Below are 72,089 nucleotides of genomic sequence, written 5' to 3' on the forward strand. Positions count from 1 at the left end.
CAGGCAGCAACTCCACCTCGCTGCCGAGAAATCAGTCTACCTCACAGTTAAACCTCTCAGCAAGTTTTGGTGCCGATTGCACAATTGTATTTCGCAGGCGTTCCTGGACCATGCCACAGCTGGAGGCTGGAATAGTGGAACCTTCAGGAGATGACGAATCTCTCTCCTTAAGGATAAGTAGAGTCAGGACCTGCACGTAGTTGTTTGGAGGTGGAGGTGTCTGCCCTCCATACGGAACTATTTTGCTGACTGTTTACTGGGTGTGTGCACACACACCTACTATTAACTGTCTCTTCTTCCTGCCAGCAGTACCAGATCTGACAGCTGGAGACGGTGGCCACCTGGGGACTCAGGATTTGCCGGCTCCGGTGTGTTCCAGATCCGTTGGCAGTGGAAATCGTGTGGGACCTGGCTCTTCTCTGGACAGATGTCTTCTATCCTCGAGCCTGCCCACACGTCACCGTTGTACATTGTGTAACTCCAAAAACTGTAATTGTTTGTATCTCGTTGTGCACTTCACAACAGTAAATTGTTACTTTTGGCTATTCCATTGTCCATTCATTTACGCCCCCTGTTGTGGGTCTGTGTCACGACACTTTCCCAAGAAAAACTTTTTATTCTCGAGAATGCAAAAGAATGCAAATTTTTCTGGGTCAGGCTCAAAACTTCTTAATCACCTTGTGTATATATTAGAAGATTTGTTTCTAAAGAAGAAATCAAATTTAAGGTTCAACTTTTTTCAATAGTTTCAAAATTTTCATGATGTGACTGGCATGAAAAGTTCGGACTGACTTTGATGAATTTGATATCTCCTTTGGTTGGAAACATTACATTTTACTTTAATTTCCTGCCACTGGTATATTTTCTCTTCAAAGTCAGGCATGATGTTCAAGAGAAGACAGGAAGTGAACTCAGCACCAAATTCTTGCCAGCACAAAAAATTTTTCTGTTCTGAAACATTAAAACAAAATAATAATAACATTACTGGTTTCCTATTTTTTTTCTTATGATATATAAATTGTTTCTAGTTTTCTTCAAAAGTTTTTTTGAATCTGTTCAAGGCCTTTTATTTATAAATCAGCCACATATCAGTTGTGTTCTCTGGGAAAAGTGTGGCACAAATACAAAAATTCTAAGAGAACAGAGTTGAGGTGTTTTGTGTTCACATGGGGTATCCAGATGTGGAAGTAAACAACAATGATGACACAAGCAGCAAAACATGCCAGCATCACTCCATGACCTGAAGTAACAGATGAAGGGACATCCCATAAACCCGCAATGGGTGCAAATAACTAACACATTCCCAATGCATTTATGTAGTGTAATCAGGAATGCAGTTTGAATACGAATGTGTACATCTAATAACAGGTTTTTGTGTTTGTGAGTTCAGTACATACTCTGGCATTCTGCTCTGTATGAGTGTTTATGTGTCTGTATGCGCTCAGGAGTCTGAAGTGATGTGTAAGCATGTGCATAGTGCACATTCCCATTAATGTGCACACGTGTGTGAATGTTTAACAGTATGGATGTGTGATACGGTCAAACAAGTATCTTCTGAGCAAAGGGAACAAAGTATTTGTGAAGCCAAACATGCATGGTAGGACTAAAAGGCTTTGGATTCCATGGCAAATGTTACATAAATACTGTTTATATGAGTGAGTCAGAAATTTTGACAGTGACTCTCAAAATGAGTCATCCGCAAACAGCAGACAGGCAAATGGTAACTTGGAATTCAGTCTTGCAAAACTGAAAAAAGTTGCATGCCAGTTTCTCAGGCAGACTGATTTTCTTATTTCTCAAAAGTTCACCTTCTTCATGATTATTAGTCCTATTATAGCCCCTTGACTTTCTGCATTACTGAGAATAACATACAATGCATTTTGTGTTCCTTCTTACGCGTTCAAGAACCCAATTGCTTTATTTGCGAGAATACCCATTTCAGTACTAACTGCACATAGCTGGGTCAGCCTTGGATTTGTGTAATGGACTGATATTTTTACCAAAACTGGATTATATTCCATCGCCAGCTAATGTAATACTTCCCAGTTGTCCAGTAATGGGACTCCTACATCTTCCCAGTGAGCCACCTCAGTAAAAATAATCTGTCAATTTCAATTTCAGGACTTGTTTTCAATTATTGCCTGTGATTTGCTTTGGGTACTCCGTATACTACATGGTAGGTTGGAGAACCACTTTGGGATTAATGGGAATATCCATGTATGGCTGACATCTTACCTAACCAGTCACTCTTACTGTGTCCTGTACAATAATGTCACCCCTTGCTTTTCTCCCTTTATTTAACACCCCTTGGGCATATATTGCAACATTAGCGTATTACTTTTCATTGCTATGCTGATGACACTCAGTTGTACATGCTGATAACTGCTGGTAATCTCATATACATCAAGAATTTAGAGCAGTGGTGTCTAACCTGTTCCACAAAGGGCTGAGAGGGTGCAAATTTTCTTTGCAGCCACTGACTCCAGCAGGTGATTTCACTGATGAACTCATCTCACCTGTTCAAAGGGATGTTAATCAGTGAAATCACCTGCTGAAGTCAGTGGCTGCAAAGAAAACCTGCACCCTCTCAGCCATTTCTGGAATAGTTTGGACACCACTGCTTTAGAGGATTGCCTTGCTTCAGTGTAAAACTGGATGTCTAGCAAGTTCTTACTTTTAAATTAGAAGAAGACAAAAGATGGTTCTTGGTCCAGCAAGACATCGACATCAGTTCGACCAGCCACCTTAGACTTGTGCGCCATACATCGTGACTGCTTTCTTCCACCTTTGTGACATAGCAAAGATTCATCCAATCCTGTCTATGGCTGATACTGGGACTCCGATCCATGCATTTGTCTCTTCTAGACTGGACTACTGTGATGTTTTATTTTCTGATTTTCTGCAGTCCAGCATTAGGGGTCTCCAACTGGTTCAAAATGGTGCTGCCAGAATTTTGGCTAGAAGCAGAAAGTTATGCCCTCCCTTCATTGGCTTCCTGTCTCTGTGATGTCAGATTTTAAGGTTCTGCCATTAACCTATAAAAGTATTCATGGACTAGCGCCTCTTTACTTAGATGACGTAATTAAACCCTATGTACTGGACCGGGCTCTGTGTTCTCAGGCCGCAGGACTACTTTGTGTCCCTAGGGTGAATAAAACATTTGCGGACCACAGAGCCTTCTCTTAGAAGAGCTGTCTGCCTTGTGGAATGATGTCCCTACAAGGAGAGAGAGAAAAAAAAAAGACATTCAAGCCCAGGCTTAAGACACATCTATTCTCCCTCTCGTATGGCTAGCATACCAGCGTAGTATAGAAGTATGCTTCCGCTCCTTTTAATTCATATTATTTGCAACAGAACAGGTCCTGCCTCACTACATCTAAATTATGGGTCTATTAGTGAACCACAGAGCTAGCTGCTGGTGACCACTTTAGAAACTGCTTTGCTTCCTTTCCTTAACCACATTCTCTCACTGATCCATTCTCTTCATCCAGAACAACCTGAAAGTTTTCTCTGCAGCTTTTGTTTTCTCATAGACAAGCTTCCTCCTCCTCTCTCCTGTGATGCTGAGTACAGTGCCAGCCCTATAGAGAAATTGCCCTGCAAGGCCACCCTCACACATATTCCTCTCCCACCCAATGGCCTCCTCTTTCCAGTGTTCACAGAGTAATGGATAGCTCCAGCACAACAACATTATTTGTTTCTCTGACACCAGAATAATGTCAGATCTAAGGGTGGTCTTACTAAAATACTGAGAGAACTTAGGTTACTTACATAAGTCCAAGTCATTGCTGAGAAGCCAAGATGATCATCTAGGTGTTATTGCAGTCTACTCCCTAGTGCTGATGAAGGAGTATGTTTACTTTGAGGGCATAGATATCTCTTAGCTGATGATGGTAATCCTGGTACATTCTGCTATGGTTTTGTGCCCCTGGTTATACAGCCAGTGGTACTGACCATCAGAGCCTTCAGACAGCAGTTTAAGATGTGCTCAAGTGTCCCTTTTCTCTGCCATGGGGAATATGCTGTTACAATATGGCCCAATCCCAAAATCCTCCTTTTGTCCTACCACTTCACTCTTTCTATTCATTTTACACATTCTGGACCATTTACCAAGTCCCAGCAGTGCAGAATGTATGGGCTAGTAAGACTATCACAGACTGCCTACATCAAGAAGGCGATGTCATGTGGCTCTACTTGTCAAAAGGTAGCCCAATACATCTCTCCACAGCTTCTTCCCATATTGTCCATGTACCTTGTTGTGTCATTCCCTCTGTTCTACAAACTCAAGTTATTTTTTTTTTTACTATGTTCAAATTATTTTTAACACTTTAATATCCTTACATTTTTTTATCGAATGTAGCACAGATCAATATGCTCTACTAAATGGTTGAGTTGACCATTAAAAGGGAAATGTTGCCTTACAGGTGTATCTGATGTGATGAAAGTCTCTTGTAGAGACATTCAATTATCTCAGCGAAACCTTTTGGATCCATGACATCGATGGATAATGTTGTTTGCCAATGCCAACACCTTTGCGGGGGAATGAAGATCAGACATCCGCTAATATCGAGACTTAGGTCCATGAAGTAAACAAGTTCTCAGCAGTAAACACGTAACTAACCCAAAACAGACATCAGATCATGAACATTCAAGTTCTAGTACTACTATGTCCGTGAAATTATCCCAGTGACTGCATCAATAATGTAGCAACACTCACCTCCTCTGCACTGCAGTGGCAGGCTGTAAATGTTAATATCAAAAATTAAACATGCCCTTTCAGTGTGCAAAGCGTTTCCTCAACAACTGTAGTTGTTGCTACCATGTAACGTCAGTGTAGGCAAAAGAATAAGTTCTAATATTTAAATGCACTCAGACAATGTAGAATCAACTAATGTAGGTATAATTGATCTCTGAAGAATGAAAAGGGAAGCTGTACTTTTCTAAATACACTGATTTGTGAAAGTAGAGGACCTTTTTGAAGTTTAAAACAAGAATGTTGCAACAGAAAGAAAAGCTTCCTACAACAGGATGGTTGGTTTGTGGTTTCCTCAAACATGCAAACAAAAGCAAAGCATTCGAATGGAAAGAAAAAAAAACATCTAAAATGCTGACTGAACTTATTTGTAACACACTGGCCTTTGATCAAATGGATATTAATATCATCTGGCCCAGCCACAAACATTAACACAATTAAACAAGCCTGGAGGAAATGATCCATAAGTAATCTTTTTTATAGTTGTCAAGCTCTAAGAATCTGAAAGTGATTTTGAAGCCATATTTAAAAATCAACAGGGGATTAAGATTTTTGCTGCAGGACCTGAGCTTTAGTGACTGTTGTCATACTACATCTACTTCCTCACTGTTAGACACTGAGTCACTGATGGAGTTGTGATTAAACCAACTGTGTGTGAAACACAATTGTATAATTTTAACAGAACTGTAATATATATATATATATATATATTTTTTTTTTTTCTTTTTTCTTTTTTTTTTTCACATGATCAACATGGGCATGTGATAAAAATGGGTAAAAGAAAATACCATTACAATAGATCAGAATAATTCACAAAAACATGTGACAGAAATATAAAAAAATATATTGGTAATTTCTGAGCAATTACATTTCTTGTCTTTTAACAGTAGGTCTCTCCAGCAGACTGTGAGAACTGGAGTGTCAGCTGCTGCAGGATTACATTACAGGGGGCGGAGGAGACCAAACCGAGAGCCGAGCCACAGAGTGCGCACACACAGACGCGTCTCATCGAAGGAATATATCTGATGGAGCTTCAACTTCACAAAGGATTTTTACATTTTTAATTGCAGTAGTTCTGCTTCTGTAGTTCTTTGACTGGAAAGGATGGAAATTCTAAACAGTGCATAATATATTCTGGGGTGAAACAGTTATCTGTATGTTTTCGCATCTTAGATGGTCACACATTTTGTGACATATATCTTTTTAATTTTTTTGGCTGGGCATAGGATTTTGCCTTATTTTCTTTTTGCTGGACTCCTGAAAGTGAGCATTAACTGAGTTTTTGTAATCTTTTTCCCCCACAATGTTCATACTGATAGCAAATAAGTACAATTTTTTAGGGATAAGCCAAGGTGACGGTGATGCAAAGTGTGTTTCAGGCTGTCACATTCAACTTTTCTATAATGCTACCAAGCTATGCCTTTTTTTTCCTCCCTGTGTGCCTCTCTGCAGGAGGGTTTCATTAATGGTCCTGAAGGATTGTAGCCCACGATGTCTCTGTGTGTCTTTGGAGCTCTGACGGCTTTGTTTGTGTTGGCCTCAGTGGTGCCCACAGCCGACGGCTGCCCCAACTCCTGTGCCTGCTCTGTTCCTGCTGAACTACACTGCACCTTCAGATACCTGAACACCGTACCTGACCACATCCAGCCAGCTGTGGAAAGAATTAACCTCGGGTCAGATTGCTCAGACTGCTTTCCATCTTGTTTTTATTTTATTTTGTAGACTGCAGTATGATTTTCAATCTTTAGGACAGTAAAATGATATGTTCCAGTTTACTAGCCAAGCAAGTGCAAAGTGTGAGTAAGCATGTCTCCCACCGACTTTTCATAGATTCCCAAAAGTGATTTATTAGTACAGGTTTTGTTCCATTAGCTCTGGCCAGATATTCTTCTTCAGTGTGTCAGGTGCAAGTAATGCACTCAAAAATATACCAAAAGTTGTAAAAAGTGAGATGACTTCCATTTATGTGTCCACACAAACAATTCTATTGGGCCATTAAGTACTGGAACAGGCTTGTGGCACTGAGCTGAAATGGAACCTAGTGATGTTATGATGGAGCAGTAGTCTGGAGAAGTTCTGTTCTGTGAAAACTAGACAAAATGTGTAAAAATTTAATAATTACACTCAGTTCTATAAATAAATGAACAGTAATTTTATAACTTTGACTCAATACATCAAATGGTTGCACAGGGACACTAAAATGAAAAGTATCACATTGTGACGAAGCATCAGCGATGACATTTTGGCCATATGGCTCATTGCTCCATGATCCAGCAAACAGGTGCCTCAGTGAGGAACCTAGTGGCTCGAGAAGTCCAAGGGGATGCCTAGCTGCAGCTGACAGATGATTACTTTCAAGAGGTGGAGATGGATTGGTTGTCTGCCTGAGTGGTTGCCATCCAAGACCCAAGATGGTTTGGTAATTTAATTCAATTCAATTTATTCACATTGTACCAAATCACAGCAACCCCTATCGCTCCCCAAATCCCACCCCTTACCAGTGGTAAGGAAAAATGCCATCTGCCATTTTTGTTTCATTGTAGGAAGAAACCTCAAGCAGACCAGACTCACAGGGGTGGCAAACTGCTTTGGCTGTACTACCAATAACCAGAAACAAACAAACAAACAAACAAACAAACAAACAAACAAAATCAAACAAAGCTGTAGCATTTAGCATGTTTCTATAGTGTGGTGGGTGTGGCAAAACAGGTTTCCTGACCTGGCTTGACCCAGACACTTCTACAGTGGTGCAGAAATGAAACAAGATGTTTTCACAGTGTTGACTATCAACTTAAATACAGGCAACAGGTTGTACTCTGCCTTGCTCCCTATGACAGTTGGGCTAGGCTTCAGTCCTACTATGACCCTTAATTGGAGTAAGCGGATAGAGAAAATGGATGGATGAATATGTCTTGGACTTCATTTAGATCATTCATTAACAAATACAAACAGTATGGTACTGTGTGATAAATCTTGCTCGAGTAAGCAGTTCTCAAAAACTGACTGTGCAAGAAGGAGAGGAGTGAAGGAAGCCTCCAACTATGAATTATATTTCTGTGGTTGTGACTGGGCATTGTACAACTTTTTTCTTTATACAGCATCATAGTGAAATGGTGTAGAAAATAATTTTCTTTAAACGAATGTTTGAAATTTGAACATTTCAAAACTTTCTTTCTTTCTTCCTTCAGGTACAACAGCATAACTGTCTTGAAAGAAAATGAGTTTTCAGGACTTCAGAACTTGGAAGTACTGATGCTGCATAGTAATACTATCCACAGCATTGAGGACAGAGCCTTTCTAGACCTCAAATCTGTCCAGGTAAGGTCATGAGTTTATGTTAAGGTCTTATGTTGATACAATCTCTCAAAGACTGACTTGATTTGTGTTGTTGGAATCCATTTTCAGATGCCTGAAAAGCCTCATCAAATATTAATGTGATAGACTGTCCAGTAACACTCCACATATACGAGGTCTGTCAATAAAGTATAGGTCCTTTTTATTTTTTTAAAAAACAATATGGATTTCATTCATATGTTTTTACGTCAGACATGCTTGAACCCTCGTGCGCATGCGTGAGTTTTTCCACGCCTGTCGGTGACATCATTCGCCTGTGAGCACTCCTTGTGGGAGGAGTCGTCCAGCCCCTCGTTGGAATTCCTTTGTCTGAGAAGTTGCTAAGAGACTGGCGCTTTGTTTGATCAAAACTTTTTCTAAACCTGTGAGACACATCGAAGTGGACACGGTTCGAAAAATTAAGCTGGTTTTCGGTGAAAATTTTAACGGCTGATGAGAGATTTTGAGGTGATACTGTCGCTTTAAGGACTTCCCACGGTGCGAGACGTTGTGCAGCGGTCCCAGGCGCCGTCGTCAGCCTGTTTCAAGCTGAAAACCTCCACATTTCAGGCTCTATTGATCCAGGACGTCGTGAGAGAACAGAGAAGTTTCAGAAGAAGTCGGTTTCAGTATTTTATCCGGATATTCCACTGTTAAAGGAGATTTTTTTAATCAAAGACGTGCGGACAGATTGCAGCGTCGGCTCGCAGCCGCTGCAATGCTCCGCCACAGGAAAAACACCTCTGTTGGAAGCCTTAAGGACAAGTTGGAACATGTCCAGCTGTTAAACAATTTCTCATATACTCACTCCACTGAAAGCCATCAAAAGCAGCCTGGATTTTACAAATGGTTATCAACATGGAGGCGTTTTTCCTGTGCCGCCGCACCACGCCGGCTGTGTCCCGACGCAAAGCGCCAGTCTCTCAGCAACTTCTCAGACAAAGGAATTCCGACGAGGGGCTGGACGACTCGTCCCACAAGGAGTGCTCACAGGCGAATGACATCACCGACAGGCGTGGAAAAACTCACGCATGCGCACGAGGGTTCAAGCATGTCTGACGTAAAAACATATGAATGAAATCCATATAGTTTTTGAAAAAAATAAAAAGGACCTATACTTTATTGACAGCCCTCGTAGGCATGATAACATCACACAAATAATGACTGTTTATGTCTGCAATGATTAGAATATCTGCATTAGTTGAACGATGGAACAGACCATTCAGTGAAGGTCCAGACTCATTGACTGGTAGGTTCCAAGCTGAATGGTATTGCATTTTTCAACAAATGAAAATATTCTTCCCATTGCATGCATGAAAAACATTCATTATTTGTTTTATATGACACCTAAATAGATCTGTCATTTTATTTATATAATTGGTATTTTATTTTAAATTATAGAAGTGTTTCTCCTTGGAGCAGGAGGTGGAGGACAGCAGGACAGATGTTCACGAGCTATGCAAGAAATGCTAAGGAGCATAGCAGGCTGTGCAGACTGCTAATCTACTTTCTTAAATCCTGTGAAAAATCATAACAAGAACTTGTCCAATTCTTCATCTGCCAGCGCTTTAACAGCCACTAAAGATATCTCCATGAACACAGTGCCTGCTGGATTTAGCTTCCTTGTATCATGGAAGCATTTTTACAAAAAAATAATGGAGACATTCAATACAGCGAAACGTCAGGGAGACAAAATGCACAATAAATAGTACAAAAATATTAATGTTACTCATACTATGGGACAAATAATGAACATCACATGATATGTAATCCACTGGCAGGGGTGGTGGCCAAGTGGTTAGTGTACTTGGTTTCAGTGCAGAAGGTTCTCCATTCAAACACCACCCCTCTCACATATCTCCATGTAATGTGGCGTTGTATCAGGAGGGGCATCTGGCATAATACCGGTGCCAATTCAACATGCAGATCCATGCTAGATTTGCTGTTGCGACCCCAAGTGTAAACAAGGGAACAGCTGAATGGACTTACTAAGATGATAATTCACCAATAAAGTGACAAGGATTTATTTAGGTGTCATATAGTAAGTCAGTTGGACTTCTTCCTTGTTTCACTGGGGGTTGAAACAACATGATCCACTTTGGATATGAATGGTGATTTGGCACAGGGTTTACACCAGATGCCCTTCCTGACCCAGCCCCACATTACAATGAGAATGGGTAGGGGTGGCGTTGAACCGGGAGCCTTCCGCACAAGACACAAGAGCACCAACTGCTCGGCCCTGCTAAATTTGTTATTAAGGAAAAGTGGCACGTGCAGAGTGCAACACCTCTGTCTTAAATGTTTGTCAGTAAGTGATGCAAATTAATTGTTTATGATTCAGTGGTACCATAATATATGGTTCTATGTGGCCTTAACTGATCAGGTGTGTCCAAAATTGAGACATTTTATCATTCAAGAAACACACAACTCTTTCTACTTTGTTTAGCATGTTTGAGTTAAACATTTATAACCTTGATTTTGACCTTACAGGGTTAAAGGTCATATGACCAATACAAATGTAATATAAAACTAGATTACCCCGTGTCTGCATGCACTAATCAGCCATGACCATGTGATGACCTGGCTAATATTGTATATGGTGCATCCGAAAAGTATTCACAGCGCTTCAGTTTTTCCGCATTATGTTATGTTACAGCCTGATTCCAAAATGGAGAATTTTTTTCCTTCCTCAAAATTCTACTCACAACACTCTATAATAACAACATTTGAATAAAGTTTTTTTCATTTGGAAAATTTTGCAAATTCATTAAAAAACAAACAAACAAAAAAAAATAAGAAATCACATTCTCATTTTCACATTGTCATTATGGGGTATTGTGTGTAGAATTTTCAAGGAAAAAATGAATTTCATAAATTCTGGAATGATGCTGTAACATAACAAAATGTGGAAAAGGTGAAGCGTTGTGAATACTTTCCGGATACACCGTAGGCCCCCTTTTCCACCAAAACATCCCTGACCCATCAAGGCATTGACTCCACTTGACCTCTGAAGGTGTGCTGTGGTATCTGGCACCAAGACATAAGCAGCTAATCATGCTGCTTGATCAGACATCACAGGCCAGATTTTGCTCCCCACACACATCGGTGAGACTATGCCACTCATGACCCTGTTGCTTGTTTACCGGTTTTCCATCCTTAAGCCACTTTTGGTAACTACTGACCACGACAGAGTGCAAACATCCCACTTGCTGGCTTACTGAAACAAATCTCTATGCATCTTCATTTTCCTGCATCCAACACATCAACGTCAAGGAAAAAACATTTTGCTGCCTAATATATCCCACCCACAGAAAGGTGCTATTGGAACCAGAGAAGCAATGTTATTCCCTTCACCCATCAGTGGTCACAATGTTATAGCCGACTGGTGCATAATATACAATACATATTCATTACTCCAGTGTCAGTTACAGCAAGCTCATACCATGAAAAATATATAGAATGTTTACCACTGCACCAGTGATTTGTTGCTGCCCTTTCCCTTTTCATTGAATTACATAGGTGACAACAAAACAACAATAAAACAGTGACAATAACCATTGCAGTGAGATGTGCCAACAGAGCCAGTGTTTGCCACAACAATGAGATTCCAAAAAGGAGTGAATAGAGAGGGAAAAAGGAAAACCAACATGGAAACAAGGTGGCCAGGATGATGGCAGTGATCATAGAAGTATACAGGGTTGTTGCTGTAAAATCCTATTTATTCTTAAACACCCATATCTGAACTTTTCAAATTTTGCCCATGTGTTGGTATATGCGTGTTTCTAAATACAGTACAGCATCTAAAGGTCACATTCTTTCAGGTTCTGAAGATGTCCTACAATAAAGTCAAGAAAATCAACAAAGAGACATTCAAAGGATTGGACAGTCTGCTGAGACTGTACATTGACCATAACCATATTGATTTCATCAATCCAGAAGCATTTTATGGCCTCACCAACCTACAGTTAGTCCATCTGGAGGGTAACCACCTGCAGCAGCTCCACCCAGACACATTCATCACTCTGAGACACAGCCAGGTGTTCAAGGTTTCCTCAGTGAGAAACATCCACCTGTCAGACAACCTCCTGACCCGCCTGCCTGCAGATATTTTCTCAGGCTGCACCCACTTAGAAAATGTCTTCCTCCACGGCAACCCCTGGATATGCAATTGCCACATGAAATGGTTTCCAGCGTGGGCACAGAGGAACACAGGTGAGAACAGCACTTTGAGACTGTTATGTGTTATGTGACACAGGCCTCTCTTACAAATGAGGCGTTGAGTCTCAAGGGACTGCCTGCGTAAATAAAGGATAGATAGATAAATAAATAAGAGCTTCGAAGTCAAAGGCCCAGTCCCAATGTCCTCTCTAACCTCTGACCCTTGGATCCTCAGACTTAAATTGTGTTACCTAATAAGCAGTGGTGGGCACAGCTAACCAAAAAGTTAGCTTCAGTAACTGGTAATCAGCTAACTGAAAAGTTATCTTTCTTAACGCTAAACCGATCAACTGTCTAAAAATTTATAGAAGCTACAGGATAACCGATAACTTTCAATTTTGCCTCCCATACGCTCTCAGCTACTAAGAAGCTGATTTTGAGTTTAAACACCACCAAAGCTTCTAATGGTAGTACTGTGCACATCTTTTAAGTAAGGTTTCAGTCCATTCCATTTTAACATAAACTAACATGTGAGGCATATTTACCAGTTCAATGTTTCCATGAATTTAAAACAAATTGGGTTTTTTTTTATAATAAATATTCATTCATTCATTAATTTTCTATACCCACTTGTACTACTTAAGTGTCACAGGGGAGATGAAGCCTATCCCAGCAGTCACTGAGCAAGAGGTGGGGTACATCCTGGACAAGACCACCAGTCTATTGGATGGCCTAAATAGTGTTTCAGTTGTGCTGAACGTGCCATATAAACCTCACATTAACTGAAATGGTATGTTTATATTAAAAATATAATCAAAAGGGATGGAATCTTAAAATACGCAACTCTTAGCAGTTGGACTTTATTTTACTTTCTTCATGTCCAATGCATTTGAGAGTCAGACTGCCTGGTGTGACCATATTCCAGGCTTTTGCCTTACAAAGTGGAATAAAAATAATTAATTTACCCCCTTTATTGTAGAAACAGCATCAATAAGCAAAACCTAAAATTACTGATTGATGAACAAACTGAGCCAAGCCTGTGCACCCAATATGCCAGGCATTTTTTCATTATTATTTTATTTTCCAAATGTAGTGGATATTCACCTTTTTTACACTTACTTCCCCAGGTACCCCTATATTTAATGTCACAGTGCTATGAACTGTGGGTAAATCCCTTTGACAAAATGTAGACATAAAATGTCTGCCTGAGACTCCTTGTGTACTTGATGGTTTGAACCTCCTAAACCTTTACAAACTTACCAGGAGCATACCACAAAGACTGTTAAATCCTCAGGGTGTACACTGGGTTTGAGCTGATATGTTTTCTAGGAAAGTAAACGTTTTTTTTCCATTTCAGTCTTTAGTATCAACTATATCCTGGCAAAGATTTTTCAATGTGTGCAGTTATTTTTGATCCATTTTAGTCTTACTGACCCATAATTCAGAAGACAAATGGTCTTCTCTTACATGCAAATCATCTAAACACTGCTTTTCTTGACATTAATGTTTCTAGGTGTGCTGAAATGCAAGCGAGACAAGACAGATCCAAGAGGACACGTGTGTCCTGTTTGTCAGAGTCCTGCCCCTTACCACAACAAGCCTGTCTCCCTCCTCCCACGCAGTGCCTTTATATGCACCAAGCCCTGGATCCATCCTGAACTGAAGCAGAAAAACATAAGCCTGGATGAGGGGGACTTCACTCCAGTTTCCTCTCAGGACTTTGTTGCCCCATTAGGTTCGATACAGATGAACCTCACTGATCACTTTCATAAACATGCCAACCTAGCCTGTACTGTCCAGAGGCCTTCTACTTTTGAAAACATGACATTGATATTGGAAGAAGGGAGCAATAATATCACTCTGCTTACAGCGGCCATAACTACATATCTGGTTTGTAACGTTGACTATGAACATGTCCATCATCTGTGGCAGATTGTGGCCACTTACAGTGACTCTCCGATGAAGCTCAAGAGAGGCTTAATGCTGACCAGGGTTCCTGAGATGACTTTTAGATATAGTCAGATGAAGCTTGAGGATTCAGAAGATGGGATTTACACAGACATTGAGGCTGAGATTAAAGCCTCCCCTGCATGGCTCATGCAAGAACAGGTTAACTTCCAGCTTGATCGCACAACGACTACTATCTCCACCCTGCACATCAAGTACCAGTCTGTGGTCAACCTACGTGTGGAAAATACACCTGTGAAGAGGGACAGATATTCTTGGGCCATGATTATACGAGACAGTCAAACTGAAACTGAGTATGCTGTTCTTACAGGTGGGTGTTAAGAGATTACAAGTGTGAGTGTGGATATAATCATAAAAAAACACTAAGTGATAGCTGATCTCACCTTCACTAACCTCTCAAATGGTGCAGTTTCTCATCAGTACAAATATACCCATGAGCATGGGTGGTGGCCAAGTGGTTTGTGTGCTTGGTGTCAGTGTTGTAGGCTCCTGGTTCAGACCCCACCCCTGCCACATTTCTCCATAAAAAAATGGAGTTGGCTAAGGAAGGACATCCAGCATAACACTTGTGTCAAATCAACTTGAAGATCCACCTTGAATCTACAGTGGTGACCCCAGGAGAAAACAAGGGAGCAGGCAAAGGGACCTACTACAAATATATCCATGATTTACTTCTTAGCTTATGTATAACAGCATAGTTAACAGTACACATTCCAACGTCAACTGTATTTTTTTTTTTACAAAACTTCAGAATTTTCATGTGTACATGGACTCGGTGTTGGGTTGATTTTTATGGAGAATGTGGTAACTTTGTCAGCAAGGAAAATATCACTGATCTTGCACTTGCATGTGGGAAGCTAAATGAGGGGTCTGATTGTCTGGGTTAGTGATTGTCCTGGATCAAGACTAAGATCCAGGTTTTCAATGACATCCTGGTTTTGGCCATCAAACATGTATTTATGTGCACTGGAAGTCTCAAACTTGTAGAAGGATTCACTTATCTCAGCATGTTCATGTTTCTGGCTTGTTGGCTTTTGAGGCCAAGATATGCCTTTGGTAGATCTTATGGAGCCATGAGATGGCTGGACAGAGGCAATGTTGATACTTTTGCAGGAGAACTAAGGTCCAAGTCTTTAGGGTCCTGGTGTTTCCTGTCTTACTGTGTGGTTGTGAGACTTGGATGCTAACTAGTGACTAAAGGTGATGAACAAGTCTTTGATACTATGTCTTTTCAGATTTTATTTGGGTTCCACTGAAATGACTTTGTTTCAAACAAATAGATACTTAGGGAGACTCAGATTAGGATTATCACTGTTGCAGTGAAACAATGTCAGCTATGATGTTTAGGCCATATGGTGCACTTCTCTGTGCATGATCCAGTGTGTGTTGGTGACACAGTATTAATGACCCCAGCAGTTGGAAAAGACCAAGGAGATGCTTACATTGTTTGGCTAATTTGATACAACCACTGGATTTTATAAGAAATTTGTTGCATCATCTCTGTCTTCGTATGTGTGACAGTTCCTTGTTGTGCTTTGTTTTTTATTTATATCATTACTGTTAGTATGGCCATCACAACACAGATGGTCACCCCTCTGAATCTGGTCTGCTTCAAGGTTCTTCTAATACTCAAACAACACCTGAGAGGATTTGTCCTGACCACTGTTGTCAATGTGCTGTTGGGTAAAGTTAGATCAGTGGTTGTCAAACTGGTCCTCAATTCAATTCAATTATATAGCACCAAATCACAACAAAAGTGCCCCAAGATGGTTGAAATGGGTAAGGTCTAACCTTGCCAGCTCAGGGAAGCTGGCAAGGTTACGCATTGGTAAAGAAAAACTCCCTCTGGGGAAGAAACCTTAAGCAGACCAAACTCAGAGGGCTGACCCACTGCTTAGGCCATTCTAACAGTTACAAAGTTACAAGCAGTTACATGATAGTGCAAAGTCCATCTGATGGCCAAGCCAACAAAATGAGCCCTACATTAAAAATAACCAGTTTTAATCACACCCATAAATAGCTAAAAATACCAAAACTAATGATAAAAAGACACAAAATTAAAACTATCCAACATCCAATAAGCACATCTAAAATACTAAAATGGTAAGAATAGTTGAAATCAACACTCTAAAATACATAAAACTGACTCAGGAAAGTGGGGTAGACTGCCCCCAAACCTGGGGTGGGACAGGGGTTATTCTGGCCTGTGGTTGAGACCACACTCGCTAACTGAACACATAGGTGGTTTCTGAATCCTACTGGGATATCTTTGTGCCTCCTGTTGCAGGGACAGTGCAGATGTTGTCATCTGCTTCAGTGTGTTGTCGAGTTAACCTGTTGATGCCAGCAGACACTCTCTGACGGGATTAGATGTTGCGTGCACTTCCTCTCTCTCCGTTGAAACAGGCACACTGCCCATGTCCAGTGTTGGTCTTGATTCATTAGCAGGCAGGATGATATGCGATCATCTGGTCTCCATGCCGATTCCATATCTGAGTCGGTCCAGCATTATCCTCATATGACACAGGACCAGTTTTTGATGTCACCATACCTGCTGTCCACTTTTCCTCCCCTCTCCGGTAATCCCGGACAAGGACTGGGTCACCAACAATGAAGGTCCTCTCCTTCGCATGCTTAGCTCGCTGCATGCACTGGGCAGCTTGTGCCTTCTCCACCATGGCTGCGACACTGGGTTTCAGGAGGTCCAGCCGAGTTTGCAGCTTCCGGTGCAGGAACAGCATTGCAGGAGTCTCCTGAGTTGTTGCATGCGGTATGTTCCTGGACTGCAACAAGAAAGTGTCAAGTCTCTTTTGAACTGTTTTCATCCTTTTTGATGATATCAGGGAATTCTTAAAAGTCTGTACAAAACATTCAGCTACTGTAGGCCATTTGTCCCTGGATGAAAGGGAGTTGAACAGGCATGTTTAATGCTGTTAGCTGCCAAAAACTGTGCAAACTCTGTGAGACTGGGTTGACATGTCGCTTGAAATTACTGATACCGCCACACCAGTATCTATTTCCATATTAATCACTCGTCTTTCAATCACAGGTTTCACCATAATCATCGATCCAGCTGCCTTCTTCCCTTCAACAGCAGACATTGCATGGAGTCTCAATCCTGAGTCAGAGTCCGATTTAAAGAAAAACTGTTTTCACAATCAAAAGCATCAACCTCCATCATATGAATTTTTCCTGCTTTCCTCCTAGGTAGCTTCCTTGATTTTCCCCTGGTTTGATATGTCTCTTGTATGCTTCCAATCTTTTTTTTTTTTCTTTTTCCAAAAACGAGCTATGTGGCCTGTTCTCTAACAATTATGGCACAGTTGATTTCTGTAAAAGCAGTCTCTTTCATGGTGATTTGAACTGCCACATCTGAAGCATTTGCCTCCCCCTGCTAGTGAAGAGATGGCAACAGCATGCAAGTTCCCAGTTTTAACTGCTGGGATTCCTTTGCAATAGCCTCCATTGCCAAAGCTGTGTCCACAGCCCACTGGAACATTAATGCTTTGTCAGTTAATAACTTTCTCTGGATATCCTCATTAAACAAACCACACACAAGTCTATCGCACAAGGCGCCTTGCAGGTACGTGCCAAAATCACAATGTTCAGACAGTTTTTTCAACATAGCCACATACTGCGCGACACTCTCCCTCTTCCTGGTTCCGTTCATGAAACTGAAATATTTCAACAATTATAATGGGTTTTGGGAGGAAATAGTCACTTAACGTTTTTGTTAAAATTTCAGATGGTGCATTTCCTGGTTTGTCTGATGTTAATAAACTGCGCAACAAAGCATATGTCTTCAGTCCAATAACCTCACCCCTGGAATGTCATTTACGGTAATAAAATGCTCAAACCTCTCGACATACATCGACCATTGTTCCGTGGCTTCATCAAAGGCTTCAATCTGTCCGATGAACCCTACCATTTCCTGCTTCTCCATCAGCTTCGCAGTCCTCGTCTTACAACACAGCGGTGGGTCAGTAGTCATTCAAACATCCTCATCGCCAGCTTGTTGTGACTCATGACACTTGCAACAGAAGAATTACTCACACACATGGCATCAATATGTAAACAGTTGAAGGAGCCAGACGGACAAGCAGAGACTTTAGTGGCTCATAGTGGTTATTCTCACTAAGATGGTCCACAAACTACTGTGAAACTACTTTTTCAAAGTTTTTAGAGGAGAATGATAGGTTTGATATCAGTCTATAGTTTTTCAGTACACTGGAGTCAAGGTTAGGTATCTTAAGAATTGGTTTAATCACTGCAGATTCAAAACAATTAGGAACAGATCCCGAGCTTAATGACAGGCTAATCATTTCCAAAATAGTAGGTCAAAGTATAGGCCATGGGTCCTTAAAGGGTTTAGTTGGTATTGGGTTGCATTTTTTGTGGAAGTTACAAGTTTTGTAAACATGCCCAGCAAAATAGTATCTAATTCAGTAACTCTCGGTGTCCTGCCAATGATGACACCCACATCAATAATGGAGCAGTGGTGGGACTAAGGCATTCTGGGATAGCACTCTAGCCATCTAGCTTATGCTTGAGGCCACGTGGGTGATGTTGAATCATGGGGAGTGCATTGTCACTGTTTTATACAACCTACTTTCACAGATTGTCATGATTCAGCAGCACAAAATATACATTAATCTATTGGTTCATGATATTGTCATGAAAAGTGCAAAATTTTTGTCATGGCAGCACAAATTCATTCTAATTCATTCCGTGATGGCTGCATGTAATTAAAAGTGCAGCGGGGGGGACAGGTGGTTATGGTTAGGGTTAGGGGAAAGAGTAGGGTTAGGTTATGGTTAAGGTAAGGGTTGGAGGTAGGAGTAGGGTTAGTAATAATAGTGAGTTTAAAAAAAAGTCACGAAAATTTGAATAATTTCATGAAGGGAGGCCGAAAAACAAAACAAAAAACTTGAAACTGGGCTGTTTTTATAATAGGTGGAACAATCATGCCCAATAAACTTGTGAGTGCTGAATTTAAGCTATCAGTTTATTCCAAAATGGAACAAATTGTTTCTCCCCATTTCAGCACCTCTCAAGCTCCATTATGTTGTGTGGGCCGCCAGAAGAGGAGGTACTGCTGGCCCACCACCAGAGGGCGCCCTGTCTGGAGTGCGGGCTCCAGGCACCAGAGGGCGCAGCCGCCTCACAGGAGCAGCCAGGGTGACAGCTGTCACGCATCACCTGCAACAGCTGTTACCAATCATCTGATCGGCAGGAGTATATCAGCAGGACGACGTCTCCACCTCTTTGCCGAGATATCGTTCTACCTGGAAGGTAATATTCTCAGCTCACTGTGTGACAGTAATCTTTTGTGACTTTGTGCGTTGTATAACAGACTCCTTTTCCAACGAGAGGTGGAGGTAGTTTTCCTGCCGTGCGGATTGCTGGGTGCAAACGCGCCCTCATTTAACTGTTCTTTGTTCCTCGCCAGCAGTACCAGGTCCGACACGCGGAGGCAGTGGCCACCTGGGAGTTTGGGACTTGGCGGCTCCAGTATTCCCTGGGTCCTGTGGCGGAGGAAACCGTGTGGTTCCGGTTCTACTTTGGAGAGGCGTCTCCTATCTTCGAGCCTGCCCACACGACACCCTTGTGAATTGAATTTTGTCCATTGTTGTAATCTGTTGTATTTGTTGTGCACGTTCGCAACAGTAAAGTGTTGTTATTTGACCTATTCCATTGTCCGTTCATTTGCGCCCCCTGTTGTGGGTCCGTGTACTTACACTTTCCCAACAGGATATCTCGGCCAACGTCATGGATCCCGAGGGGCATCAACCGGCTGTTGAACGGCCAATGGAAGAACAGGGCGCACAGGCGCCCGCAGGAGGAATGATCGGTGAGTTGCAGCGGATCCTCACCGTTTTCACGGCTCGGTTGGATTTAATGACCGAGCAGAACGTCCTCCTTAACCGCAGGGTGGAGGCTCTCGCCGCGCAGGTGGAGGCGCGCCCTCAGGGCGCTGCTGCGGCTCTCCCTCCTGTCGACCCTGTGCGTAACAGTGACGTTCCACTGGTCGTTCAACGACCCCTCCCACCTTCCCCGGAAGCATACATAAGTCCTCCAGAGCCGTACGGAGGTTGTGTGGAGACGTGCGCGGACTTCCTTATGCAGTGTTCGCTCGTCTTCGCACAACGTCCTGTCATGTACGCGACTGATTCTAGCAAGATAGCTTATGTAATAAACCTGCTTCGCGGTGAGGCACGCGCTTGGGCTACAGCGCTCTGGGAGCAGAATTCACGGCTCCTTCAGACATATGATGGGTTTGTGAGGGAGTTCAGAACAGTGTTCGATCACCCAAATAGAGGAGAGACCGCTTCAGCCGTGCTGCTGTCAATGAGACAGGGGCGCCGGAGCGCAGCTGCCTATGCAGTCGACTTCCGCATCGCGGCTGCGAGGTCCGGCTGGAATAGCACTGCCCTCCGCGCCGCCTTTGTAAACGGACTGTCGTTGGTTCTAAAGGAGCACCTGGTGGCTAAGGACAAACCGCGGGATTTAGATGGGCTTATTGATCTCGCCATATGATTAGACAATCGGTTAGAAGAACGCCGTCGGGAACGAGACGAAGGACGTGGCCGGGCACGCGCCGTCCCTCTCCCTTCTGGTTCCGACTGCGTTCCGCCCTCCCCATGCTCCACAGCCCCTGCGCTCCGTGTGGTTACAGCTCCCCCTGCTGACGAAGCTATGGACACGAGCAGGGCCACATTTAGGGCACCAGATAGACAGAGGAGGCTGGCCCGCGGAGCGTGTTTTGTTTGTGGCTCGATAGAGCATCAGGTAAGAGACTGCCCCGAGCGGTTAAACGCCAACGCCCGCCCCTAGAAACTGGGCTAGGGGTGGGCCGAGACATTCACTTGGGACACACCCACATTGCCACACGACTCCCGGTTACAATCCTTTATGAGGATTTAACCCTGAAGGCCCCAGCACTGGTGGACACGGGCTCCGAAGGGAATCTGTTAGACAGCAGATGGGCCAGGGAGATAGGGTTCCCTCTGGTGGCGCTTACCTCACCTGTGCAGGGGCGGGCACTAGATGGCTCCCTACTCCCTCCAATCACGCATAAGACACCACCTGTAACTCTGGTGGTGTCAGGAAATCACCGGGAGGAGATCGAGTTTTTTGTGACACCTGCTACCTCCCGTGTGATTTTAGGGTTCCCCTGGATGTTGAAACACAATCCCCGGATCGATTGGCCGTCCGGGGTAGTGGTTCAGTGGAGCGAGACCTCCTATCGGGTATGTTTAGGTTCCTCGGTTCCTCCCGGTTCCCAGGCTAAGGAGGAGGTCAGAGTCCCGCCCAATCTATGGACGGTGCCAGTGGAGTACCACGACCTTGTAGATGTGTTCAGTAAGGATCTGGCGCTCACCCTTCCCCCCCACCGTCCGTATGATTGTGCCATTGATTTGGTTCCAGGCGGTGAGTTCCCGTCCAGCAGGCTGTACAACCTCTCCCGACCTGAGCGCGAATCAATGGAGACCTACATCCGGGACTCTTTAGCCGCCGGGTTGGTCCGGAATTCCACCTCCCCGATGGGTGCAGGTTTCTTTTTTGTGGGTAAAAAAGACGGCGGACTTCGTCCATGCATTGATTACAGGGGACTGAACGAAATCACGGTTCGCAATCGATACCCGTTGCCCCTGTTGGATTCAGTGTTCACGCCCCTGCATGGAGCCCGAATATTCACTAAATTGGATCTTAGAAATGCGTATCACCTGGTTCGGATCCGGAAGGGAGACGAGTGGAAGACGGCATTTAACACCCCCTTAGGTCACTTTGAGTACCTGGTCATGCCGTTCGGCCTCACAAACGCCCCCGCGACGTTCCAAGCTTTGGTTAATGATGTCTTGCGGGATTTCCTGCACCGATTCGTCTTCGTATATCTAGACGATATACTCATCTTTTCTCCGGATCCTGAGACTCATGTCCGGCATGTACGTCAGGTCCTGCAGCGGTTGTTGGAGAACCGGCTGTTTGTGAAGGGCGAGAAGTGTGAGTTCCACCGCACATCTTTGTCCTTCCTGGGGTTTATCATCTCCCCCAACTCCGTCGCTCCTGATCCGGCCAAGGTTGCGGCGGTGAGAGACTGGCCCCAACCCACTAGCCGTAGGAAGCTGCAACAGTTCCTCGGCTTTGCTAATTTCTACAGGAGGTTCATTAAGGGCTACAGTCAGGTAGTTAGCCCCCTGACAGCCCTGACCTCACCAAAAGTCCCCTTCACCTGGTCGGATCGTTGCGATGCCGCGTTCAAGGAGTTGAAACGGCGCTTCTCGTCTGCACCCGTTCTGGTGCAGCCCGATCCTAGTCGCCAGTTAGCGGTTGAAGTGGACGCCTCGGACTCAGGGATAGGAGCTGTGCTTTCCCAGAGCGGGAAGACCGATAAGGTCCTTCACCCGTGTGCCTATTTTTCCCGCAGGTTGACCCCGGCCGAATGGAATTATGACGTCGGCAATCGAGAACTCCTTGCGGTGAAAGAGGCTCTTGAAGAGTGGAGACATCTGTTGGAGGGAACGTCCGTGCCATTCACGGTTTTCACTGACCACCAGAACCTGGAGTATATCAGGACCGCCAAGCGGCTGAATCCCAGGCAAGCCCGCTGGTCACTGTTCTTCGGCCGTTTTGACTTCCGGATCACCTACCGTCCCGGGACCAAGAACCAGAGATCGGATGCCTTGTCCCGGGTACATGAAGATGAAGTCAAAACGGAGTTGTCGGATCCACCGGAACCCATCATTCCGGAGTCCACTATCGTGGCCACCCTCACCTGGGACGTAGAGAGAACCGTCCGGGAGGCCCTGGCACGAAGCCCGGACCCCGGAACTGGGCCGAAGAACAGACTTTACGTCCCACCAGAAGCTAGGGCTGCAGTCCTGGACTTCTGTCACAGCTCTAAGCTCTCCTGTCATCCAGGGATGCGAAGAACCATGGCAGTTGTCCGGCAGCGCTTCTGGTGGGCGTCCCTAGAGGCCGACGTCCGGGATTATATCCAGGCCTGCACCACCTGCGCCAGGGGCAAGGCTGACCATCGCAGGGCTTCGGGTCTGCTCCAGCCGCTGCCCGTGCCCCATCGCCCCTGGTCTCACATCGGCCTGGATTTTGTCACGGGCCTCCCGCCGTCCCAGGGCAACACCACCATCCTCACGATAGTGGACCGATTCTCCAAGGCGGCCCACTTCGTGGCCCTCCCAAAGCTCCCGACGGCCCAGAAGACAGTGAACCTCCTGGTTCACCACGTCGTCCGGCTGCATGGGATCCCAACAGACATCGTCTCCGATTGCGGTCCCCAGTTCTCCTCGCACGTCTGGAGGAGCTTCTGCCGGGAACTGGGGGCCACGGTGAGTCTCTCATCCGGGTATCATCCCCAGACCAACGGGCAAGCAGAACGGGCCAATCAGGAGATGGAGCAGGCCCTGCGTTGCGTGACAGCCGCGCACCCAGCGGCCTGGAGAACCCATCTGGCCTGGATCGAGTATGCCCATAACAGCCAGGTGTCGTCAGCCACCGGCCTCTCCCCTTTCGAGGTATGTCTGGGGTACCAACCTCCTTTGTTTCCAGTGGTTGAGGGAGAGGTCGGTGTGCCCTCGGTCCAGGCCCACCTACGGAAGTGCCGTCAGGTGTGGCGTGCCGCCCCTTCTGCCTTGCTGAGGGCCCGGATGAGGTCAAAGGCCCATGCAGACCGTCGGCGGACCCCGGCCCCTGCGTATCGGCCAGGGCAGGAGGTGTGGTTATCCACCAGAGACATCCCCCTCAAAGTGGACTCCCCCAAGTTACAGGACCGTTACATCGGCCCCTTCAAGATCCAGAAGGTCATCAGTCCAGCCGCAGTGAGGCTCCAGCTGCCGGCCTCACTGCGGATCCATCTTGTATTTCACGTGTCCCGGATTAAACCACATCACACCTCACCCCTCTGTACTCCGGGCCCGGCACCGCCTCCTGCCCGGATCATCGATGGCGAGCCGGCTTGGACTGTACGCCGGCTTTTGGATGTCCGTAGGATGGGCCGGGGCTTCCTGTATTTGGTGGACTGGGAGGGGTACGGACCTGAAGAACGCTCCTGGGTGAAGAAGAGCTTCATCCTGGACCCGGCCCTCCTGGCCGATTTCTACCGCCGCCACCCGGACAAGCCTGGTCGGGCGCCAGGAGGCGCCCGTTGAGGGGGGGGTCCTGTTGTGTGGGCCGCCAGAAGAGGAGGTACTGCTGGCCCACCACCAAAGGGCGCCCTGTCTGGAGTGCGGGCTCCAGGCACCAGAGGGCGCAGCCGCCTCACAGGAGCAGCCAGGGTGACAGCTGTCACGCATCACCTGCAACAGCTGTTACCAATCATCTGATCGGCAGGAGTATATCAGCAGGACGACGTCTCCACCTCTTTGCCGAGATATCGTTCTACCTGGAAGGTAATATTCTCAGCTCACTGTGTGACAGTAATCTTTTGTGACTTTGTGCGTTGTATAACAGACTCCTTTTCCAACGAGAGGTGGAGGTAGTTTTCCTGCCGTGCGGATTGCTGGGTGCAAACGCGCTCTCATTTAACTGTTCTTTGTTCCTCGCCAGCAGTACCAGGTCCGACACGCGGAGGCAGTGGCCACCTGGGAGTTCGGGACTTGGCGGCTCCAGTATTCCCGGGGTCCTGTGGCGGAGGAAACCGTGTGGTTCCGGTTCTACTTTGGAGAGGCGTCTCCTATCTTCGAGCCTGCCCACACGACACCCTTGTGAATTGAATTTTGTCCATTGTTGTAATCTGTTGTATTTGTTGTGCACGTTCGCAACAGTAAAGTGTTGTTATTTGACCTATTCCATTGTCCGTTCATTTGCGCCCCCTGTTGTGGGTCCGTGTACTTACACTTTCCCAACACATTAGGCTGCATGGGGAGCATTGGTGCATAGCCATTTTCAGATCTCTCCAGAGATGTTCAATCATATTCAGGTCTGGGTTCTGGGTGGGCCACTCAAGGACATTCACAGAGTTGTCCTGAAGCCATGCTTCTGATATCTTGGATGTGTGCTGAGGGTCATTGTCCTGCTGAAAGATGAACCATCGCCCCGGTCTGAGGTCAAGAGCGCTCTGGAGCCTGTTTTCATCCAGCACGTCTCTGTACATTGCTGCATTCATCTTTCCCTCAATCCTGACTAAGTCTCCCAGTTCCTGCCGCTGAAAAACATGCCCACAGCATGATGCTGCCACCACCATGCTTCACTGTAGGAATAGTGCCTGGTTTCCTCCAAGCATGACACCTGGCATTCATGGCAAAGAGTTCAATCTTTGTCTCATGAGAGCAGAGAATTTTGTTTCTCATGGTCTGAGAGTCCTTCGGGTGCCTTTTGGCAAACACCAGGTGGGCTGCCATGTGCCTTTTACGAAGGAGTAGCTTTCTTCTTGCCACTCGACCATAAAGGCCTGATTGGTGAATTGCAGCAGAGATGGTTGTCCTTCTGGTTTTCCTCTCTCCACAGAGGAATACTGTGAATGATCATCTGGCTCTTGGTCACTTCCCTGATGTTTTTTTTTTTAATTTTTTTTAAGACACCCATGCATAACAGAAATTCGCTCATATACAAATGACCAAACTCATAACAGAAAAGTCAAAGACGAAAAGAAATATAAGAAAATAAAGCAAATACATGGTGCCTAAAGGCGTAGGCAGAAGAAACGCTTATCCATGCCTACCCTCCTGTATAAAATCAATCAAACAGGCATATAGGCAGAAAGTTTGACCACATTACACCCATTTTGGCATCTCTTCACTGGCTTCCTGTCCCAGTGAGATCAGATTTTAAGGTTCTGCTACTAACCTATAAAATTATTCATGGACTGGCACCTCCCTACCTAGCTGACCTAATTAAACCTTATGTACCGGCCCGGGCTTTACATTCTCAGGGTGCAGGACTACTTTGTGTCCCTAAGGTGAATAAGAAGTCTGCAGGTCACAGAGCTTTCTCTTATCGTGCCCCTGTTCTGTGGAATGATCTCCCTGCGTCAATAAAACAATCAGATTCTGTGGAGACTTTCAAGTCCAGACTTAAGACGCACTTATTTTCCCTTTCATATGGCTAGCATACTGGTGCAGTTTTGTTTTACGCTTTTTACTCTTTTAATTAATTTTTATTAGTAATTGAAGTGGGCCGCATCCTCAACTTCACCTAAATTCTGGGTCTTTTAGTGAAGCTTAGGGCTAGTGGCTGGCGATCAGTGTTGCCACAGTTACTTTGAAAAAGTAACTTAGTTACTTTACTGATTACTCAATTGTAAAAGTAACTAAGTTAGATTACTAGTTACTTTTTTAGTTACTTTTCCCAGCTGCCGACAACAACCCTCTGTCACCTCAACATGACAATGATACCTGTTTTGCCAAAACTCACTTTATAGTCACCCTTTCTTGACTTCAATGAAAATAAATACTTGTTTTATAAAAAGTAAAATAAAGACGTCTTTCTTGACCTCATATTTAACTGTTGACAGCACTGTAACAGTAAAACTTGCAATTTCGAGCCTACATTGTTTATAAAGGTAACTATTAAATTCTAACATTTTTCTAACATTTAAATTCTCTCTAAACATTTTACTTGTCGAAATTATTATTATTTTAAGCAATATTAGTTGTAGTAAAAAACGGCTTCAAAATTGCACCTTTAATCTAGGGGTGTTGTGGGGGAGGGGGCACATCCTTGCCCCACGCCCCCATTCCATCTGGATTCGCCCCTGCTTTGGCGTTTGAGCACAAAGAATGGATAACATTTATTTATGCAGAAAACATGACAAGATTTACAGGTAAGAAAGTTTTATTGCGTTTTCACATCATGTGGTCCTCAGAAAGAGAGTTTAGGTGCATTTGAGTGGAAAATAGTGTTAGTTGTTGACGCGTCGCGGAGGATCAGCTGTTTTTAACGACCAGATACGGAGCGGCTCAGCTCAGAATTCTAAATAAAGGAGGAAAAAAAGTATAAAAATGTCTTTGTAAAGCTCAGTGCAGGTGTGCTGATCACCGCGCTTTAAGAGGTGAGGACGAGTCGAGCAGCTGCAAAAAACCGCGGATTAAAAGCTCACAGCTCACTTAAAGTGGGCAGTTCAGTCGAACCCCGACCTCCTGCCCACGGACCAAGTTTAATGCTGTTATCGACCCACAATGAAAAATAATAGTAACGCACAGTGACATGGAGAAGTAACTTTAATCTGATTACTGATTTGGAAAGATTAATGCGTTAGATTACTCGTTACTAAAAAAAGTGGTCAGATTAGAGTAACCGGCATCACTGCTGGCGATCACCTATTTCTTCTGTTTTTCTTGTTGATTAATGCTGGCAAATTATACAGTATTTTTTGTTTTTCTGATGCCTGATTCTGTTTTTTCTCTGTTTAAGGTGTAGCTCCATCCAGAGATGGGAGTTGTGTTTGTGTTGGCGATCCTCCTGTCCTGTGCAGTATTTCACAGATCACGCCTCTTCGTCCTGACGCCACGCCTTTTTCCACTCACACCTGGCTGCAGGTGGCTTTTTCCGAGTGACAAACACAATTATGAATAGTTGTTGGCGCTCTTTTTTCTTCTGGGCGAGAAGATTCTTATAAACAGACACGCAGAACACAGAACACTGTAAAAAAAAAAAGGCATGCAAAATTGGACTAAAAACTCCGCGAAACTGCGAGGCCGCGAAAGGTGAAGCGCGTTATAGCGAGGGACCACTGTATTCTCTTTTCACATGTCAGTAATTCTTGACATGTGGATATTTGCTCGCTCAATTAATAAGACACACCTAATTTTTCAGATTTCTTTATTTTTAAAGTGTATTTCTTTATTTATCTTATTGTAACAAACGAATGGAGAAGACAAAACCTGATTGCAGCACGGGCGAAGGGAATGACAACACTACAGTTGTAATTATCAATTCCATTGTCTAAAACGATCACACCACATAAAGTTAAGCTCAGCGCTGCTCTGGCTCCAGGCTCGAAGTCTGGAGAAAAAGGCGAGCAGCGCTTTCTTTGCAGTCAGCGCTGTGGCCATGGATCGTGCTCGATAGACCAGCAATCCCACAAAAGCGGGATTTGTATTGATTATTATGAAGTATAATCAGGAAAGTGTTATTTATGTAACATATGCATTGATTTGTATAATGGCACTGTTTATCAGGCCGATCATATTCATTTTTAGGTGGATTCCAGCGCTGGTTCATTTTGGCGTATAATTTACGCCACCTCTTGACCTGGTGTATATTTTCAGTGCAGCGTACGCCAACAACCACATTGATAAATGCCAAGTAGCGCAGCCATTTTGGCGTACACCCCATATACGCTCAAATATCGCCGTACGCAACGTTGATACATGAGGCCCAATGTGTTTATATATTTTGTTTGACACTAACTGGTTTTAGTATAGCCCTATTAGTCTGCTAATATGTGAGTGTGGCAGTTGTCTTACTTCTGTTTCACATTACCTGATTTGAAAACTTTTTTTATTGTGAAATACACTCAGGAAAATATGGGTTATAAGATTTAAACATTGAACTTCATGCAGAAAGTGGCAGAGGTGTGCAGAAATGATTTTCTGGTTTAAAAGTTTCTTTGACTAACGTTTTAGACTGATAGTGGAACTCTTATCTTTTATGCACAATAATATGTACTAACAAAAGTATTTTTTTTTTCATTATTTTTGCCATAGGTGGTGTGGTACAGTTAAGCTGCAAAATTCTGGGTGACCCAAAACCTTTGGTGGAATGGATTTTACCAGACACAACTAAGGTCAGGGCCCCATTCACCAGTGAGGACAGAAGGATCATAATAACAGCTGAAGGAAAGCTTACTCTGCGGGGTGCAGATACCTCAGACACAGGCCTTTATTGGTGCATCGCTACAAATTACCTGGATGCAGATGTCCTGAGTTTTCGAGTTACTGTTCTGTCTCCTGATGTGGAAGAAGCTGATGTCAGTGGTGTCCAACTCACAAAGCCACTAGGGGACAATCTGTTGTTTGACTGTGGCTCCATGGGAAGTCCTAAGCCATCTGTTCAATGGATACTCCCTGATCATACAATATTGCAGAAGTCTCAAGGTACCAGAAAGGTGTATGAAAATGGAACCCTGTTCATTCAGGGTCTCACAGAGAGGGACAGAGGATTTTATAGATGTTTGGTTGCAAACATCTTAGGAGTTGACCTGCTGGTGTCTCAAGTGACAGTGACTGGAGAAAGGCTTGTAAAGACCAGTTTGGACATTGATGGGTCAGGAATGGCAATGGAGACTGCCATGGATCCCAATTTCCCTGACATCACAGCCTTCCTCAGTGAAAGCCCCACCTCCAGTGTTTCTGATCGAGTTGGTCAGGAATCATGGACCATCCACTCAGATCGACCTTATACAAAACTACGGTCACAGGGTAGAACAAGCTCTGTTGGTCATCTCGGACAGCGAAAAAGGGGTTCAATCAGCAACAGGCGTATCTGGAGCACAAGGATTTTTGATAAAGCTCATAGGAAAGTAGACCCCCAGAAATTTGCTGAATTTATGAAAAAAGCTCAAGATGCAACAAAAATAAAAATGGAAACAAAAACAGAGACAGTAAAATATGAGGACCCCCAAAATGATTTATCTGGTGACGGAGATTTTGTCGTTGGAGAGGATCATAATGAAGAAAATCAGAGCAAGTGGACTGAAACAGCGACAGCAAGCCAGGGCGGTCTTTTTGCTTCAACAGAAATGGATCAAACCATTGGCATGGAAACCACTGCTAGAAGTCACATTAATTTTAATCGAGTAATGGAAAACACAAATATTTTCAAACCAGAGTCCCACATACAATCAAACCCTACAAAAATCAAGTCTACATTGATACACTATCCAAAACAAATAAGTGAAAGTCAAATCGATTCAGTTACACCATATATGTTTACAGACAACAATTTCAGCCCTAGTTTTCACAGGACAAATGAAGTTTTTTCACTGGACAAAAAATACAAACTTTCTTTAAACTCTCCTGAACTCAGTGTGATGGGTACATCACAACAACTGTTCTCAGGAGAACAACATGAAGACCCAGAGACATCCACTGGAATGATGTTCTCCTTTGTAACAAATCCTAACATTATTCCAATGAAGGATGGTGTAGGCCCAGTGGAGGTTATCGTACACACAGCCACAGACCAAGAAAGTCACACCACATTCACGGCCTTCACAAGCACAGAGAGACAAAAAGATGAGGTCACCTTTCAAACAACTCAAACAATAAATTCTGCACGCCTTCCTTCAGGATCCACCATCGTCTCTCAGCAACAAATTCGTATCATTCCAAAGAAAAATGGCCGAAGAGGTGGCCGCCGGAGGACCTTCCAAGGGCGCAGGAGGATCATCAAACCTAGCAGGATCACAGACATACAGTCTTTCATCAGTCAAGTTAAACAGTCCCCAGTGAAAAAGGAAAGCAATACCACTGTGCCATATGAAATAAAAATGACCAGAGGTGCACAAAGCTTGTTTTAACATTTCAAGTATTATACCTGCTATTAGTATTGCATTTAAGGCTAATATTTCACTGTTTCTCTGTAATTTTCTCAGATTGTGACTGTGATCAAGATGGGATGAAGACAGCACCCACTGATTCATCTTTACACAAAACAGAGCAGCGTGCCTTCACAAGAGATACTGCAGCTACTCCCAGTAGTTATTATATTACTCCAAATTTCAATTTTAGGCCAGAAGGTTCCAGTGACTATATTACCTCAATTGATGGGCTTGGATTTGACTCTGTATTAGATCCATATGTGACTCCAAATAAAGAATGGCCACTTTCTTCTACGACCATAACAACAACTACCTCTAAAGTCATCCGTGGAAGAATTCCATGGAACAGACTGTTTGGAGAAGGAGAAAAGCAAAAGATACTGGAAAGGCTGAGTAGACCATTGTCCCCTGCAAAAATCTCTACTACTACTGAAACTATGACAATGAACCCACAAACATCCACTGCTGCACTGCCCATCACATACTCTCCTAGTGCATCTGAGACTGTCTCCACATCACAACACACAAAAAGCACAGAAAGTTTGTTCGATGATTATGGAGATTTGTCTTCTGCAGATTTTGAATTCAGAACATTTGGTCCAAGCCTTTACCGTCAGACTACAGTGAGTCCATATTACCTGTCCAGGTCATCCTCTACTACTGAAACAGCTCTGGAGTCAAAGACTGTACTGGCTCCACCCATTGTCAAACCACCTTCAATGACAAATCCTGATGAAACTTTGTCATCTGGGTCTGGGGGATTCCCTAATATTTGGCCTGTAGTCAGACAGAAGCCTGGTAGGAAAAAAGGGCGGCTTGGACAAAGACAAAGACCCTTTAGACGCCAGAGACCATTGAAGAAACCTAGCTTTACTAAATTACACTCAGCTACCACAGTTGACATTCTTACAACAGAGGTAGTAACTTCAGCTACCCCCTACAAACCAATGACATCTACCATGAAAGACCCACATACAGTAGCTCAGAGCAGAGTCTCCGGCCATATTAGACCACCAACATGGAGCAACATACATCACACCACACCTCAGCCCATGATTAGGAGAACCAGACCAACTCCACCGACTAGTGGAGGAAGAAAAAAAGGTCTTAATCTTAGTGCAGTAAAAGTCCATACAGCAGAACAAGGATATCCTACCACCCCTACTCCATACAACAACAAGACCATCACTGGCGAAGAGACTACACGTTTTCACTTTGGTTTTGAACATTCAACAAAAGCTATGGCAAAGAAGCCCAAAATAATTGGGGGAAATGCAGCCAGCTTCACCGTGTTGTCCAACTCAGATGCCTTCCTTCCATGTGAAGCTGTGGGAAATCCAAAGCCTACTATCACCTGGAAACAATTCTCACCAAGCACAGGTACCAAAAAAGAACACACATTTCATGGTAGATATATTACAGTTCTTTTTTTTTCCTAAAACTGGAGGTGAAATCTCACTTCATTACAACATGCTCAGATCAGTTAGTTATGGATGGTAAATGGACAGCATTTCTACAGTGCTTTTCGATGTCCATCAGAAGCTGAAAGTACTTTACAACAAAGCCCCACATTCACCCATTAAAACACACAAACCAGTGGTGGGCACAGTTCCGCAAATCTGTTAACCGCTAATTATCAAAGCTAATGTTTTCATTATCGTATTAGCTTTTCAGATAACTTTAAAAACCATCAACGGACCAATTAGCTTCCGATAAATTTAGGTCTGATAATTTTTAGACTGCTAACATATTTTTGCACGCATAGTGAATAAAGCTTAACAGTTAAAAACATTTGTGAAGTCTGAAATCAAAGATTTTAGTATCTACCTGGCTACAAGAGAGAAAAGGGAAAAAAGATAATTTCTTTTTAAACCATACTGACTTGCCGGCATATCACACATGTCAACAGGCATACAGTTTTAACTTATGGTTAAAATTTTAACCAAACTAATTCCAGACAAGTTATTATGGCATTTTATAAAGTAAAAATATCAGCTATATATGTTTTAGTTTTAAAGTAATGCACTAATGTTGAAGATTTTAGTGTTTGGACACACAAGCTGCAGTGCATTATGAGTAAAGTTTCACAACAGGAAAAATGCATTGAGACACTCTGATCAGGCTGCACTTTAACTGCTGCACACGGACAACAGCATTAAACTCCTTGTATATTGTGCCTAAAACTCTCGTGAATATATTCTCTGGGTTTATACACGTTATTGTGTTTGTTTTATGCTAGAAGCTCAGGTTGTGTGAGCTGTGATTGCTTCCTGTTCATGTCATTCTGGGGGAAAGTGAAGTTTGCTCTTTCATGTCCTGCTTATTTTCCTTTACAACACTGTTTGCCCTCTTTGTTCCAGAGTAATATATATAAGATGTCTGAAATTCGGTTTGTTTATTAAATTTCACGCAGATTAAATGTAGCAGACACAGATTATTTGATATATTTGTTTTAGCAAGTTTTCAGGGTCTAAACTGCCGCCAGTAGATGGCAGTGTTCATGGCAGTATTCACCCTATTGAGATATCCCATAATCCTTTGCGTGTCAGAGAGTTGCTGTAGCCTCTTATGAGAGGTGTCAAATCCAGCTTCAGAAAGTAAAAGTCCAGCCACATATTTGTTCCATCTTCCCAATAAACCAGCTGATTGTAATTAGTTCAGCTCTTCAGGCAGGTGGATGAGCTCATTATTGAGATCACCTGTTTTAGGTGCACAGGCAGAAGCAACACATGGGAGGGTTTGTACTTTCTGAAGCTGGATTTGACACCTCTGCCTCTTATTAATGTGATGAAAAGCATAAAAAAGTACATTTTGGTTGTATAATGTTCATTTACAATTGTTGCCATGTGGATTCTCTGTGCTGTAGACCTCAACAACTAGGATTAATTTAAAAGATTTGAAAGATTTTGAGTTTTTCTGTGAGCAATCCAATGAAGAGATGTGTGATATTACCCTCTTGGTGAACGTAATACAAAGCCAATTAACAGGGGTGCACGTAACTGGTACTCATGGTGCTTGTGCGTGCTAAAAATAAATGATGCATAGCAGAAAATATGAGGGGAAGCGCTTCATAATCAATCAATCAATCAACTTTTTTTTTATATAGCGCCAGATCACAACAGACAGTTGCCCCAAGGCACTCTATATTGTAAGGCAAGGCCATACAATAATTATGAAAAACCCCAACGGTCAAAACGACCCCCTGTGAGCAAGCACTTGGCTACAGTGGGAAGGAAAAACTCCCCTTTAACAGGAAGAAACCTCCAGCAGAACCAGGCTCAGGGAGGGGCAGTCTTCTGCTGAGACTGGTTGGGGCTGAGGGAGAGAACCAGGAAAAAGACATGCTGTGGAGGGGGGCAGAGATCGATCACTAATGATTAAATGCAGAGTGATGCATACAAAGCAAAAAGAGAAAGAAACAGTGCATCATGGGAACCCCCCCACAGTCTACGTCTAAAGCAGCATAACCAAGGGATGGTCCAGGGTCACCTGATCCAGCCCTAACTATAAGCCTTAGCAAAAAGGAAAGTTTTAAGCCTAATCTTAAAAGTAGAGAGGGTATCTGTCTCCCTGATCTGAATTGGGAGCTGGTTCCACAGGAGAGGAGCCTGAAAGCTGAAGGCTCTGCCTCCCATTCTACTCTTGCAAACCCTAGGAACTACGAGTAAGCCTGCAGTCTGAGAGCGAAGCGCTCTAATGGGGTAATATGGTACTACGAGGTCCCTAAGATAAGATGGGACCTGATTATTCAAAACCTTATAAGTAAGAAGAAGAATTTTAAATTCTATTCTAGAATTAACAGGAAGCCAATGAAGAGAGGCCAACACGGGTGAGATATGCTCTCTCCTGCTAGTCCCCGTCAGTACTCTAGCTGCAGCATTTGAATTAACTGAAGGCTTTTTAGGGAACTTTTAGGACAACCTGATAATAATGAATTACAATAGTCCAGCCTAGAGGAAATAAATGCATGAATTAGTTTTTCAGCATCACTCTGAGACAAGACCTTTCTGATTTTAGAGATATTGCGTAAATGCAAAAAGGCAGTCCTACATATTTGTTTAATATGCGCCTTGAATGACATATCCTGATCAAAAATGACTCCAGGATTTCTCACAGTATTACTAGAGGTCAGGGTAATGCCATCCAGAGTAAGGATCTGGTTAGACACCATGTTTCTAAGATTTGTGGGGCCAAGTACTTAAGCAATACCGTCTAATAATACTGCCTAAGGGAAGCATGTATAAAGTGAATAAAATTGGTCCTAGCACAGAACCTTGTGGAACTCTATAATTAACTTTAGTCTGTGAAGAAGATTCCCCATTTACATGAACAAACTGTAATCTATTAGACAAATATGATTCAAACCACCGCAGCGCAGTGCCTTTAATACCTATGACATGCTCTAATCTCTGTAATAAAATTTTATGGTCAACAGTATCAAAAGCAGCACTGAGGTCCAACAGAACAAGCACAGAGATGAGTCCACTGTCCGAAGCCATAAGAAGATCATTTGTAACCTTCACTAATGCTGTTTCTGTACTATGATGAATTCTAAAACCTGACTGAAACTCTTCAAATAGACCATTCCTCTGCAGATGATCAGTTAGCTGTTTTACAACTACCCTCTCAAGAATCTTTGAGAGAAACGGAAGGTTGGAGATTGGCCTATAATTAGCTAAGATAGCTGGGTCAAGTGATGGCTTTTTAAGTAATGGTTTAATTACTGCCACCTTAAAAGCTGTGGTACATAGCCAACTAACAAAGATAGATTGATCATATTTAAGATTGAAGCATTAAATAATGGTAGGGCTTCCTTGAGCAGCCTGGCAGGAATGGGGTCTAATAAACATGTTGATGGTTTCAATCAATCAATCAATCAACTTTTTTCTTGTATAGCGCCAAATCACAACAAACAGTTGCCCCAAGGCGCTCCACATTGCAAGGCAAGGCCATACAATAATTATGAAACACAGTCTACGTCTAAAGCAACATAACCAAGGGATGGTCCAGGGTCACCCGATCCAGCCCTAACTATAAGCCTTAGCGAAAAGGAAAGTTTTAAGCCTAATCTTAAAAGTAGAGAGGGTATCTGTCTCCCTGATCTGAATTGGGAGCTGGTTCCACAGGAGAGGAGCCTGAAAGCTGAAGGCTCTGCCTCCCATTCTACTCTTACAAACCCTAGGAACTACAAGTAAGCCCGCAGTCTGAGAGCGAAGCGCTCTAATGGGGTAATATGGTACTACAAGGTCCCTAAGATAAGATGGGACCTGATTATTCAAAACCTTATAAGTAAGAAGAAGAATTTTAAATTCTATTCTAGCATTAACAGGAAGCCAATGAAGGGAGGCCAACACGGGTGAGATATGCTCTCTCCTGCTAGTCCCCGTCAGTACTCTAGCTGCAGCATTCTGAACCAACTGAAGGCTTTTTAGGGAACTTTTAGGACAACCTGATAATAATGAATTACAATAGTCCAGCCTAGAGGAAATAAATGCATGAATTAGTTTTTCAGCATCACTCTGAGACAAGACCTTTCTGATTTTAGAGATATTGCGTAAATGCAAAAAGGCAGTCCTACATATTTGTTTAATATGCGCTTTGAATGACATATCCTGATCAAAAATAACTCCAAGATTTCTCACAGTATTACTAGAGATCAGGGAAATGCCATCCAGAGTAACGATCTGGTTAGACACCATGCTTCTAAGATTTGTGGGGCCAAGTACAATAACTTCAGTTTTATCTGAGTTTAAAAGCAGGAAATTAGAGGTCATCCATGTCTTTATGTCTGTAAGACAATCCTGCAGTTTAGCTAATTGGTGCGTATCCTCTGGCTTCATGGATAGATAAAGCTGGGTATCATCTGCGTAACAATGAAAATTTAAGCAATACCGTCTAATAATACTGCCCAAGGGAAGCATGTATAAAGTGAATAAAATTGGTCCTAGCACAGAACCTTGTGGAACTCCATAATTAACTTTAGTCTGTGAAGAAGATTCCCCATTTACATGAACAAACTGTAATCTATTAGACAAATATGATTCAAACCACCGCAGCGCAATGCCTTTAATACCTATGACATGCTCTAATCTCTGTAATAAAATTTTATGGTCAACAGTATCAAAAGCAGCACTGAGGTCCAACAGAACAAGCACAGAGATAAGTCCACTGTCCGAAGCCATAAGAAGATCATTTGTAACCTTCACTAATGCTGTTTCTGTACTATGATGAATTCTAAAACCTGACTGAAACTCTTCAAATAGACCATTCCTCTGCAGGTGATCAGTTAGCTGTTTTACAACTACCCTCTCAAGAATCTTTGAGAGAAAAGGAAGGTTGGAGATTGGCCTATAATTAGCTAAGATAGCTGGGTCAAGTGATGGCTTTTTAAGTAATGGTTTAATTACTGCCACCTTAAAGGCCTGTGGTACATAACCAACTAACAAAGATAGATTGATCATATTTAAGATTGAAGCATTAAATAATGGTAGGACTTCCTTGAGCAGCCTGGCAGGAATGGGGTCTAATAAGCATGTTGATGGTTTGGATGAAGTAACTAATGAAAATAACTCAGACAGAACAATCGGAGAGAAAGAGTCTAACCAAATACCGGCATCACTGAGAGCAGCCAAAGATAACGATACATCTTTGGGATGGTTATGAGTAATTTTTTCTCTAATAGTCAAAATTTTGTTAGCAAAGAAAGTCATGAAGTCATTACTAGTTAAAGATAATGGAATACTCAGCTCAATAGAGCTCTGACTCTTTGTCAGCCTGGCTACAGTGCTGAAAAAAAACCTGGGGTTGTTCTTATTTTCTTCAATTAGTGATGAGTAAAAAGATGTCCTAGCTTTACGGAGGGCTTTTTTATAGAGCAACAAACTCTTTTTCCAGGCTAAGTGAAGATCTTCTAAATTAGTGAGACACCATTTCCTCTCCAACTTACGGGTTATCTGCTTTAAGCTACGAGTTTGTGAGTTATACCACGGAGTCAGACACTTCTGATTTAAAGCTCTCTTTTTCAGAGGAGCTACAGCATCCAAAGTTGTCTTCAATGAGGATGTAAAACTATTGACGAGATACTCTAACTCCCTTACAGAGTTTAGGTAGCTACTCTGCTCTGTGTTGGTATATGACATTAGAGAACATAAAGAAGGAATCATATCCTTAAACCTAGTTACAGCGCTTTCTGAGAGACTTCTAGTGTAATGAAACTTATTCCCCACTGCAGGGTAGTCCATCAGAGTAAATGTAAATGTTATTAAGAAGTGATCAGACAGAAGGGAGTTTTCAGGGAATACTGTTAAGTCTTCTATTTCCATACCATAAGTCAGAACAAGATCTAAGATATGATTAAAGTGGTGGGTGGACTCATTTACTTTTTGAGCAAAGCCAATAGAGTCTAATAATAGATTAAATGCAGTGTTGAGGCTGTCATTCTCAGCATCTGTGTGGATGTTAAAATCGCCCACTATAATTATCTTATCTGAGCTAAGCACTAAGTCAGACAAAAGGTCTGAAAATTCACAGAGAAACTCACAGTAACGACCAGGTGGACGATAGATAATAACAAATAAAACTGTTTTTTGGGACTTCCAATTTGGATGGACAAGACTAAGAGACAAGCCTTCAAATGAATTAAAGCTCTGTCTAGGTTTTTGATTAATTAATAAGCTGGAATGGAAGATTGCTGCTAATCCTCCGCCCCGGCCCGTGCTACGAGCATTCTGACAGTTAGTGTGACTCGGGGGTGTTGACTCATTTAAACTAACATATTCATCCTGCTGTAACCAGGATTCTGTTAGGCAGAATAAATCAATACGTTGATCAATTATTATATCATTTACCAACAGGGACTTAGAAGAGAGAGACCTAATGTTTAATAGACCACATTTAACTGTTTTAGTCTGTGGTACAGTTGAAGGTGCTATATTATTTTTTCTTTTTGAATTTTTATGCTTAAATAGATTTTTGCTGGTTATTGGTGGTCTGGGAGCAGGCACCGTCCCTACAGGGATGGGGTAATGAGGGGATGGCAGGGGGAGAGAAGCTGCAGAGAGGTGTATAAGACCACAGCTCTGCCTCCTGGTCCCAACGCTGGACAGTCACAGTTTGGAGGATCCAAGAAAATTGGCCAGATTTCTAGAAATGAGAGCTGCTCCATCCAAAGTGGGATGGATGCCGTCTCTCCTAACAAGACCAGGTTTTCCCCAGAAGCTTTGCCAATTATCTATGAAGCCCACCTCATTTTTTGGACACCACTCAGACAGCCAGCAATTCAAGGAGAACATGCGGCTAAACATGTCACTCCCGGTCCGATTGGGGAGGGGCCCAGAGAAAACAACAGAGTCCGACATTGTTTTTGCAAAGTTACACACCGATTTAATGTTAATTTTAGTGACCTCCGATTGGCGTAACCGAGTGTCATTACTGCCGACGTGAATTACAATCTTACCAAATTTACGCTTAGCCTTAGCCAGCAATTTCAAATTTCCTTCAATGTCGCCTGCTCTGGCCCCCGGAAGACAATTGACAATGGTTGCTGGTGTTGCTAACTTCACATTTGTCATAACAGAGTCACCAATAACCAGAGTTTGATCCTCGGCGAGTGTATCGTCGAGTGGGGAAAAACGGTTAGAGATGTGAACGGGTTGACGGTGTACACTGTTGTGTGGGCCGCTGAAGAGGAGGTACTGCTGGCCCACCACCACCAGAGGGCGCCCTGCCTGGAGTGCGGGCTCCAGGCACCAGAGGGCGCCGCCGCCTTACGAGAGCAGTCAGGGTGACAGCTGTCACCCATTACTGGACACAGCTGACTCCACTCAGCACGGGGGTATATCATCAGGACGGCGTCTCCACCTCAGTGCCGAGATATCGCCTTAAGACTGAGGTAACGTTCTCTGCATTCATATTCTGAATAACCAGCTAAGACTTGTAAACCTTTCAGGACTGCTGACTACTAATAGCTAAATTGCTTGGATAAGTACTCACCTTCCTGCTATATATTGTCAAGAGGTGGAGGCGGCTTCTCCCCTCTCCGTTACTGGGTGCTGTCGCATCCACATCTGTGTGTTGTTGCTCTCTCCCGCCAGCAGTACCGGATCCGACGAGTGGAGGCAGTGGCCACCTGGGAATTCGGGACTTGGCGGTTCCAGTATTTCCAGGGTTTGGTGGCAGAGGAGATCTGGGTGGTTCCGGTTCGACTGAGACGGACGTCTCCTACCTTCGAGCCTGCCCACACGACACCAGCGGATTCGACCCCAAATTGTTAATTGTTGTATTCGTTGTGCTCGTTTCACAACAGTAAAACTTGTTATTCACCTTCCTCCATTGTCCGTTCATTACGCCCTCTGTTGTGGGTCCGTGTACCTACACTTTCACAACAGTACACGGGGCTTCTGTTTAGGGCTACGCTTCCTCCTCACAGTCACCCAGTCAGCCTGCTTTCCCAACTGCTCGGGATCTGCCAGGGGGGAACTAACGGCGGCTAAGCAACCGTGGTCCGCACCGACTACAGGGGCCTGGCTAATTGTAGAATTTTCCACGGTGCGGAGCCGAGCCTCCACTTCGCCCAGCCTGGCCTCCAAAGCTACGAATAAGCTACACTTATTATAAGTACCGTTACTGCTAAAGGAGGCCGAGGAATAACTAAACATTTCACACCCAGAGCAGAAAAGTACGGGAGAGACAGGAGAAGCCGCCATGCTAAATCGGCTAAGAGCTAGTAGCTACGCTAACCTAGCGGACTCCTAAAAACACGCAAAGTGAATAATGTGCAAACAATCCAGAGGTGATTCAGCAGAAGGAGCGCTTCAGTCAAGGCACCAGACAGACCATGAAGCAGCACAGATAACGCACGGCAACAGCGCCAAAAAACAAAATAAAATAAAAATCCACCAGACAGGCCATGGAACAGCACAGGTAACGCACGACAACGGTGCTAAAATAAAATAAAAATCCACCAGACAGGCCATGGAACAGCACAGGTAATGCACGACAACGGTGCTAAAATAAAATAAAAATCCACCAGACACGCTGTGGAGCAGCACAGGTAACGCACGACAATAAAATAAAAACGAAAGTTAGCTGACTAATGAAAGTTAGCTGATGAAAGTGCTCCGTCGCGACGTTTCGACCGTTAGAGGTCTTCTTTAGGCGTTGGAGCACGGTGAAAAAGTAAAAAAAAGTAAAAAAGTCTTGAAAAAGACTGTTAGTTCAAAGTCCAAAGCAGCAGGTAGCAGTCTCTGTGTAAACAGTTCCAACAGAGAGCCAAAATAGAGGAAAGCAATGACAGATGGTAGAAAAAGTGTTTCCCTCTGCTGTGCATCAATGATGTTTAGCACGCACGACCACAGTGAGTACCAGTTATGTGCACCCCTGCCAGTAAACCCCCTACAAAATTGTTGTAAATATTTATACTGAAATTTAGCAGGCCTAAATGAACTGCACAGAGGAGTTGTGCAAAAGTATTTATTTTTCCACACTTGTGAATACATTTTGTACAGTTTTTTTTTTTTTTATCATATACCTATAAATGATACGCCAATATGATTGGATAAAATGCTAAAGAATAAATAGCAATACACCCTTTTTGTGGACAGGTAATATTTTTCATACCACCCAAGTAATCAGCCAATCAGTTGTCACGTACAATTCTTTCCGCCTCGCTTAGAAAACAGCGCTTGGAACTTGAGGTGGATGGATGATGAAAGAAGCAAAACACCTTTGCAATTTATGTCGATATTTTGATGAATTTCTTCATTTACAGCAGCTTCATTAAACAAATGTACTCGAATGATTATCAGCACGATCTGTTATATTATCAGTTATGGCTTCTGAAACAAGGGAGAAAAAAAAGAAACAGCACCATTCAGCTGAAGCATTAGTGGACATAAAATATTCTGTCTGTTAAGAGCTTCACCTCTTGTTCCACGTGTGTATTTCCCACCGTTGTCACATGAACTGTGCTGTTTCTTTTTTTTCTCCCTTGTTTCAGAAGCCATAACTGGCAACTGTCTTCTAGTGTTAGCGGAGGTTAGCCTGTAAGCTCGCCGTCGTGCTGATAATCATTCGACTACATTTGTTTAATGAAGTTGCTGTAAATGAAGAAATCATCAAAAATTCATCAAAATATCGACGTAAATTGCGAAGGTGTTTTGCTTCTTTCATCATCCATCCACCTCAAGTTCCAAGCGCTGCTTCCTAAGCGAGGCGGAAAGAATTGTACGTGACACCGGTTGGCATCACCGCGATTGCTCTCACTGCCTCCGATGCGCTTACTGAGTCTGCGGGCTCGGTAAGCGCCACAGCGGGTCACTCACACCACCCCCCTGTCTGCTGTGCCGAGCTGCATGCAGCAACAGGTCCAGAGACTACGCTCACTGTTTTGATGCGCAGCACCCACTGCATGGTCTCGGTAACCGCAGCTGCAGAGCTCTGTGGCCATGACTTGGATTCTTTGGGGGTCCGTATCCCCGGAGGCAGTGAGCGAAGGGAGAGCATGCGCATTGTGTTCTGCGTGCATTTATCATTTATAGGTAAGTAAGTCCCTTTGGCTGCTCCCTTGTTTGCACTTGGGGTCGCCACAGCAAATCCAAGGTGGATCTGCATGTTGAATTGGCACAAGTTTTACGCCGGATGCCCTTCCTGACGCAACTCCACATTACATGGAGAAATGTGGTAGGGGTGGGATTTGAACCCGGAACCTTCTGAACTGAAACCAAGCGCATTAACCACTTGGCCACCACCCCCTACCATTTATCATTTATAGGTATATGATAAAATCGTTATCAAGTTGTTTTACCAATGAATATGGCTTTATACACCCTGAAGAAAACCATACACCCTGAGGCCGAACAACTTGATAACTGATAATATCTCCCTGACATTTTGAGCTTGTTATCCTGATATCAGGAGTTCCTCCTTTTACAGTACTGTATATGAAAAGTTGTGCTGTCCCCCACGAGGTCACAGTATGGACTCATTTGCCAGTGTGCTAACATGGTAATCAGTGGTAATCAGTTATGCATCAGTATGTCATGATTGAGTATGATCAGATATACCAAATTATAAACTCTTTATCCTCATACTAATATTCACTGTCATTCACAATTGGAGGTTTACATGTGTAGGTCTCATATTAAAAGTGATGTATGACACTCGCTCACTCACTCACATTTTGGGGGTTTAGCCCTGCTTTTCAAAGTGAAAATGTTATAATTAAAATGATAATTAGATTCACAAAGTAAATTTAAGTTTACAGTTTTAATTATGTTATATTTTAATGAGTGATTGTCATTAAGTTGTATGTTTCCTTAAAAAAATTGTTTTTCTTTAGGAAACGCAGTTGTAATTGAGGGGAAGATTGGCAACTTTGAAGTTTTGAGCAATGGCACGCTATTCATCCACAATGCTAACATGAAGTACCGTGGACAGTACCTGTGTCTAGCTGAGAACAACCTTGGTACAGATAAATTACTTGTCACCCTCTCTGTGGTTGCATACCCCTCACGCATCCTGGAGCCCAAAATGCGCGACATAAAGTCTCATGCAGGAAACACAGTGGAGATGAAATGTAAAGCAGAGGGTCGGCCCACACCTATGATATCTTGGATCCTGGCCAACCGGACACAAGTCAGTGATTACAGCAAAGACAACGGAAGGGTATCAGTGACGGCTGAGGGAACGCTGATCATTGATTTGGTTTCTGTTCATGACCGAGGTCATTACAAATGCATCGCTAGTAATCCGGCTGGAGCTGATACTGCTACAGTCCGACTACAAGTCGTGGCATCTCCCCCTGAGATCATGGAGGAGAAACGACAGCATGTGAAAGTTAGTGTAAACCAGGACCTGTGGTTACCCTGCACTGGTCATGGCAGCCCTCAACCTACTGTTCACTGGGTCCTCTACGATGGGACAGTCATGCAATTTAACAGGTCTACCAGTGACATAAGGGTGTCAGTGTATGAGAATGGAACCCTCCATATACAGGATTTGGCTCTCAATGACAATGGCATATATGAATGCATTGCCACCAGTTCAACTGGCTCAGAAAGAAGGGTGGTGACACTGACAGTGCAGAGACAACAGTCTGTCCCGCAAATAGTGGAGACATCCCAGCAACTCACAGAGTTGTTCTATGGAGACCAGTTGAGGCTTAACTGTTTAGCTACAGGAGAGCCTCAACCAAGGATCATCTGGAGGCTCCCTTCTAAAGCTGTGGTGGACCAGTGGCACAGGTAAATAAAACACAAAAAATGCTTACCTTGTAGTAGTAAAGTATTAACTGGCAATGTTCTGTCGTGATCTTCCAAAAATATTTTAAAGTTTTCATAACGTGCTCAAAGTACCCAAATCCACAGATATGTAGAGTAGTGTTCAGAATAATAGTAGTGCTATGTGACTAAAAAGATTAATCCAGGTTTTGAGTATATTTCTTATTGTTACATGGGAAACAAGGTACCAGTAGATTCAGTAGATTCTCCCAAATCCAACAAGACCAAGCATTCATGATATGCACACTCTTAAGGCTTTGAAATTGGGCTATTAGTAAAAAAAAAAGTAGAAAAGGGGGTGTTCACAATAATAGTAGCATCTGCTGTTGACACTACAAACTCAAAACTATTATGTTCAAACTGCTTTTTTAGCAATCCTGTGAATCACTAAAGTAGTATTTAGTTGTATAACCACAGTTTTTCATGATTTCTTCAAATCTGGGAGGCATTCATTTTGTTGGTTTGGAACCAAGATTTTGCTTGTTTACTAATGTGCTTGGGGTCATTGTCTTGTTGAAACACCCATTTCAGGGGCATGTCCTCTTCAGCATAAGGCAACATGACCTCTTCAATTATTTTGACATATCCAAACTGATCCATGATACCTGGTATGCGATATATAGGCCCAACACCATAATAGGAGAAACGTGCCCATATCATGATGCTTGCACCACCATGCTTCACTGTCTTCATTGTGAACTGTGGCTTGAATTCAGAGTTTGGGGGTCGTCTCACAAACTGTCTGCGGCCCTTGGACCCAAAAAGAACAATTTTACTCTCATCAGTCCACAAAATATTCCTCCATTTCTCTTTAGGCCAGTTGATGTTCTTTGGCAAATTGTAACCTCTTCTGCACGTCTTTTATTTAACAGAGGGACTTTGCGGGGGATTCTTGCAAATAAATTAGCTTCACACAAGTGTCTTCTAACTGTCACAGCACTTACAGGTTACTCCAGACTGTCTTTGATCATCCTGGAGCTGATCAGTGGGTGAGCCTTTGCCATTCTGGTTATTCTTCTATCCATTTTGATGGTTGTTTTCCGTTTTCTTCCACATGTCTCTGGTTTTTTGTCTATTTAAAAGCATAGGAGATCATTGTAGATGAACAGCCTATAATTTTTTGCACCTGCGTATAAGTTTTCCCCTCTCCAAACAACTTTTTAATCAAACTACGCTGTTCTTCTGAATAATGTCTTGAACGTCCCGTTTTCTTCAGGCTTTCAAAGAGAAAAGCATGTTCAACAGGTGTTGGCTTCATCCTTAAATAGGGGACACCTGATTCACACCTGTTTGTTGCACAAAATTGACGAACTCACTGACTGAATGCCACACTACTATTATTGTGAACACCCCATTTTCTACTTTTTTTTTAACTAATTTTACAATTTTACTAATACTTTTTACAATTTTACAATTTCTATTATTTTTATATATTATTATATTATTTATTTATATTGTTATATTATTATTATTTATATTAATAATTTTACAAAATACTAATTTTACAATTTCATAGCCTTAAGAGTGTGCATATCATGAATGCTTGGTCTTGATGGATTTGTGAAAATCTACTGAATCTACTGGTACCTTGTTTCCAATGTAACAATAAGAAATATACTCAAAACCTGGATTAATCTTTTTAGTCACATAGCACTACTATTATTCTGAACACTACTGTAAATCTAACACGAATGAGAAACACAGAATTCAACAATTTCAACAAAGGATTTAACGATCAGGAGAGCCTTTTACCACAGATTGAGCATATAATGTTTAAAAATGTCTTTGCCAGGTATAATACATTTATGCCAGTGAAAAAGTATAGGGTTTTTATTTCCTCAGGCTTCCATTTCCCTCGTTTGCAGTTTCGTGCATAGACCTTTGGGTTTTCCCAGTTCTAGTCAAGAAATGAATAACAGAGTCACTGTTTACATGAGAAGACATGAATAAAAAAAATGAGTGTGTCCATGCTGATTTAGGCATAATGTTATACCCAAATAAATCAAAATGTTGGTGGTTAAATAATAAAAATTTGAAAAGAATGAAATGTAAGAGTTAGGTGGTTCAGAAGTGGTTCATATTCATTTATTACATTCTGTCATGGAGTTGTTTCATAAAAATGCAACACCATAACAGTGTTGAGAAAGTGAATGCACAGACCCATGTTAGGGGGCATAAATGAGTGGTCAGTAGGAATTCCAATAAATTACAGTTTATTATGCAAAAGTGTGAACAGGGTTCCAAATATGCAAAGTCCAATTAAGTAACAAATGGTGACATGTGGGCAGGCCCGAGGGTAGGAGACGCCTATCCAGAGAAGAGCCGGGACCCACGTAGTTTCATCGCCAGCTGGAGGTCTGCAACACACCAGAACCACTAAGTCCTGGTACCCCAGGTGGCCACCGCTCAAGGCTGTCGGACCGGTACTGCTGGCAGCAGCAAAAACAGATTAGGTGGGTGTGTGTACACCCAGCAAACAGTCAGCAAAAACTCAGTAATCCTCCGGAAGGAATAAATCCAAATACTCCCAGAGTGCAGAGGAAAACTGGAAAATGTGCAATGTCAATTGTTATACTTAGCAAGTAAGAAGTGAGGAGTGGAGACGCCAACTCCTCCAAACTTCCCACAAACCCGGCTACAAGCTGCAAATATAAGTCACAACTGCAAAGACTTCAGTACAATGAATGTGTGTACAGCACAAAATGGCTGAGTAGGTAGCTGTACCTACCTACTACAGCTGGTACCTGTAGTATGGTAAGCTGATAACTCGGCAGAGTTATGGTGTCTTTCCCAGGCTTTTATGGAGTGATGATGAGGTGATGGATGACAGCTGATGACCACCTAATGGTGCGCACCTGGTGGTACCAAAAAAGGGCCAACAGGCCAATACGCCCTCCATAGGCCAAAAGGTACCAGCATGGCAGGGCGCCATCTGGTGGTGGGCCAGCAGTACCTCCTCTTCAGCGGCCCACACAGCAAACAGCATAGCAAGTGATTACATGCTGGTATCATTAATCAAATATCATAGTGTATATTTACTCTTAAATTGGTGTTAACATAATAGTAATATTCTTAAAAGTGGTATAGGTCAGAAAAAAAGCCTGTTTTGTTATGATCAGTTGAGAAAACAAGGTAGATTCTTCAATGTTTTTTGGAATATATGAGTTTTTACTGAGATGGTTTAAAAAAAAAAAATTAAATTATTCATTCATTCATTTTCTGCCACTTCTGCGGGTCCAGATTGTGGTGGCGGCAGACCAAACAGCTTATTCCACAGTTCCATATCCTTGGCCAAGTCCTGTAACTCTTCCTGGGGGATCCTGAAAAGTTCCCAAGCCAGGTGGGAAATATAATCCCTCCAGCGCATCCTGGGTCTTCCCCGGGGCTTCCTTCCAGTTCCTGGAAGACCTCCTTAGGGAGATGCATCCTCATTAGATGAGCGAACACCCTCATCTGGTTCCTTTTGATGTGAAGAAGCAGCGGCTCTACTCAGAGTCCCTCCTAGATAGACGACCTTCTCACCCTGTCCAGGAGTGTAAGTCAAAATGCTCAATGGAGAAATGTAATTTCTGCCGCTTGTATCCTCAATCTTCTTTCAGTCATTACCAAACGTTCGTGACCATAGGTGAGGATAGGAGCATAAATTGACTTCCATCATACACTGCCCAAATCTGTCTGTCGATCTCACACTCCAACTTACCCCCACTTGTGGACAAGACCCCAAGAAATTTAAACTCCTCCACTTAGGACCATGAAGCCTGATTTATGCTTCTACAACTCTGGAACTCCATTGCCACACAGTCATGTGTGGCAATGGCTCTTACAAATTTCTCCATCATGCTGGTGGGTATCGCAATTGATTTATCACAGGAATAGTAGGGGGCACGACATGAAGAACACAACAGGGACTTTCTTTCCATGAGCATCGCCACTGCTGCTAGTCATATTTTTCTTTTTTCTGCACTAATTTCTCCCTCAGCGACCTCCACTTACATATACAATTATTGAACTGTTATTATTGAATTATTGAACTAACATTCTGTGCAATTTCCCTCCATGAATTGCTGGTCATTTGAGCATCTTTGCAGTTTTTTTCACTCTGTGTTGTAAAGTTGGTCAAATGTAATTGTTGTGTGCACTGCAAAAAACCTTTAATCAGACTTTTGAATATCATGGGAGAGGAAGGAGTGAAACCGGAAAAGTGACCAATCATAGCCCATGCTGTCTCCGTTGTTCCAACGTGTAGTTTAAATTTTTGGGAGGTGCACGGGGCTCAGAGAGGGTACACAGTGACACAGAGGGCTGTTCATGGCAATGGGGCTGTGGAGATGGAGTAGCATAAATCAAGCTTAACTCTCCCCTGACCCACAGGGGAGAATCCACCGTTTTCTGACAGAAGATCACGGTCTCAGATTTGGGGGTGTTGATTCACATCCCATTCAGTTCACACTTGGCCCCAAACCTGCTCAGTGTGGATAGGAGGTTACTGCCTGATGAAGCCATCAGAATGACATCATCTGGAAAAAGCAGAGATGCAACTCTGAGGTCACCAAATTGGACAGCATCCCAACCATGACTGTGCCTTGAAATCTCATCCTTGAACATGATCAACAGGATTGATGATAAAGCTGCCCTTTGATAAAGCTAATAATATTGTTGCCCTGGTGGAGTCCACCACCCACGAACAACAGGTCCAGTGTAATGCTACCCCATGTTCCCGCAGCACTCCTCACAGGATACTTCATACCTCGAGGGACCCAGCCTTTTCCAGGTCCACAAAACACGTTGACTGGTTGGTCATACTTGTTGTTATACTTGCTGGTAAAGAGCTGGTCCACTATTCCCGCATTGCTCCTCCTGAATCTGAGGCTAGAATAGCAGTCTCTAAGTCTCCTCTCCAATACCTTAGCATAGGCTTTCCCAGGGAGGCTGAGATGTTTGACCAAATTCTCTGGTCTCCTTTTTTTTTTTAAGATGGGGACCACCACCGCAGTTTGTCCATCCAGAGGTACTGTCCCTGACAGCTTAACCATCTATCACACAGCCAACACCTATAGACAGACAAACATGCACACTTTCATGTATGATAAATTTAGAAATTCCAGTTCACTTAACCTGCATGCCTTTGGGAGTGGGAGGAAGCCAGAGCACCTGGACTGAACACATTCAAACATGAGGAGAACATGCAAACTCCACACAGAATGGGCCAGGTCAACTCTAATCTGGGGCACGCTTGCTGTGAGGTAACAGTGCTGTCAGGATCTTTATCAGATGAAAAAGCAGATAGTGAACACATCGAATGTAAAGTAATGTGTTTTATAATTACCAAAAATGCTGTCCATTGCAAAAACAAGGAGCAGTCAGAGAGTCTGGGGTGAAGGTGGAGAATCAGTGCAGGAATGTTTGCTAGGTAACAGATGAGGAATAAACAGAAAAGCAGAAGGGACCAAACCACAGAAACCACTCACTCACTAATCTTCAACCACTTACTCCAATTAAGGGTCATGGGAAGCTGGAGCCTATCCCATCAGTCATAGGGCATAAGGTGGAGAACACCCTGGACAGGACACCAGTCTGTCACAGGGCCACATATAGACAGACAAACACCTTCACACCCGCATGCACACCTACTGACAATTTAAGGTTTCCAATTCACCTAACCTACATGTCTTTGGATGTGGGAGTAAGCCACAGAACCCGGAGGGAACCCACGCAAACACTGCGAGAACATGCAAAATCCACATAGAAAGGCCACAGGTGGGCATCGATCCCATGACCTTCTTGCTGCCAGGCAACAGTGCTAACCACTAAGCCATCGTGCTGCCCCAGCAGGAACCAGAACACACAAAAAAGACAATAATCCAGCAAACCAAGGTTGTGAAGTGATGAACTTAAATAGTAATGTAATGAGGAAATGAGAGGTGTGGTGAATCTGATATAGCACAGCTGTGGGAAAACCAAGTGACAAGGCCACACCTACAAACATAAAGACACAGACTGACAAACACAGTGAAACATCAGCCTACAAGAAACCCAAAGTGAGTACAATTTAAACCTTACATAAGATACTCAAACACCCATGCATTAATAAGAGGAGAACTCAACCAAAGATCTGTGCCAGAAAACCAAAGCAGAACTCAACAATAGCAAGGTGAATGAAATAAACAACATCTAACTAATGGGACATCAGTCAGAGACAAAGAGTGGAACACAACAGCTAACCACAACGCCAGCATGCTGCCTTAAATCCAAAAAATAATTGTTGAAAATATATTGGTTTCATAATGTGCTATATTAAAAATTCATTTTAAGTTTAATTAGTGTTTTGTTAGGGCAGCACGGTGACTTAGTGATTAGCACTGTTGCCTCACAGCAAGAAGATCATGAGCTTGATTCCCACCTGGAGCCTTTCTGTGTGGAGTTTGTATGTGTTTGTATGTGGCCCTGTGACAGACTGGTGTCCTGTCCAGGGTATACCCCGCCTCACGCCCTATGACTGCTGGGATAGGCTCCCCTCTCCCCTCTGTGACCCTTAACTGAAGCAAGTGGTTGAAGATGAGTGAGTGTTTTGTTGTTGTTGTTGTTTTTGTTTTGTTGTTTTGCAATGTCACGTTCTATGGTATCTGAAAATGAATACAATATTCTTAACACTCTCAATTTAAATTTTTACCTGATTTATAATTGTAAATACAATAACACAGCATGGTGACTGTGCAAAAGTGTGTAAATAATAAGCCACCATGTTTTAGTACAAGCTCCATAAATATAATAGTCGGTGCATTGTTTGTTTTTCTTCAATTTATGATATATCATCTAACGTTCAGTTTTGTGTTTGTTCAGGATGGGCAGCAGGATCCAGGTCCTGGATAATGGTACTCTAATAATTAACACTGTGATTGACAAAGATGCAGGAGACTATCTGTGCGTAGCACGAAGCAAGATTGGTGAAGACCTCCAGTTAATGAAAATCACTGTATCCATGAAGCCAGCCAAGATAGAGCCAAAGATCTATGGCAAAAAGCAGGTGACTTACGGTAATGACTTGAAGGTTGACTGTGAAGCCTCTGGAGCTCCGAAGCCAGAGATTTCTTGGGGTCTACCAGATGGAACACTGGTCAACAGTGCACTACAATCTGACAGCAGTGGAAGAGGACGAGCACGGCGTTACACTTTGTTTGACAATGGAACACTCTATGTAAACCAGGTATGTAATTTTTTTATCATCATCATCTTCTTCTTCTTCTTCTTCCATTCAAAACAGTTATTAGTTTTCTCATCAATGTACTGTTTCTTCAGGTTGGTATGTCAGAGGAAGGTGACTATACCTGCTATGCTCAGAACCAGGTGGGCAAGGATGAGATGCATGTACACATCACTGTGGTGACCGCTGCCCCCAGGATACATTCCCCAAGTCAAACTGCCATCAAGGTGAAGCTTGGTGGGAAGATCCGTTTTGACTGTGAAGCAATTGGAGAGCCAAAACCCAAAATTCTGTGGTTGCTGCCAACGCAGGATGTTATTGCTGCATCTAATGAACATTACTTAATGCATGTCAATGGCTCTCTAGATATCAGGGATGTAAAGCTAAGTGATGCTGGAGAATATATCTGTATTGCTCGCAACCCTGCTGGAGAAAACAGAAAAGCTTACAAGCTTGAAATAGATGGGAATCCACCAGTGATCAATGGCAACTACAAGAATGGTACTGTAATCCGAGATGTAGCTGCCAAATATTCCAGGAAATTTATAAATTGTAATGCTAAAGGAGACCCCCCGATCACAATCACATGGATTATGCCTCATCACATATTTCTGACAGCACCATACTTTGGCAGTAGGATCAATGTCCACCACAATGGGACTTTAGAAATCCGGAATGTGCGTCCAACTGATCAAGCAGAGTTCATTTGCCTGGCAAGGAATGATGCTGGAGAAGCAGTAATGGTGGTGCAGCTTCAGGTAACCAGTATGCTTCGTAGGCCAATCTTTAAGAATCCATACAATGTGCGTATTGTGTCTCAGATTGGGAAAACCACAGTTCTGAACTGTTCTGCTGATGGATACCCAGTACCAGAAATCTTCTGGACCCTCCCGAATGGAACACGGATTGCTGGCGGATCTGATCATGATTCTCGCTACCGCCAAGGCAGCGATGGCACATTAATCATTTCCAACCCTCACAAAGAGGATGCTGGGAAGTACCGCTGTGGTGCAAAAAATTTAATGGGGTATATAGAGAAGTTAATTGTTTTGGAGCTTGGGCAAAAGCCTTATATCCTGACACGGCCAAGGGGCATCATACGCAGTATGTCTGGGCAACCTCTGTTTCTTCACTGCCTAACAGATGGCAATCCAAGACCTAGGATCTACTGGACAGTCCCTGGAGGCCACACTTTAAGTTGGCCTCAAGTCCTTGGACGCTATCACTTGCTTGAAAATGGTACTCTGATTGTTCAAGACACCACCCTCCACGATCAAGGTAATTACATCTGCAGAGCTCGGAATGTTGCTGGGGAGGCTCGACTCACTGTCCCCGTGGTTATCATTGCATACCCTCCTCAGATCACAACAGGACCACCCCCTAATGTAAGGGCATTGGCAGGAGCCCCTATCCAGCTCAACTGTGTTGCTACTGGGATCCCCAAGCCAGATATTACCTGGGAGCTACCCGATCACTCTGTTCTGTCCACAACAGATAAGGGACGGCATATGGGTAGTGAACTGCTCCACCCTCAGGGTACACTTATTATACAAAGGCCAACAGCATTAGACTCTGGTGCATACAAGTGCCTGGCCAAAAACTACCTAGGTATAGATTCAAAGGTCACATATGTATATGTGCTGTGAGAAAAGAAGTAAAAAAAAAACAATGTGACTGAATGAGGACAGTTGGACGTGAGAATGTAAACCATGAAGAGATCCTTTTTTCCTACTTGTGGATTTGTGAATGTAACATTTCTTTGGATGTTATAGAAAAAGTGAGAGAACGAGAATGAAAAAATAAAGAGAACACGAGAAAAAAAACTCAACACATGATTTTTTTTTTTTTTTTTTTAAACAGGAAATGACAGACTGGTGCTAGACAGTTGTTATTTTAACTTTGGAAGTGGGAGTCTGGAAAAACATAGGTGGTACTTGTTTGGAGTGATTCTCAAGGGAACCAAAGAGTCAGGGCTTGAAGTTAAGCTCATAGTGATTTTTCAGACCAGAGGTAATGTTACAACATACAATCTGACAGAAAGAAAGCACTTTCCCAATGGGGTTTGAAAACCCACAACCATTAACCAGAAGCTGTTGGTGTCCTGCAATACATTTTACTGATCTTTCACACTAAATGAATGGAACACTTGGCCCAAGCATACAGTTAAGAACCTCTCAAAAAGTTTTTTTTTTGTTGTTGTTTTTTGATCAATCAATTTATTAAGCAAACATGATGCCTATCTTACACTGAATGGATAGCATGGGTTATTGACATTACAGTACTTTCATATCAGAACTTCTTTCATGTCAAAGTGACATAAAACTTTGATGTTGTTCTTTTAATAATGCCACTACAACTTAAAGGTTGTTTTTTCGAACTACAATAAACATCAAATAATTCCAAAAACACAACCTGCAGTAATGTTATACATAATGGTAATCAAAAATTGTACAGTATATGTATGGCTTTTGTAGTGTCTGCTTTATTAAAGCATGACTTTTTAACCTTCAAAGAAAAACTGTAATTAAAAAAAGAAAACATTAAATTTTGTCATGGTGTTTCATTATGGTAATGTTTTTATTATACAAGTTATTTAGACTATCCACTCTGGGCATTGGCGGCACCAGGAATTTTTTGTTGGGGGGTGGGGCTGAGGGGGGGAGCAGGGGTAAAAGTTGGAGGGGCTCCACAAAATGTCGTTGAAATGAACAATATATAGTAAATTGCTTTATAAATACCAAGGTATATGTTTTAGTCACCCGTGCTCCTCTAAAATGTGGTGTCAATGCACACACACATCACTTAGAATGATTGCAAGTTCAGTAAACTTGCACATAGGTATAAATAAAGATAAGTGAAGTTTTAAGAGTGGCCGTAATAAATATTTAGGAAACCTAAATTTTTGGAGTATGGAGTTAAATTTGTCTCATTAAATTTGTCTCTCACAGGTCTCTCTTGTAAATGAGACACTGAGTCTCAAGAGAATTTCCTGTCTAAATAAAGGATTAAATAAATAAAAAAAATAATACTTGCAAATGCACAGAGGGTGATTTACAAATATCCTTTGATTTGTACACGTGCTTTGTAATCAACAAACACAAATATCTAATTTGTAACTTGTGTGTGGGTTTTTACAAATAAATGTTTATTTGCATAACTGAAAATTCTGTTTGTGAAGGGTGATTCAGCATTGGTGGATCACCGAACACACACATTCATCACTTTGCTCAGTTACGCAATATTGAAACATTCTCAGTGCAAATATGTCTGTCTGTATTCACATTATTGGCAGAATTATGGGGGGGAGGGCTTCTGAGGGGGAGGTTGGCTCATTCTTGGGTAGGCTTAAGCCCCCCCAAGCCCCCCCTTGGCGCCGCCACTGACTCTGGGACTTCATTGAGGATAAGGTATTATCCAGCAATTGGAGTCTTTTTAGGAAGATCAGGGGCTGTGCCTTTTCCTCCAGGTAAAAATTGGAGTTGTATCAGGAAGGGTATCATCTTCAACCGCTCTTCCGGGTTCAGGTTGCGATTATGGTATGTTTGATTAAGATATGATGTAAAATATACATCAAAAGGGGTTTCAATGTTAAATTTAAATGGCCACAAAATCTGTAATCTGGATCATATCCAGATCAAATTTTGTCAGTTGATAAAGGATACCATCCTACATAATGCGTTCAAATATGAAAGAAATGTGGTCTTTGTAGACAGAGATTTTTTTTTTTTTTGAAAACTTGTTCAATGTTAAAGATAGGGATTTTTTCAAGATTTTTCCTGACTTTGAACTTTGAACTATAACCTTGAAAATTGAATCAGTTATTGAGTTCTTGCTTATATGGTTATGAAATGTCCATAAAAATTTCAGAATGATATATGAAAAAATTGGAGCTCCAGACTGTTTGCAAACAAACAGGGTGAAAACATAACCTTCTCCTACTTCGGTGGCGGAGGTAGCAAGACCTTCAATAAAAGTGACATTTAATAAAATGCTTCTGAAGATGGTCATTCTTACCAAGAGAAAGGATCTTCCAGGTACCAACCCATATGAGGCGCCTCAGGTTTGGATGTGGCTGCTGCCATGTAGAGGACGATCTCTATCAGCGATGTTGATACCTTTTTCCATGAGAAAGAGAGTTCACATTTTTAGGGCCCTGGTGCTTCCTGTGAGACTTGGATGTGAACCAGGGACCAAATACAATGAATGCATGTCTTTGGCACTCAGTCTCTTCGGAGGATCCTTCACAACCGCCATTTACATTTGCTTCCAGTGCCTATGTAACACCCTGTTTACACCAAGTCCACAACCGATGTGCAATCGAAAAATGGCCTCTGCCCGCCATCACTCTCACTGGCTCTCACTGTGACCAGCCTGTTGCAGGCTGGTTGCAGACTGGTCATAGTGAGGTCCCCATGGTCAGAACAAAGATCCCTCCTGGTCACCATCACTCTCCATTGCTATCCATCTGTTGCCAACAGGTGCGCGAGTGTATTGAACTGTTTAAAACACTCGCAGAAATGGTGCAACAGGTTAAAACATACATGGGTCTCATAATTGGTTTTGTTAGCTTTCACAGGTCCCATCCTGATCCTGTTGGTTGCGATAAACTCTCAATTGACTCAGCATAGGGTTGCATCAATTATCGCAGATATTAACTTATATTTCACTCGCACAATTCAGTCGCAATGCATGCGTGGTAGTGCAAATAACAGATCTAACTGGAGACCAGCCAAGACTTGTGAGAGTTGATGTTGTGATCTTGTAGGTCTTATATGGGTCTCAGTCCAGTGTAAACAGGACATAAACCAGAATGAAGACGCAAAAAAAAAAAAAATAAATGTCTGTGCTGAGTTCTCAAGGTTGTACTGTTTAATACGACAAACCCAAGAATCACTCTGAAGCAGTGTGATATTACCCAGGCAGGAAACTGCTTTTACTGGATATGTGAATTTGAAGACAGTCAGATTGGTGATGTTTTGTTGAGCACGATGTCCTCTTTATACTTTGACTCATATTAAAAAAACAGTTCATCAGTTCACATTTGTGCCAACAGCAGATGGTGGAGAGTTTTATTGGTCAGTTTTGCTTTTGTTGTTCATGACACTGGACTGACATTGATATTTATGACAATTCTAAACATGTGATTTCCCCATTTGCTCCATTTCCTCTTGTTTAAGAGAAAAGAACTGAAGTCTGACAAGAAGCATTTAAAATCACTTTAAGGCAAACTACAGGAAGGTTTTCTGTTACTAGAAAGTAAAAGTGTGTTCTTTGCACGACCAAATTTCATGAATGACTCATGACACATATTGTAATGAATTCAGGTTTTGGACAGCTTATGAAGTGAGGTTTATCGATATTTAAAGTCACACTGCCACCACCATTTCACAAAATGAATAAACAGGCATGTGAAAGCACTGTTTCACTATCTCAGAGAGTTCAAAGAGCAAGGGGACCAACTTTGAAATGTGAAAATTGCATTTTATTTGATCTTATTATAATTTTGAATTATGGACAACATGAAAGTGAAGGATTTCTGTGTTCAATATGTTAAACTCAGTCATTTAAATGAAGAATCAAACATAATTGAAATCCTATGGCTTTTTTTATTATTCTAGTTTGATATTATGAACAATCAAATTCTTTAGGTAATTTAAAACTTTATTGCAATGGTTACAATCAAAGGTTTTTCTAGCCTTAATTTTAGTGACCTACCTACAGTACCTTCATGGTCTACCAGGGGTCTATAGCCCACATGAGGTAGCTTCCCACACTTTGGGAACCACTGGCTTAAAGACTAAAAGAGAAATAGTTTGTTTGAGTCTAGATTTTCACAAGAAAAGTTAACATTGTAGTCATAGATTCAGTGGTACAAGGTAATGAATTACATTCACTTAAGTATTGTATTTGCAGCATGTTCACATTTCAAGTACTTGTGTTTTACTTGAGGAATTCTGTTTTCTTCTTCTTTGTACTTTTCTCCATCATATCTAACAGACAAATAGTGTTCTTTTTAGCAGTGGCGGTCCTAGAGTGATTTACTCCCCGGGCGAAACCCCCTGCGTGCCCCCCCCGCGCACACTAACATGGCCACAACCTCTGCATCACCACCCATGAAAACACTAACTTCGTCCAGAACACCCACAATCCCACAAATTAACTCACAACAGCTATTTTCACAAACAAATTTCTGGTTTTAATGACTACTGCAATAACAAACACAAAGAAATTGGCACAGTCTAATGTGTCATCATCCATGGACTTATCTGCAATGATCATCTCAAAAGTTTGCAGGAGGGCATCATAATTGTTTGCCACAGTGCTCACTATCCGTGATGTGAAATTCCATCGAGTAGGAGCATTTCCGGGCAACCTTGAGCAGCCTGCAGACTCAAGAAAAGACATCCTCTTTGTGGATTTTGAGAAAAATGTGGCAAACCCAGAGAGTGATGCAAAAAATATTCTGCACTCAGATAAGCATTTAGCCCCCTGAGACAGAACCAGGTTCAGTCTGTGTGCATAGCATTAATGCACAAACATTGCACTGGGGGTTGTTGCTTTAACTTTAGCCTGCAAACCATTGAGAGCTGAAGCCATGACAGCAGCCATGGCTTCTTCATAAGGAAGACTATCAAATGGCTTCGCCAAAATCCGGTCCACAACATTCAAATTGTCTGCCATTATGTGCAGCTTGCTACCTAGCTAGCTCGCTAGCTGGGACTGGCGCGAGGCTAGTGTGAAGTTTGTCCACCTGTGAGTGCTTTGTGACGGTGGAGGAGCTCAGCAGCACCCGCTGCTCGGTACGGACAGAAACTGCGATAGAAGTCAGAAAGAGTGATAGAAGTCAGTCTCCAAACACAAGCAGCTACAAAAAAAACCCACCAGAAATAGAAGCTCGATTTGTCGCTAGTCGTTTTTAACAAAGAAAATGCCGCTAAGAGGATTAAGAAAGTCTCCGGTTCAACTCAGAACAGAGTGAAAATTTAAAAAATGCTCCCATGGATGTTTACACCAAAAGATCGCTGATTCGCTCATTTCGCTGTCAATCAAAAAGAGATTCAGCCTCAGACAGATCATCCAATCATCATGCAGAAGCTGAGCGTCCGGGCCAGCCGAGGCCAGCCCACTGCCCCATAGATCCCCAGACACACTGAGTGTCGGATGGGCGGGACAAAGCCCAGCATTTATCCAATGACTCGTCTCGTTTCGCTGCATGCTTTGTCGCTATTGAACTCAGTGGACTGTTTAAAGCACTGTGAAGCTGCGGGAATGAGTGAGGGGAAAGCGGCGTAGTTACCAGTGATAAGCTGATTGTGAACAAAAGTTGAGCGCGTTGTAACCACGAACCCCCCTGTCAGGACAACCCCCCCCCCACCCCGTTGTTTTTTTTTTCCCCGCACGGTCATGCCGCTGACGTTGTTAGGGAAACGAGCAGGGCCAAAATAAGATCAGATACCAGATTGAGGAAGCTGGCTCGTGGGGAGTGTTTTCTCTGCAGCTCAAAAGAGCACACACAGAAAAACTGCCCCAAACGGTCAAAACAACACTCGCCCTTAGAGACTGGGCTCAGGGTGGGTCACAACACACACGAAGGGAGTGCACGTAAATCAGCACGAATTCCAGTCATGATCCTGTGTGGGGATTTAACCCTTCACGCCCCAGCACTTGTGGACATGGGGTCGGAAGGGAATCTGTTGGATAGCAGATGGGCAAAGGAAGTAAGGCTCCCTCTAGTGGCCCTTCCTCCATCATTGAAGGCACGGGCGCTGGATGGCACCCTTCACCCTTTAATCACACACAAGACACAGCCAGTAACTCTGGTTGTGTCTGGGAATCATCGGGAGGAGATTGAGTTCTATGTAACTCCTTCTACCTCCCGCGTTATTTTGGGCTTCCCATGGATGGAAAAACACAGTCCCCGGATTGATTGGCCGTCTGGGGTTGTGGCTCAGTGGAGCGAAACCTGCCACCGGGAGTGTTTAGGATCCTCGGTTCCCCCCGGTTTGACTGCTAACGAGGAGGTTAAAGTCCCCCCCAATCTGACGGCGGTGCCTGAGGAGTACCACGATCTTGCTGACATCTTCAGCAAAGATCTGGCACTCACTCTTCCCCCACACCATCCGTACGATTGTGCCATTGATTTGATTTCGGGCGTTGAGTACCCGTCCAGCAGGTTGTACAACCTCTCACGTCCTGAGATTAATCAATGGAGACCTACATCCGGGACTCGTTAGCTGCCGGGCTGATCCGGAACTCCACCTCACCGATGGGTGCAGGTTTCTTTTTTGTGGGCAAGAAAGACGGCGGACTCCGTCCATGCATTGATTACAGAGGGCTGAACGAGATGAACGAGATTACGGTTCGCAACCGATACCCATTGCCTCTGTTGGATTCAGTGTTCACGCCCCTGCATGGAGCCAAAATCTTTACCAAACTTGATCTCAGAAATGTGTACCACCTGGTTTGGATCCGGAAGGGAGACGACTGGAAGACGGCATTTAACACCCCGTTAGGTCACTTTGAGTACCTAGTCATGCCGTTCGGCCTCACTAACGCCCCCGCAACGTACCAAGCTTTCGTTAATGACGTCTTGTGGGACTTCCTGCATCAGTTCGTCTTTGTATACCTGGACAATATTCTCATCTTCTCCCCGGATCCTGAGACTCATGTCAGGCATGTACATCAGGTCCTGCAGCGGCTATTGGAGAACCAGCTGTTTGTGAAGGGTGAGAAGTGTGAGTTCCACCACACTTCTTTGTCCTTCCTGGGGTTTATAATCTCCTCCAACTCCGTCTCCCCTGATCCGGCCAAGGTTGCGGCGGTGAGAGATTGGCCCCAACCGACAAGCCGTAGGAAGCTGCAACAGTTCCTCGGCTTTGCAAATTTCTACAGGATGTTCATTAAGGGCTACAGTCAGGTTGTTAGTCCCCTGACAGCCCTGACCTCCCCAAAGTCCCCTTCACCTGGTTGGATCGATGCAAAGCCGCGTTTAGGGAGTTGAAACGCCGGTTCTCAACTGCACCAGTTCTGGTGCAGTCCGATCCTAGCCGCCAGTTCGTTGTTGAAGTGGATGCCTCTGACTCAGCGATAGGAGCCGTGCTGTCCCAGAGCAGGGAGTCCGATAAGGTCCTCCACCCTTGTGCCTATTTTTCCCGCAGGTTGACCTCGGCAGAACGGAACTATGACATCTGCAATTGGGAACTCCTAGCAGTGAAAGAGGCTCTTGAGTGGAGACACCTGTTGGAGGGAGCTGCGGTACCTTTCACGGTTTTCACGGACCATCGGAACCTGGTGTACATCGGGACCGCCAAGCGTCTGAACCCCAGGCAAGCCTCCTGGTCACTGTTCTTCGGGCGTTTTGACTTCCGGATCACATACCACCCCGGGACCAAGAACCAAAGATCCAACGCCTTGTCCTGGGTACACGAAGAGGAAGTCAAGACTGAGCTGTCAGATCCACCGGAACCTATCATTCCTGAGTCCACTATCGTGGCCACCCTCACCTGGGACGTGGAGAAGACCGTCCGGGAGGCCCTGGCATGGAACCCGGACCCGGGGACCGGCCCTAAGAACAGACTGTACGTCCCACCAGAAGCCAGAGCTGCAGTCCTGGACTTCTGTCATGGTTCCAAGCTCTCCTGTCACCCAGGGGTGTGAAGAACCGTGGCAGTGGTCCGGCAGTGCTTCTGGTGGGCATCCATGGAGGCCGATGTCCGGGAGTACGTCCAGGCCTGTACCACCTGTGCCAGGGGCAAGGCTGACCACCAGAAGACCCAAGGACTCCTCCAGCCGCTTCCGGTGCCTCTTCGCCCCTGGTCACACATCGGCCTGGACTTCATCACGGGCCTCCTGCTGTCCCAGGGCATGACGACCATCCTCACGGTAGTGGACTGATTCTCCAAGGCAGCCCACTTTGTGGCCCTCCCGAAGCTCCCAATGGCCCAGGAGACAGCAGATTTCCTGGTCCACCAAGTTGTACATCTGCATGGGATACCAACTGACATTGTCTCGGATCATGGTCCTCAGTTCTCCTCTCAAGTCTGGAGGAGTGTCTGCAGGGACCTGGGGGCCACCGTGAGCCTCTCATCTGGGTATCATCCACAGACGAATGGACAGGCAGAGCGGGCGAACCAGGAACTTGAATAGGCCCTCTGTTGCGTGACCTCCACGCACCCGGCGGCCTGGAGTGACCATCTGGCCTGGATCAAGTACGCTCATAACAGCCAAGTGTCCTCTGCCACCGGCCTCTCCCCATTTGAGGTGTGTTAGGGGTACCAGCCCCCACTGTTCCCAGTGGTGGAGGGAGAGGTCGGTGCCCCCTCTGTCCAGGCCCACCTTCGCAGATGCCGTTGGGTGTGGCGCGTCGCCCGCTCTGCCCTGCTGAAGGCCCGGACGAGGGCCAAGGCCCATGCAGACCGCCGGCGTTCCCCGGCCCCTGCATACCAGCCCGGGCAGGAGGTGTGGCTTTCCACCAAGGACATACCACTCCAGGTCGAGTCACAGAAACTGAAGTACCGCTTCATCGGACCATATCCAATCCTCAAAGTCCTCAGTCCTGCTGCAGCTGAAGCTGCCGGCTTCACTGCGGGTCCATCCTGTCTTCCACATCTCACGTATCAAGCCTCACCACACCTCATCCCTCTGCACCCCCGGACCGGCGCCGCCGCCTGCCTGGACTGTTCGCGGGCTCCTGGATGTCTGTCGTAAGGGCCGGGGGTTCCAGTATTTGGTGGACTGGGAGGGGTATGGACCCAAAGAATGCTCCTGGGTGAAGAGGAGCTTCATCCTGGATCTGGCCCTCCTGGCCGACTTCTACAACCAGCACCCAGACAAGCTGGGTCGGGCACCAGGAGGCGCCCGTTGGGGGGGGGGGGGGGGGGTCCTATTGTGTGGGCCGCTGAAGAGGAGGTACTGCTGGCCCACCACCAGATGGCGCCCTGCCTGAAGTGTGGGCTTCAGGCACGAGGGGGCGCAACCGCCTCCTAGAAGCAACCGGGAGTGACAGCTGTCACTCATCATCTACACCAGCTGTCACTCATCACCACCATCTCCATAAAAGCCGGGCAGCAACTCACCTCGCTGCCGAGATAGCGTCTTACCTCAGGTAAAACTCTCAGCTGTTTTTGGTGCTGAACGTACGTTTTGTTCTCCTGAATATTGTTGCAGGCGTACCTGTTTGACTACTCGCAGCTGGGAGCTGGGTTTGTGGATTGTGGAGGGCCACATATAGAAAGACCAACAACTATGGTCAATTTAAAGCTTTCAATTCACTTAGCCTGCATGTCTTTTGAAATGGGAGAAAGCTGGGGCACCCTGAGGGAACCCAATCAAACTCCACACATAGAGGCTTGGGCAGGAAACTGTCAGTGTTCCATGATGCATATTAGAAAATAGTTGACACTCATCCAAAATGTCCTTGTAACTATCTGATCTTAATCTAAGTGCTTTACAAAATGGCCAACACACATCCAAAATGTCCTTGTATTTGATGTATCTGATCTGATCTTTTTATAGCTGTCTAATTGATAAAACCATCTTTTTATAGCTCTCTAATTGATAAAACCAAAGCATTCGCATCTGTTTGGACGGTATGATGGAACACTCTGATTTATTGCATGACACACAGACATACGCTATAAAATGTTTACATACTGCCTTGAACGCAATGCAATTTCCTGTCCGATTCTTTTTGAGATCACTCACCACATAAAAGAACCTAACAAAAAAATCCCACCACCTTCTTGCTGTGATGCAGTGCTAATCGCTAACGCATAGTGCCACATGCCACCCACGCTAGGTTAGTGGTGTGCACTCTTTCCATGGGTTCGATTCCCACTGGTGGCCTTTCTGTGTGGAGTTTGCATATATATATATATATAGTGAATTACAATGACACTTGAAACAAGACAGGGAACCTTGAAGCAAAGAAAAAGAACACAGCAGCAGACAAACAATAGTCAAGGGAATGGTGAGAGAATTTTTTTTTGGTCTGCGGTATGAATTCCATATGCATACTACAATATTCGATGTCTGTACATGGAGAAATCTCAGCTCTCAAGAGAACAATGCTGGGAGCTGACCAACCTCTGTCTGAGACAGTACTACTTTGTCTGTTTCAAATGAATAAAGAATAAAAGGCTCCCTTGGTTCAGTTTGCTGGAATCCTAGCCTAGACGTGGGAAGACATTGTAAAAAATATAATACTGTTGTACACACAAAGTTTTGACTGTGTTTTGCTCATAAGTTGGGATTCAGAAGCTTAGGTGATGCAGGAATTTCACACCACCATTGTAGAATGCACACCTCTTCTCAACCACAAGGGAGGTAGATTACGTAACACATACATAACATACACACGTAACACAGACACACACACACACACACATATATGTAATGGTATAAAACGGTTGAGTGGGTCCTTGTCATTTAATTGGTGGCTTGTATGTCACATGAAATGGATTATTCATACTATTTGCTGTTGTGTTTCATTGACCGTGCAAATGTTATTTTTAGCATGCAATTTTGGTGCTATATGAAATGTGCTATTGCACACCCCGGCCACCGTGCATGCTCACACAACTGGGGGGCGGTGTTTAGCTAAAGATAGTGAAGTTTGTTTTGCTTACAGATGACGATTTAAAGAAGCTAACTGGCACTGCTAATTCTTCTAACACACACACAAAAACAAATCCACCACGCCGTAAGCCATCTGAAGGCATGAAGAGCTGTTCAGATGAAAAGATGGACAAATTTCTGACGGGATTTTTGTCTGGAGTGTGGAAAGCAGTCTGTACACAAAGTCAGTGAATGGCATCACAGATTACTGAGAACAATTTGGGACTCCTATTTAAAGTTTGTGTTGGACTGTTAATTACCAGTGACTAGCACCAAAATCTATGACCCTTTTCTGTTGTTTATAAATTAATAAAATATCAAAGGACAAGGATCTATTTTAGCCATTATATAAAACAAATAATTAAGGTTTTTTCCATTCTTTCTTCACCTCATTGAATGGAACATTCCATCCTACACCTCATGAAATATTCATACCTTTGAACTAATAAGCATTCATTTGAGATATATATATATATATATATATATATATATATATATATATATATATATATATATATATATATATATATATATATATATATATATATATATATATATAAATTGAATATTGTGAAAAAGTTCAATATTTTTACCACGTACGAGGTCTGTCCATAAAGTAACGGTCCTTTTTATTTTTTCAAAAACTATATGGATTTGATTCATATGTTTTTACATCAGCCAAGCTTGAACCTTCGTGCGCATGCGTGAGTTTTTCCACGCCTGTCGGTTGCGTCATTCGCCTGTGAGCACGCCTTGTGGGAGGAGTGGTCCAGCTCCCTCGTCGGATTTTCATTGTCAGGAAATGGCGGAATGATTTGGGCTTTTTTTCCATCAGAATTTTTTCAGAAACTGTTAGAGACATGCAGCTGGAAACAATTCAAAACATTTATCTGGCTTTCGGTGAAAATTTTACAGGCTTCACCTAGAATAAGGAGTGTTACTACAGCTTTAACGATGGCCCACAATGGCGCTTGGCGCGCCGCGTTCTGAGCTGCCATCGAGAGGCAGAAACCACCACATCATTTCTAAACGGATCGCTGTGCAATTTCTCTGGTTATTACAAGAGCTGGACATCAGCCATTTTCCGGCAGATTTCACTTTTAACAAGAGATTTTCTCATGGAAAGCCGCGCGGAGGCTTCGCACGTCCCGACCTATTCGCTGATGGAGCGAGACAAAGGAACACCTCCATTTCGGAGCGTTAAAGGACAAGTTGGGACATGCCTATCTCGGCTTTCAGTGCTTACCACTCGAGTGAGTATAAGAAAAATTGTGGAGAGCTGGACATGTCCCAACTTGTCGTCTGGCACTCCGAAACGGAGGTGTTCCTTTGTCTCACTCCATCAGCGAATCGGTCGTGACGCGCGAAGCCTCCACGCGGCTTTCCATGACAAAATCTCTTGTTAAAAGTGAAATCTGCCGGAAAATGGCTGATGTCCAGCTCTTGTGATAACCAGAGAATTGCACATGACGGTCCCGGCTCCACAGAGCCAACCGTTTATAAATGATCTGGTGGTTTCTGCCTCGTCGTCGCAGCTCGGAGCGCGGTGCACCGAGCACCATTGTGGGCCGTCCTTAAAGCTGTAGTAACACTCCTTATTCTCTGTGAAGCCCGTAAAAATTTCACCGAAAGCCAGATAAATTTTTCGAATGGTTTCCAGCTGCATGTCTCTAACAGTTTCTGAAAAAATTCTGATGGAAAAAAGCCCAAATCATTCTGCCATTTCCTGACAATGAAAATCCGACAAGGGGGCTGGACCACTCCTCCCACAAGGCGTGCTCACAGGCGAATGACGCAACCGACAGGCGTGGAAAAACTCACGCATGCGCACGAAGGTTCAAGCTTGGCTGACATAAAAACATATGAATCAAATCCATATAGTTTTTGAAAAAAATAAAAAGGACCGTTACTTTATGGACAGACCTCGTATTTCAGAAAGAGAAAATGTTATGTATTCAAGACTGACTGCACATAAACTAAACTCTTTCAAGTGCTTTTTTTTATTCTTCATTTTGATAATTATGGCCCACAACTCTAAAAAACAGAAAATGTGTTTCTCAAAATAGTAGAACAGAATCAGAATCGGAATAAACTTTATTGCCAATAAGTTTTCAGAAACAACGAATTTGCTATGGTTGTTGTGTGGGCTGCCAGAAGAGGAGGTACTGCTGGCCCACCACCAGAAGGCGCCCTGCCTGAAGTGCGGGCTTCAGGCACGAGAGGGTGCTGCCGCCTCAGGAACAAGCCGTGGTGACAGCTGTCACCCATCATCCGTGACAGCTGTCACTAATCAACACATCTGGTATAAAAGCAGGAAGACACCTCCACCAAACTGCCGAGATATCATCTTCATCTGGAGGTAATACTCTCAGCCCCTTTTGTGAGATCGATAAATCTATTATTGTGAGTGTTTGCAGGAGAACCGGTCGTTTTTGAGGAGGCTGTGCAAGACGGCGCTCCTTTTCAGCTGAGACCGCTGCAACGCGCTGAGTGAGAGGTGGAGGTGGCATTCCCACCATTGTTACTGGGTGTTCACACACCCACCCTTTGACTGTCTTTTGCTTTCTGCCAGCAGTACCAGATCCGACACGCCGGGAAGGTGGCCACCTGGGGACTCCGGGACTTGGTGGCTCCAGTATTCCTCGGGTTCAGGTGGTGGTGGAAATCGTGTGGTTCCGGTTTGTTTCCAGACGGGCGTCTCCTATCGTCGAGCCTGCCCACACGACACCTTTCATTAATTGACTGTTGCACATTCTGATTCTGCTGTGTTTGGTTGTGACATTCACACCAGTAAAGTGTTATAATTTGACTCCTTCCATTGTCCGTTCATTTACGCCCCCTGTTGTGGGTCCGTGTCACTACACTTTCCCAACAATGGTGTTTAAACCAGTACTATTATATAATGTCAAGGGGCAAAAGTGGGAAACATACATAGGTTTACCTAAAAAATAGACAGCTATGAGTATGTGCATTGTGAGCTAAAATGAGCATGCCTAATTATCTCTGTGTAGAGTCTCAGGGATTTTGATTGTGGTGGTGGTGGTAGTGTGAGAGAGTGTCAGCTGCAAGGTTGTGTAGGATTACTTTGAAAGAATACATGTGGATTACATGTATGTATGTGCATACATTTGGATTACTTGTAATCTGATTACTTTTTGATTACATTTCAAAGTAATCCTACCCAACCGTGGTCAGCTGGTGTCATTGGCCTTCCCAGTGAGGCTGACTGCAGATGGGAAAAAGCGTGTGGTGAGAGGTTTTAGTCCTAAATGGCCTGAAGCCAACCAGAGGGAAGAATCTCAAAAAGATAGTATCAGGGATGGGAGGGGTCAGCCGCAATCTTTCTGACTCAGCTCAAGGTCCTAGAGATGTACAGGTTCTTGAGCAAATGGAAGATTGCAGCCAACCACCTTCTCAGCAGAGCAGATGATATGCTGCAGTCTGTCCTTGTCCATGGTCATGGCAGCAGCATACCAGATGGTGTTGGAGGAGGTGAGGATGGACTCAATGATGGCTGTGTAGAAGTGCACCATCATTGTCTTTGGCAGGTTAAACCTTTTCAGCTGCCTCTGGGAGTACCTCCTCTGCTGGGCTTGTTGGTGAGGGAGCTGATGTTCAGCTCCTACTTGAGGTCCTGTGTGATGATGGAGCCCAGGAAGCATAAGTGACCCATAGTTTCAACTGGGGAGTCACACAGGGTGACGGGTTAAGTGTAGCTGGAGTTTTTCTGAAGTCCACAGTCATCTCCACTGTCTTTTAAGTGTTAAGCTCCAAATTATTCTGTCTGCACCAGATCAACAATCAATCAATCAATCTTCCTCCTGTAGGTGGACTCATCTCCATCAGACTTAAGTCTGGTGAGAGTGGTGTTGCCTGCAAACTTCAGGAGTTTGACTGACTGATGACTAAAGGTGAAGCTGTTGGTGTATCAGAAGAAGAACAGAGAAGAAAGGACGCAGCCTTGAGGAGTTTCAGTGCTGATGGTCCTGGAGTCAGAGACATGCATCCCCAGCTTCATGTGCACACTCAGCTCGGAGAGCTTGTCCTGTAGCAGAGCTGGGATGGTGGTATTGAAAGCAGAGCTGAAGTCCGCAAACAGGATCCTGGTGTACGTTCCTGGGGAGTCCAAATGCTGGAGAATGAAGTGCAGGGCCAAACTGATTGCACTGTCTACAGACCTATTGGTTATGTAGGCAAACTGCAAGGTGGTCAATAGCAGGTCAGTAGTGGATTTAAGGTGGAAGAGCAGCAGCCGCTCAAATGACTTAATTACCACCGAGTTCAGAGCAACAGGTTGATAGTCATAGCAAGGTGTTGAAGATGTCTATGAACATTGGAGATAGCTGATCAGCACAGTCCTTCAGGATGGATGGAGAGGCAAAGTCAGATCCAGCTGATTTATGGGGAATTTGATTTTTGAATATTCTGTTAATGTCCCTGTCCAGGATGGAGAGGGTTGCCATTGTGTTGGGGGAAGAGGGGGCCTCAGAGGTAGAGGGGCATGGAGATCTGTGTGGGTGGTTTCAGCAACCCATTGCCTTTCAGAATGACAGCAGAAGTCATTGAGATTGTTGGCCAGGTGCAGGTCATTGATAGACTTGGGGGCTGTAGGTTTGTAATTGGTGATCTGAGCCCTTTCCAGACAGAAGCACAGTTGTTGTCTGAGAACTGATGACAAAGTTTCTCATGACAGTTTAGCTTCTCTCACCACCTTATGAAACCTGTACTTAGACTCTCTGAACCTGCATCTGTCCCCACTCCTGAATGTGTCTTCCTTTTGCAGCCTGAGATGTCTGAGTTTCACAGTAAACCAGGGATTGCCATTGTTGTAACTGACCCTGGTGTGTGATAAAGTACAGCAGTACTCATGGAAGCTGATGCAGGATGTCATGGTGTAAACTTATCCGAACTGCTGGTGGAAACCTGAAAACATCCCAGTCAGTGCAGTCCAAGCACACCCAAAGATCTTCTATGACTTCTTTGTTCTGCTGGTTTGATGTCTTCACAACAGGTTTATACAGCTTTAGTTTCTGTCTGTATGCAGGAATCAGGTGGACCATGGCATTGTCACAATGGTCCACTGCAGTGTGGGGGACTTGTCATCATTGTTGATTGGACACTAGCAATGATCCAAAGTGTTCTCCTCCCTGGCTTAGCTTGTGTTTGTAGCAGCAAAGGTTTGGCTGTTGGCTGTGGTCATGTATAACTGTTTGCAGCACATTCTGTAGGTGCTGTTCCTTCTTGGCCACTGCAACAAAGTTGGATGTGATCATTGTGCAGCTGGTGCATCCAAAACCAGCATTCCTTATTGGTGAGGTCAGCCAAGCTGGTGGTTGGCAACAGTGTGGGGAACTTTGGCTTGTCAAAGCCAGTGCCAAAGCCCTGCTGTGCATGGGGAGATCAGTGGGCTTGTGGTCCAAGATTGCATTGGCAAGTGCACACTTGTCATCCTTGGGCACCTTGCTGCTGAAGAGAGCCAGGGGTAGCATCTCACCTGTCAGGTACCAGTGATGCCTCTCCAGTGCCTTGATCGATGATGTTGTAATGCCCTCATCTATAGCTTTGTATGCCTGCAGGTGGTGGTAGAGTGTCAGGTCATTCCAGGCAGCATCTACAGCTTTCTAGCAGGTCAACCACCACTTTGCATAGACGTGTGTAATGAAAATGGCAAATGCCCGAATCTTCGGCACCTGTCGCCATGTGGTGATTGTGCCCTGGGGAAGCAATGCAATGTACTGCTACATCAAAGCCAGCTTGAAAGTATAGAGCAGCTTGGCCATCCACCGTGCCTTGTGGAGCACTCCTGGTCACTGGAAGGTCACTGCAGTCTGCTCTTCACCATCTGCATCCAGAAACACGAGACAGCTGCACAAACTCACGGTAGTCACCTCGCTTGTGGTCAGTAACTTCTTTTGCGCACCTGACAAGTTCAGCACATAACTTGCCCAGGAGTGGTTGCTCGGTGTTGCCAAGAATGTAGCGGGACCATTGGCTGCTGGATTCTTGTGGTAAGAGGTTCCATTTCTCTCTCAAACGTGTGAACAAGGTAACCTATGGCGAGCGTGATGACTCCATCTTCAGGTGTGTGAAAACCTGGTTCAGGAGAACCTCATCAATGTGGTGCTGCCACTCACACCAAAGTAGTGGAAGGCCCAGTGAGAGTTGAATGGCAATGCAGGCTGCTGTGAGATGTCAAATGCCATGTTGACAACCTGGTCAGCACAGCAGCAGTCCTGCAGCAACTTGCATGTCAACCGGCAATGATCACTCCACATGCCTCATTTATCTGCTTCTTATACGCCAGGACACCAAGAAGCTTCAGCCGCTCTGCATCTCCAACCACCACTGGAAGACACTCCTCCAGTTTACTGAGCATTGGTGCTAACTTGCTGTCCCAGTGTAGGTGGTGTCCAGTATCACCCCTTGTGTTTAACAATAAAGTCAATTAAACTTTATATGTGTGTCTGACATCCATCACTAATCACAAAACTCAGGATAAGGCCATGTGAACTTGTCCCATTGACCTCCATTCATTTTGTCTATAGGACAGGTGAATGGAGAATCTTGAAAGTTGAATTCTGAGAAATGCCCAAAGGGCAAACAAACAAGTTTTACTTTGATAACTATAGAACATGTTACTATATAAAGGTTCACTGCATTCAACTTTTCCAGGTGAACCTTTTGGAAATTAGACTACAAATTGCACATTTTTCGCAATTTCACAACAGTTCATGTGTTAGGTGGCACCTCTAAATTTAATGGAATTCCTCAAAACTTTGTAAAAGTAATTTTTACAAGGTCTGTTAGAAAAGTATTGGACCTTTTTATTTTTTTCAAAAACCATATGGATTTGAATCACGTGTGATTCCATCAGCCAAGCTTGAACCTTCGTGCGCATGCGTGAGTTTTTTCATGCCTGTCGGTTGCGTAATTCGCCTGTGAGCAGGCTTTGTGTGAGCAGTGGTCCACCCCTCTCATCAGATTTTTATTGCGAATATATTGTCTGAACGATTTGGGGCTTTGCTGCATCAATTTTTTTCCAGAAACTGTGAGAGACCTCCAGGTGGACACCATTCGGAAAATTCAGATGGCTTTCAGGAACGATTTTATGGGGATTACACAGATTAAGGAGTGCTCCAGCCGGTTTAAAGACCGCCCACAGCTGCTGAGAGCACACCGCGCTCCGAGCGCCGATTGACAGGCTGAATCAACCAGATCATTTCAAACGTGAAGGCTTTGTTGATCCGGGACGTCGTCTGACTTAGACAAAAATGGCAGAAGACGTGGACATCAGTACTTTTTCGGCACATTCCACTGTTACAGGAGTTTTTTCATGGAAAGAGAAGTGGAGGGACGTGCCACGGAGCCGTTCGTGGCGCGGCACAAATCCACCTCTGTGTTGGTCTCACAGGATGGCTTTCAGATGGCTTTCAGACGGCTTTCTGTGGCTTTTCAGTCGTGTGACTATCCGAGAAATTGTGGATGAGCCTGGACATGCCAGAACATGTCCTGTGAGGCTTCATCACGGCGTTGCTTTGCGCCATGCAGCACCACCGCGACACGCGGAATTCCTCCGCTCCTGGAGGTCTCTCACAGTTTCTGGAAAAAATTGATGCAGCAAAGCTCCAAATCATTCAGACATTTTATTCGCAATAAAAATCAGACGAGAGGGGTGGACCACTGCTCACACAAAGCCTGCTCACAGGCGAATAACGCAACCGACAGGCGTGAAAAAACTCACGCATGCGCACGAAGGTTCAAGCTTGGCTGATGCAATCACACGTGATTCAAATCCATATGGTTTTTGAAAAAAATAAAAAGGTCCGATACTTTTCTAACAGACCTCGTATGTTAATTGGAGCAAATTGCAATGCCAGCCAAATTGATATTTTGAAATTAAAATTTCTCATTCAAATTTGATGCACCCTAATGCTCGCGCATACACATGCACATGCTTGCACCCACACATGAGCATATACACACACACACACACACACACACAATGCGTGCACGCGCGCACACACACACACACAAAACAAATCCACAGCGCTGTCTGGAGGCTGTTAGCAGGAAGAAAGAATGAAAAGCTGGACTAATTTCTGACTCATTTCTGTTTTGTTTTTTTCGCTGCACTGAGGATGTACACAGTCTTTTTTTTTTGGTCATACATGCGCGCACAAGTGCCGACCTGGTTGCAAGTGTGCGTGCGCGTGTGGGGGATAATGACTCTACCGAGACATAATTTGATTGAGCTAACTGACGCTGCTAATTCTTGTAACACACACA

The 72,089-nt window shown here is 43.9% G+C and overlaps 1 protein-coding gene across 1 annotated transcript; it reads left to right on the forward strand.

The window, feature by feature from the left end:
- Window positions 1-6,074: 6,074 nt before the first annotated feature.
- On the forward strand, window positions 6,075-53,307 carry igsf10 (immunoglobulin superfamily, member 10). The gene is made up of 9 exons (XM_034168807.1): window positions 6,075-6,426; window positions 7,942-8,071; window positions 11,908-12,298; window positions 13,758-14,522; window positions 28,876-30,669; window positions 30,765-32,090; window positions 43,048-43,951; window positions 50,828-51,191; window positions 51,284-53,307. Exons 1-9 carry the CDS (start codon window positions 6,245-6,247, stop codon window positions 52,832-52,834), a joined length of 7,407 nt encoding a protein of 2,468 aa, XP_034024698.1. The 5' UTR covers window positions 6,075-6,244; the 3' UTR covers window positions 52,835-53,307.
- Window positions 53,308-72,089: the final 18,782 nt, after the last annotated feature.

Source organism: Thalassophryne amazonica, chromosome 4 (assembly GCF_902500255.1).
Source record: "Thalassophryne amazonica chromosome 4, fThaAma1.1, whole genome shotgun sequence".
Classification (NCBI taxonomy): domain Eukaryota; kingdom Metazoa; phylum Chordata; class Actinopteri; order Batrachoidiformes; family Batrachoididae; genus Thalassophryne; species Thalassophryne amazonica.

Excerpts from the sequence above, each read along its gene's own strand:
- igsf10 (XM_034168807.1), top strand. The coding sequence starts at position 6,245 with ATGTCTCTGTGTGTCTTTGGAGCTCTGACGGCTTTGTTTGTGTTGGCC. Across the intron at positions 6,427-7,941 it reads GTGGAAAGAATTAACCTCGG|GTACAACAGCATAACTGTCT; the intron begins GTCAGATTGCTC and ends TTCTTCCTTCAG. Across the intron at positions 30,670-30,764 it reads TGAAATAAAAATGACCAGAG|ATTGTGACTGTGATCAAGAT; the intron begins GTGCACAAAGCT and ends TAATTTTCTCAG.